The 72,089-nt window shown below is 40.9% G+C and overlaps 1 protein-coding gene across 2 annotated transcripts; it reads right to left on the bottom strand.

The window, feature by feature from the left end:
- Positions 1-28,230: 28,230 nt before the first annotated feature.
- On the bottom strand, positions 28,231-65,272 carry IL20RA (interleukin 20 receptor subunit alpha). Of its 2 annotated transcripts, none has more exons than XM_044247997.1 (7): positions 65,248-65,272; positions 42,586-42,721; positions 36,750-36,928; positions 35,567-35,742; positions 34,723-34,867; positions 31,092-31,231; positions 28,231-29,128 (listed from the first exon to the last, which is right to left on the bottom strand). In XM_044247997.1, the coding sequence occupies exons 2-7, from the start codon at positions 42,660-42,662 to the stop codon at positions 28,337-28,339; spliced, it is 1,509 nt and encodes a 502-aa protein (XP_044103932.1). In that variant the 5' UTR covers positions 42,663-42,721; positions 65,248-65,272; the 3' UTR covers positions 28,231-28,336. The 2 variants fall into 2 exon arrangements, with proteins under 2 accessions (XP_044103932.1, XP_044103923.1); XM_044247988.1 differs by lacking the exon at positions 65,248-65,272 and adding an exon at positions 52,320-52,337.
- Between the last annotated feature and the right edge of the window lie 6,817 nt (positions 65,273-72,089).

Here is a 72,089-nt window from a genome sequence, read left to right as displayed (position 1 = left end):
TGCAATTCATGAGAAGAAAGAATATTATGTAAACTATCTTAACCATATGAGCCTTTCAAGAGCACTGGTTAATTTGTATGTCCCACAGATCAGTTCCAAGGACAGACAAATGGTGGATAGTATTTATCCCCATCAGTATTCATTGTCTCAGTGACCTGAGTATGAAAACATAAACATGAGGCATATGTCCATTTTCTGAGTTTGTGGGAAGCCTCCAACCACTACCTAATCCAGAGAATGAGAGATTGAGAAATCAAAAGAAATCTGTTGAGGGGTATGGGAGAAAATACCTCATTTGCTACCAAAATTTAGCAAAACACCAGAGATAGGTTTTAGGTAAAAACATGGATGGGGAGCCATCCCTGAAGATAGAAGGAACCCCCCTCTATCTACATAACACATATCTATCAACATAACACACTAGTTCTCACTTCTTTCTGAACAGAGCTTGGGTTGTAGCAATAGGAACATTAACCTGGCATCTTCTCTGGCATTCAGAAATGAACACCAACTGGAAAATCTTTTAAAAACTAAAACTAACAAAGTAATAAAGAAATCTTGCAGCTACTGCAGGTAAATGAGTCTGGAGGAATATCAGTGATAAACATGAATGTTTATCCAGGATTTATGGTGTAAGCCAAGGTTGCTTTCAAGCACCTGTCACTGAAGATCCCAAAGACTGCAGGAGGAAAGTAATAGGAACTAAGCACAGGAGGCCAATATCTCCCAGGGAAATAAGTGACCACCTAAAAAAATAACATTTTGGAGAGGTTCAGTTATCCATAAAGGACTGACAGCTCTTTCCTCTTAATAACTCCAATTTTGGTCACTATTCAACAACAAAAAAAATTAAATCATTAAATTTAGAAAAAATAACACATAATCTGCCATTTAAATAGTTCTAGTTTCAATAAAACTGAGGCTTCATAAAGTTAATCTAAGTATAGTTAAAAATAAGAGTTTGTTATGTTTTTTGAGTGAAAAGAGCAAGTTATGAAAGAGTTCAGTGTGATCCCTCTTTTTGTGAAAAATATACACATATACACATTGAAAGTATCTGGAAAATTCTACCAGGTAATCAACCTAGGCACTATTGACATTATGGACAAGAGAACTATTTGTTATGAGGGGCTTCCCTGTGCATATTAGGATGTCTAGCAGTATTCCTGGCCTCTCCCACCAACCCCCACACTAGCAGCACCTTTCCCCTGAGTCACAACAATCAAAATTATCTCCAGCCATTGCCAGATGTCTGCTGGGATGAAAAATCACTCCCAGTTGAGAAGCATTTCTCTCCCTAATATGTTTGCAGTGGTTAAACCTGGGAGGGGGTCCGGCAGGTAATTTTTATCCTCCTCCCTTTCACTTCTAGTTACTCTGCAATGAATATGTGTACATTTATCTCCTATACTGAAAAATAAGAGCAATTAAAATACCTACAACCATAGAAGTCTTGGGTACAAGAACAAGAGGCATGTGCTTTTTTGCATGGTCTTAGAAAACAAAAAACAAAAAACAACAAAACACCAGTAGATAGAAGGTTTATGGAAGATATCATGAAGAGAACCACAAAGAAAACAGGAAAACCCAGTTCTTCCAATATAGGTTAGCAAAGATTCCCATCAAGATGTGAGGGCTGTAATGTGTGGACCAGAAACAATGTGATTTATGATCCAGGTTCACTCATCCATGCTGATGGCGCCCTCTGTTTAATGTTCTCATCAGATTTACCATGCTGGGCATACTTGCACTCTGGGATGTACAAATAGTTTTTCTCTGTATCGATTTCCCAGGAGTTGGCTCAGCCTGGGGGCTTGTAGGCTGGTAGGGGTCAGTGTCCCTCTTCACGTCCCTCCTTCCCATGCACATGATGTGACACTAGGCTTCCCTCGCTTTGTAGTGGGTGTGTTTTCATTCCCCCAATGTAGAATTCGTGGGGTCCGGAAGTAGGGTGACGATTTGATGCTTTCACGAGGAAACCCTACCTAATGTGGAAGAGGTAGAAGCAACACAACTTTTGAAATGCTCAATACTCCTGCCATGCTTAGAATGACAAGAGATGTAAAAGCCACTCAGAATTAGATTCCCTTTTCCAAAACCATTGGCGATTTCAGTTTGAAGGCATCAAGTAAGAAGTAAAGTACGATGGTACTTTTGGGTAAGAAAAACCAGGTGAGGCAACATGGGCTTTGAGTTGAAATAGTCATGTCCAAAAAGCCTGTCTTTCTGGGGTTAAGCACCATGCTCTGGTCATTAATAACAATAAACACATGGCACTCACTATGTGCCGGACACTGTTCTAAGTGCCTTCTGTATTCCAGCAAATAGCTCTGAGGGAGTTCATCCTTATTTCATAGGTGAGGACACTAGGACACAGCAGATGCTCAAGTAAATATTTTATGACTAAAACAAGTAAGCCAAACTATCAGCAATCACTTTGTTTTCTCTCTGCTCTTAATAACGACTCATTCTTTCCCTTTTCTCAACTTCTTTGAAGTTAGTGTTATAAATTTGTTCTTCAAAATGAGCAGAGTCATGTCTACCAAGATTAAGAGGAACAGAACACTCTGGTTAATGTAATTATGATCTAAATTAAGTCTGTAAATCAGAAACGGTTTGGACTTGTGGATACTCTCTAAAGGCCATGACTCCAGAATCCATCTCTCCTACCAGGGGTGTCTGCCTGTGCCAAAATATAAATGAGGTAATACCAATGTTACCTGTTTTCCTGCAAAAGTATCAAAGGATCATGAGTACACGATTAAAACAAGCATATACTAAGGCCAAATAATATGATATTGCTGGTTCAGCAAATATCAATAATTTTATGTGGCTTAACTTAGAGATTTTGTTATATATTAATGCAATCAGTAGAGTTGACCTTTCTAGGTGAATGGTGCAGGAGATGAGACTAGTTGCTGGAAATTACCTAGGATGGTGTTGTTTATGGTACACTTTAGTTCCCACAGTGAATTGTGGCAAATTTTCATACATTCTCCTGTACTTATTTGTTTAACTTCTTTCTTTTTTGTATCCTTGTTTATAGATTTAAAAATTCTGTAGGTGGGACTATTCATTCAGACGTATTCCATGGAGTCTTTCGGCATTGCTCATTCAAATAGAATATTTAGTATTATAATAGTAACATAGTGTTTCAGCGGATAAATGCATTCTAGTCTATTGACTATTCGAATATCTTTCTAAACACACATACCCAGACATAAATGTACTATTCTATCACAAAGGGTGGCATTTTCTTTCAGGTTAGCCCCCTACTAAACGAGCCTACTATGTTATTGAGAGGACATTTTCGGATTACAAAATAGTAATGACAATTTAGGTCAATACTCCAGAAGTTCTCATAAAATATTAATATGACCACTTTATATAGTCATACTGAAATGAATGAGGGCTCATTCAGGTCCCATACATCATTGCTTTTTACCCTTACATTTACATCCTGATGAGAAGTGTTAGAATCCTCCACAATATTGAGGGTGATAAAATTAAGCACAATTTTTTCAGCAGGTACAATGAATCTTTTGTCAAATTCATTTCCATAAATCAAAATCTATAAAGAGAGAAGAGAATGGTTTTCACCTTTTCACTTGAGAGAGACATGAAAAACAGCTGTTAAGTAGAACTTATACTGTCATCACATAGTTCTAAAAGCCTATTCTTACCAACTCATGGAAGTGACAGTTATTCTCAGAATAAACAGAAAGCCTCATTCACATGGAGGCAAGACCCCTGAGACATGCACACACAAAGGCTTATGGAAGTGAACAGTAGTCCCTGGCGGGGCGTGGGGGTATCCCATACAAGGATCAGGGTAGACTGCCCCCTCCCCTAACTGGCCCAGGGAATTCAGGACACTTACTTAATTTCTTGAGCTTCAGTTTTTAATTGTGTAAAATCAGAATTTCTGCCATGTGAGAAGTGGCAAGGGCTGAGGGAGAGATTTCTGAAATCCCTTTGTTAATTACTGTTGACCATGTATTTGTCAACTAGCAGTGGTTTCCTGGACTCCCAGACCTGGTTGGGATACACCCTGGACATGAAATGTGGATGGGCATGCAAACTGGATGCAAAAAGGGAAGGAGGCTCATGAGTAGGGATGGTTTCCCTCACTTCCCCCATAGCTATCTAATCTCACTGTAATGGGGCCAAAAAGGGAAATCCACCTGCCTGTTTATGGCTGATAGAGAGATTCTAAATCATATCAGGTTTGAGATTAAAATGGTGCTGGGGATATGTGGAAGGTGTCTTTTGTGATGCCCAATCATAACTTAAGTTTGAATCCTCATTGTCCACCCCGTGATGTGAGTTCAATTAATATTTACAAAATAGGGTACGTTCTTCAGCCTCATTCTCCCGTAACATTTTGGTTTCAGAAAGTCTCACGTGCTCAATTCTACAGTGAATGTTCCTTCCAGGAATGTCTTCTTGGCTGAAAATCACCTGCACCTATGTGATGCCACAATTTAGCTTAGTCCTCTGAATACAGTCTCTGGTCTCTGGACTGAACTTGCCCTACTTAAAACATGCCATGACAACTGATGGCACTCAGCATACAGCAGGACATGTTTGCATAAACCTAATAAACTGTAATTGTATTTTCATAATGGGGGACTCTGGAGAGAAGGAATATTTCTCGAAGATGTCCCAAAAGAGGTGGCCCAGCTGGGCTATCAAGGAAAAGGTCAGAACCCAAAAAGATATGTTCTTATTTTGTCACCTCTCCTAGACTAGTGAGAAAGTTGGCTGCATCTCTTACCGGGAAGTATTTAATGGAATCCGTATTTGAGTTACTTTCAGTCTGCCAACTGCTTAAATGTTCTCCACTGGAAATTGATTCCTACCACTTGGCCACTGATCAAGCTGTAAACAGAGCACTTTTTCCAAATACAGAAACGATTTCTTCAGTCTGCTTTGTTTTGCAAACTTTTGCTTGCTCTGCATTTCAGTTTTATCTGACATATGGCAGAGAACCTTTCATTTTAGGGAAAGGTATGAAAACAGAGATTCAAAAATATAGCTTTTCACTTATGAAAATCACAAAATCCCCTTTGGACTCCTTAGGGCAGTTTCAACTTGTGCTCTGTGCAGCGTGAGGGAAGAGGAAAGTGGGGCTCCTGTCACCATGGCCATCCTATAGCTGGCAATGGAATCATTGCTGGCTAGGGGAAGAGGGGTTCCATTTGTCTTGGGCCAGCAGGTTTGGAAGAGGGAGATGGAAGAATAATGGATGAGGGGCCAATCGAGGAAGGTCAACTTTAGGGTTAATTTTCCATGTTCAGGTTTTGAGTGGAAAGTCCTCTGACCCTAGGGGAATCACAAATACACAAATGCCAAGCTCCTAACCCTATGTTTCCTAACAGGAATGAGTCTCTTCAGCCAAGCTCAGAAAAAATGAGAAGGCAAAAGGAAGGAGAGAGAAGCAATGTAAATGAGGGAGTAAGTGTGGATTTGCTGATCCCAGATGCTCGTGCAGCCCATGAGTGATAGCTGAAGGCAGCTTGCAAAACTGTAATTTGTACTCCTGAGGGTGACCAAAGCCTGCTACTGCAAGTGTTGTTAGAAAAGTGTTTTGTTTCCAGCACTAACATTTGACGTTCTTGAAGACCACAGAACTTCTCTTGATGAAAGGGACTACAATTAAGAAATAAAAAGATGTGTGCAAAATTCTAATTGCTTTTTTTCCCATGGAAGAAGCTTGTTGGCTGCGGATATCAGGACAGGTGCTGAGAGTTCCTTGAGAAGATGCAAACATGCTCTAATGGTGGCCAAGTTCAACGGCAGAGTCCCAGGCTGCTCAATGCATTTATGGTGATGATTGTTTCTGCCTTTGTCTCAACCTGTTCCTGGTAGGTGTGGATTTACCCAAACCTTGTTTTTAACTGCCACACTTCTCCTAGTTTCCTCAGAGTTCCCACCGCAGACCAGCTGAGACTTTTTCAGCTTACCTTTCAAAGTACGGACACACAGCTTCTCAGAAGGTCGAGCAAGGCGAGGAGGCCCTGGGACGAAGGACTCCACGTGGACGCAGTACAGAGTGTCTGGCTCCAGCCAGCCCAGCACCAGCGTGTGGTTGGTCACATACTGGGATCACTAGAGCAGGGGATGGCAAACAGCAGTTAGAGCCACGGAATTCCAGTACCACCCAGACAGACAGCTCTAGAAGGAGGTAGAACAATGAGATACCACTAAATCCTTCTTTATTGTTGCAAGCTGGGCTTTTTTTTTTTTTAAGTTTTATTTAAATTTAATTTAGTTAACATATACTGTCATGCATTTTTAAAAATTTAAGTAGAATTATGAACATTTTTCCATATTAATAAGTGGATATTTGAGTTAAGATTTTTAATTTTTTTTCCCCTAACAACAGCTTTAAAATAGCCTTTTCCTTTAGCTCAGCAGAGCATGATCAGGAATTGGGACATTCTTGAGATAATTCTAAATAAGAATATGTCATCACATTACCATGTTCAGAACAAGAAGACACTTAGTTTGACAATTGCAGTAATCTTGAACCAATCTTGTGCACCTATATCCATGGTTATAAACCCACATCAATAAAAAAAAAATCTGTCAGTTCTTCATAACATAGTCTCTAGGAAATAATGAAACAAAATTGAATTTTGATACTATTGGCATCTACTGTTAATTTTGGCTCTGGGAGAGATCTTAGTGTTGATCAGAGGAAACTCTCTTTGTAAAGATGAAACTCAGAGATTCAGTGAGGTGGGGCATCGTGGGCTGGTTCACCCAGCGGCTGAGGGACAGAGTGCAGAACAGATTTCTCAGGAGGCCTGTCTGTATGTATTATATTCCTATATGTCTATGGGAATACCGAGGCTATAAGGCCAAGGCAGTCCACTCGACAGTCAGATGAATTTGGTATTTATCTGTGTTTTCAGATAGTCCTGTTACTTTTTAAGAATAGATAGATTTATCTGGTTTCTGCCCATTTGGAATAATTCATTTCCCAGATGGCCTTACCTTTGGCATGATATTGATGCTTGTAATCAGAAGTACCCACAGAGAGATCAGAGCAGGTTCTATTGATATTTCTGCATTCGGATTTATTCAACCACTTTTTTTTTTACCCATATCTGCTGAGAAAGAAACTGAATTAATAATGAGGTGCTCTCTATGCTTTCCAGTAAGAAAAAAAAAACCCGATTATTATACAAACTGAATGTGGGCACTTGAGAGGCTCGGATGATTAAGGGTCTGACTCCTGATTTCTGCTCAGGTCATGATCTTAAGGTCCTGAGATGGAGCCTCTCATAGGGCTTCACACTGGGCATGGAGTGTCCTTAAGATTGTCTTTCTCCCTCTGCCAATCTCTGCCTCCTGTTCTCGGGCTCCCTCCATCAAAACAAACAAATAAAATTAAAAAAAAAAATAAAATACAAACAGTGACAAAAAAGTCAATGGAAGTTCAGACCTTCACTGCAGAGCAACAAAAGTGCTTGTCATTGAGTTAAAAAAGAATCCACGTTTGCTGCTGGCAACTTTTTCTATTACCACTCAGGAGCATGAGTCAGAGTTTCTGCAATCACCTCTGCTTTTTGTGAATTATAATGTGGGTAGTACATTTTGAAAGAGTCTATTGCTTTTATTATTCTTGGTCTACAGTAAAAATTTTACATACCATGTGATTAATACTTCTAGTAATTATTTATGTAAGATTTTAGTACACTATGCCTATGAAGGTCAATTTGATGGGCTATTTTAAGAAATATTAGTCTTTTTTTTTTCCTTGGAAGAAAAAGTACCTTGACATTTTCATAAGATTTGAAAATCTACTTGCTCTGAAGTGTCTAGGGAAAATTCAGTAGTTGGAGGGCATGCCACAGTAATTATAGTGATGGTGATGATAGCGACTAGGTCATTGATATTGATTTCTCCTTTCTTCTATTAAAGATACACACCCCTAGCAGGTAGAGAAGGGAAAATATTTTTAACAATTTTCAGATGGGAAACACTGAGGTATAGAGAGTTGAAGTGCCACTGGCTGAGCCTGTGAGAGAGGGTTGCCTGGGAGGCTAGGAAGACATTAAAGCAGGTGTGCAGGGGTTTTGGAAAGCTAACAGGTGTAGCATGGAGAATGCAGAGAGGTAGGGGTGGCAGTCCTGGAGCACTTGGAGAGATACTATGGTGGTCCAGCTGGGAAGATGTCGGTGGCTTGAACAAGGACGGTGGTAGTAGAACAAATGACAAGTCAAAAGGAAGAACTATTAGGGGAAACAGAACTTGGTGACTGAGTGGAGGTAAGAGATGAAGGAGATGAAGGTGTTCAGGATGGTGTCTCTTTCTGTCTGGGATAGTGGTAATGTTTCCCAAGAGAAGGAATATCGAGGAGTATGTCTGGGAAATGGGGTGAAGAGGGGAGGAAGGAAAGGTAACAAGTTCGGTTTTTTGCACGTTGAGCCTCAGGTATGTGAAAGACATCCAGCTGCATGGATGCCCAGTGGGCCCTGAGGCTCAGGAAAGAGGGCTGAGTGGGAGGCAGTGATTTTGAAATCAAGGGCACAAAACTGTTCATTGAAGGCTTAGGTATGAATGAAATGATCCTGGAGCCAGAGCAAAGCTTAGCATAAAATTCCAGGATCATCAAGATTTAAAGGTTGGTTGCAAAGTACAGTTATAAATAGCAATTAAAGGGGCACCTGGGGTTCTCATTCAGTTGAGCATCTGACTCTTGGTGTCAGCTCAGGTCTTGATCTCAGGGTTCTGAGTTCAAGCCTTGTACTGGCTCCTCACTAGGAATGGAGCCTACCTAAAAAATAAAAAAGAAAAGAAATGGCAGCTAGAGTGGGAGTAGGAGAAGCAAGCATCACGTAAGGCAAGAGCATGTCTTGAGAATGAGAAAATGTGGACTTTATCAAGTATTATTCAAGCTTAAGGGTATCTTCTCCTTTTAGAATATGGCAACAGATTTCTGAAGGCTACTGTCTCCTGCTTCGTAGGTACTATACCTGCCCGAAGACGTTAGAAATTCAGTTAAGATCTTGTCGACCAACTTCTCCAGGAAGCAGTCCCCATTGCCTAAGGGCTTTCAAACATTTTTTGTCTGTGAGCTGAAAGACGTAATCCATTTTACCTTGTGACCCAGCTCACAGAAACATATATATATTTAACATATTAAAGCAAAGGTTTCACAAGATTCTATTTAAACTGTAGTGCATGCCAGTTCAGTTATTTTCCACTCCAGTCCACTTCACACCATTCCAGTCCTTTCCATTGAAAATAATGCTAGCTCTGTCCATCAAAACTGATTTCATGGTCCAACAACAGGTCCTAACTTAGGGTTTGGAAAATACTGCCATCACCCATTGGATCCCCTCTCCTTCACTTTCCTCACTCCTGCCAGGGGCAGGGCAGCTTCCCATGACAGAGGTTGATGGAGGAGAAAATGCACTTTACTGGATTCTGAACTACTTTTCAGAGCTTATGCCAGAGTTTGTGTTTTCAGTGATGCACTATATATTTTCTCCATTAAATTCTCTTGGCAGGTAGAGTTTAAACTGTTGTTAAAATGTCATCTTTTACTTGGAAACAAACTTCACTCCAAAGTGTAAAATCATAATATGTAAGTTTCCCAAGGTTACCTGGCTAGGATGACAGCCTGGCTGCAAACCAAGGACTGTTTGGCCTTGGAGCTGAGCTTGGAGCCCTGTCAGTGACAGATACTGCTCTGTATTTCTGTCCATCTTGGACATGCACGAACATGTCAGACCTCCGACATGGTGAGTTTCTTAATTCATTTGGGATGTTTTACCATATAAATTATTTGTTCTCACAGAGCAATTTTTGTTTTCCTTTTCTTTTTTTTTAATGTAAATTTTAGTTTGTTAACCTACAATGCAATATGGGTTTCTGGCAGAATTCAGCAGTTTATCACTTGCAACGCCCAGAACTCATCACAGCAATTCCCCTGTGGATGTCTTTTTTGGAGATGACATATCTATTCTTCTCTTCTGTCCATTTCTTAACTGGATTATTTGTTTTTGGGTGTTGAGTTTATAAGTTCATTATGCGTATAATATATAATACATATATATTCATTACATATATAATGAATATAAGTATATAAGTTCATTATAGATTTGGCTACTAACCCTTTATCAGATATAATGTTTGCAAATATCATCCCCCATCTAGCCCATCTCCCGCGAACCTCCCTCCCACCCACCTTCAGTTTGTTCTTCTATGGTTAAGAGTATCTCATTGTTTTTTTCTCTTTCTCCTTTTTCCCTTTCCCCCGCTCCTATATGTTCATCTGTTTTCTCTCTTATATTCCACATATGAGTGAGATTGTATGGTATTTCTCTTTCTCTCATTTAACTTAGCATATACATTGTAGCTCCATCTGCATCATTGCAAATGGCAAGATTTCTTTTTTTTGATGACTGAGTAATGTTCCTTTGTATGTATATATGATATCTTCTTTTTCTGTTAATCAGATGATGGACATTTGGGCTCTGTCCACACATTGGTTATTGTTGATAATCCTGTTATAAACATTGGGGTGCATGTACCCTTTCAATACTGTATTTTTGTATCTTTTGTGTAAATACCTAGTAGGCAACTGCTAGATCATAGAGTAGTTCTACTTTTAACTTTTTGGGGAACCTCTATGCTATTTTCTTAACAACAGTGCATCCTTACCAATACCTGTTGTTTCTTGTGTTACTGATTTTAGCCATTCTGACAGGTGTGAAGTGGTAACTTATTGTGGTGTTGATTTGTATTTCCTTGATGATTTTGATGTTGATCATCTTTTCATGTGTCTATTATCCCTCTGTACATCTTCTTTGGAAAAGCCTTCTTTTTGTCTTCTGCCCATTTCTTAACTGGATTATTTGGTTTTAGTGGTTGAGTTTGGTAAGTTCATTATAGATTTTGGATACTAACTTTTTATCAGATATGATGTTGCAAATATCATCTCCCATTCCACAGGATGCCTTTTAGTTTTGTTGATTTCCTTTGATTTGCAGAAGCTTTTTACCTTGATGAAGTCCCAATAGTTCATTTTTGCTTTTGTTTTCTTTGTCTCTGGTGACATGTCTAGTAAGAAGTCACTACAGCAGAGCTTAAACAGCTTGCTGTACATGTTCTCTAGGATTTTGAAGGTTTCCCATCTCACATTCATCTTTCATTCTATTTGAATTGATTTTTGTGTATGGTGTAAGAAAGTGGTCCAGTTTCAGTCTTTTGCATGTGGCTGCTCAGTTTTCCCACCACCATTTGTGGGTGGGAATAGCCTTATTCCCATTGGCTATTCTTTCCCACTTTGTCAAAGATTGGGTGACCAAATAATTATGAGTCCATTTCTGGCTTCTCTATTCCATTCCATTGATCTATGTGTCTGTTTTTGGACCAGTACCATATTGTCTTGATGACTACAGCTTTGTAATATAGCTCTTTATTCAGAATAGTGATGCTTCCAGTTTTGTTTTTCTTTTTCAGGATTGCTTTGGCCATTCAGGGTCTTTTGTGGTTCCAGACACATTTTAGGATTGTTTGTTCTAGCTCTGTGAAAAATGTTGGTGGTATTTTGATAGGGATTGCATTAAATGTGTAGATTGCTTTGGGTAGTATAGAGATTTGGACAAAGTTTTTTCTTCTGATCCATGAGCATAGAATGCTTTTCCATTTCCTTGTGCCCTCTTCCATTTCTTTCGTAAGGGTCCTATAGTTTTCAGAGTACAGATCTTTTACCTCTTTAGTTAGGTCTATTCCCAGGCCTCTTTTATTGTTTTTGATGCAATTGCAAATGGGATTGATTTATTGATTTCTTTTGCTGCTGCTTCATTATTGGTGTAGAGAAATGCAACAGATTTCTGCACATTAATTTTATATCCTGTGACTATTGCTGAGTATTTGTTCTAGCAATAATTTTTGTGGATTCTTTTGTGTTTTCTACATAAAGTATCATGTTGCCTGCAAGTAGTGAAAATTTGACTTCTTCCTTGCTGATTCAAACGCATTTTAGTTCCCTTTGTTGTCTGATTCCTAAGGTTAAGACATCCAGTACTATATTAAATAGTAATTGTGAGAGTAGACATCTTGTCTTGTTCCTAACTATAGGGAAAAGCTCTCAATTTTTCCCTCTTGTGGGTGATACTAGCTGTGGGTCTTTCATATATGGCCTTTATGATTCTGTCAGTTACTACTTTGTTGAGGGTTTTTGTCAAATACTTTTTCTGCATCTGTTGACAAGATCATATGATTCTTATCCTTTCTTTTATTAATGTGGTGAATCACATTGATTTATTTACAGATATCGAACCACCCCCTGTAGCCCAGGAATAAATCTCTCCTGATTGTGGTGAATAATTCTCTTAATGTTCTGTGGTGAATAATTCTCTTAATGTTCTCTTAATGTCCCTTCTCTTAATGTTCTAGTATTTTATTGAGAATTTTTGCATCCATGTTCATCATGAGTATTAAGCCTGCAATTCTCCTTTTTAGTAGCGAGTTTGTCTGGTTTTGCAATCAAGGTAAGGCTGGCTTCCTAGAATGAATTTGGAAATTTTCCTTCCATTTCTATTTTTTTGGAACATTTTGAGAAGAATAGGCATTAACTCTTCTATATTTATTTATTTTTAAAAGATTTTATTTATTTATTTGAGAGAGATTTATTGAGAGAGAACACAAGCAGGCAGAGAGGCAGACAGAGAGAAAGGAGGAAGCAGGCTCCCTGCTGAGCAGAGAGCCCGATGCGGGGCTTGATCCCAGGACTCCAAGTTCATGACCTGAGCCGAAGGCAGCAGCTTAACCTGCTGAGCCACCCAGGCACCCCGGCATTAACTCTCCTTTAAATGGCTGGTAGAGGGACGCCTGGGTGGCGCAGTTGGTTGGACGACTGCCTTCGGCTCAGGGTGTGATCCTGGAGTCCCGGGATCGAGTCCCACATCGGGCTCCCAGCTCCATGGGGAGTCTGCTTCGCTCTCTGACCTTCTCCTCGCTCATGCTCTCTCTCACTGTCTCTCTCTCTCAAATAAATAAATAAAATCTTTAAAAAAAAAAAAATAAATGGCTGGTAGAATTCCCCCTGGGAAATCATTTGGCCCAGAACTTTAGGCTACTGGGAGGTTTTTGATTACTGATTCAATTTCTTTGTTCGTTATGAGCCTCTTCAAATTTTCTATTTCTTCCTATTTCAGTTTGGTAATTTGTACATTTTTAGGAATTCATTTCTTCCAGGTTGCCCAGTTTGTTGGAATATACTTTTTCGTAGTATTCTCTTACAATTGTTTGTATTTCTGGGGTCTTGGTTGTGATCTCTCCTCTTTCATTCATGATTTTATCTATTTGAGTCCTTTCTCTTTTCTTTCTGATAAATCTGGCTCATGTTTTATCAATTTTCTTAATTCTTTCAAAGAACCAGCTCTTAGTTTTGCTAATCCTTTCTACAACCTTTTTTTGATTTGTTTCTATAATGTTCATTTCTCCTCTAATTTTAATTGTTTTCCTTCTTCTGCTGGGCTAGGCTTTATTTGCTGTTCTTTTTCTAGCTTCTTTAGGTATAGGTTAGGTTGTGTAGTAGAGACTTTTCTTGCTTCCTAAGGTAGACCTGTATTGCAATATACTTCCCTCTCAGGATAGCCTTTGTTGCATCCCAAAGGTTTTGGACTATCTTGTTTTCATTTTCATTTGCATCCATGTATTTTTTTTAATGTATTCCTTAATTTCCTAGTTAACCCATTCATTCTTTAGTAGGATGTTCTTTAACCTCCATTTACTTGAGGTCTTTCCAAAATTTTTCTTGTGGTTGACTTAAAGTTTCATAGTGTTGTGGTCTGAACATGTACACAGTATGATCTTGATCTTTTTGTAACTGTTGAGGGCTGATTTGTGGCCCAGTATGTGACTTATGCTGGAGAATGTTCCCTGTGCCCTCAAAAAGAATGTGTATTCTGCTGCTTTAGGATGAAATATTCTGAATATCTTTTAAGTCCATCCAGTCCAATGTGTCATTCAAAGCCATTATTCCCTTGTTGATTTTCTGCTTAGCTGATTTGTCTGTTGTTGTAAGTGGGGTGTTAAAGTCCCCTATTATTATTGTATTATTATCAATGAGTTTCTTTATGTTCATTATTAATTGATTTATGTATTTGGGTACTCCTGAGTTGGGGGCATAAATATTTATGATAATTATGTCTTCTTGATGGATAGATCCCTTAATGATGATATAATGTTCTTCCTCTCTTGTTATACTCTTTTTTTTAAAGATTTTATTTATTTGTCAGAGAGAGATAACAAGTAGGCAGAGAGGCAAGCAGAGAGAGAGAGAGAGAGAGAGAAGAGGAAGCAGGCTCCCTGCTGAGCAGAGAGCCCAAAGTGGGACTCCATCCCAGGACCCTGAGATCACGACCTGAGCTGAACGCAGAGGCTTAACCCACTGAGCCACCCAGGTGCCCCAATATACTCTTTGTTTTAAACTCTAGTTTTTCTGATATGAGTACGGCTTCTCCAGCTTTCTTTCTTGGGAGATTGTTCTCCATTTCCTTACTTTCAGTCTGCAGGTGTTTTTTTTGTAAAATGAATCTCTTATAGGCAGCATATAGATCAATCATGAGTTTCTTTCTGTCTGTCTTTTTTAAAAATCCCTTCTGATACCCTATGTCTTTTGTTTGGAGCATTTTGTCCATTTACATTCAGAATGAGTGTTGAAAGATATGAATTTAGTGCTACTGTGTTACCTGTAGAGTTGGTGTTTCTGGTGATGTTCTCTGGTTCTTTCTAGTCTGCTGCTTTTGGACTTTTTCTCCACTCAAAGAGTCTCCCTTAAAATTTCGTGTAGAGCCAATTTAGTGCTCATGAATTCCCTTAGTTTTTGTTTGCCTGGGAAGCTCTTTATCTTTCTTTCTATTCTGAATGACAGTCTTGCTGGCTAGAGTATTTGTGGCTGCATATTTTCCCCATTCAGCTCATTTACTATTTCCTGCCACTTTTTTCTGGACTGCCGAGTTCTGTGGATAGTTCTTCTGTGAACATGATCTGTCTCTCCTTTAAGTTAAAAAAATCCTGCTTTCAGGATTCTTTCCTTGTCCATGTATTTGTAAATTTGACTATGATATGCCCTGGTGATGGTTGGCTTTTGTTGAGTTTAATGGGAGGTCTCTGTGCTTCCTGGATTTTGATGTCTGTGTCCTTCCCCAGATTAGAGACCTTTTCAGCTATAATTTGTTTGGATCAAACTTCTGCCCCTGTTCTCTCTCTTCATCTTCTGGGACTCCTTTGATACAAATGTTATTATGTTTTAATAAGTTGCTGAGTTCTCTAACTCTACCTTCATAATTCATTACCTTTCTTTCCCTCTTCTTTTCAGTTGTATTCCTTTCCTTAAATTTATCTTTGATGTCACTGAGTCATTCCTCTGTTTCATCCAGTCCATTTGGGTTTACATCCTGGTTATAGGATTAATTTCAGCCTGACTAGACATTAGTTCTTTTATCTCTGCAGTAAAGGATTCTCTAATATCTTCTATGGTTTTTTCAAGCCCAGCTTGTATCTTTATAATAATTGTTTTAAATTCTAATTCGAATATCTTACCTATATCTGTATTGATTCGATCCCTGCCTTGTGAGTTCTACTTCTTATTCTTTCTTTTAGGGTGAATTTCTCTATGTTGCCATTTGTTTTTCTAGAAAAGAAGAAAGAAAATAAAAACAAAACAAAACAAAGCAAAGAAAGAAAAAACTAATAAAAAACCCCAAGAAAGCTAGATTCTGGGTGTGTCTTGGTCTGTTTGTTAAAAGAATCTAGATCCAAAGATCAAAAATAAAATAAAATGAAATGAAAATAAACAAAACAAAACAAAACAAAATATATGCAAAGTGTATATATGTATATATATAAATTTAAAAATAATAAATAAAAAAGGAATTGAAAAATTAAGAAAATATAGAAATAATACTAAGAACATGAAGAATAAAAGTAGAAAGGAAGCCAGATCCTATTTCCTCTAGAGCTAAAACTTTGCAGCACTGTATGCTCAGTAGAATTGGTGCCTGCAAGGAGTTTGTGCTGGTCTTCTGTAGGAGAGGCTGGCTGTGCTGATTCTCAGGTGGCTTTGCCCTAGTGGAAATGTGTCTTCGGTGTACAGGGAGATGGGGCTTGGTTAAGAGGCTCTGGCCTACATGAGATGGCCCAGTTTTTCTCCCTGAAGGTTTTTCAGCATGGATGAGTGGGATGAGTATGAAGGCACTCTTCTCTGTAGTACCAGAGCCGAAAGTTCATGTCCCCACTTCTTCACTGAGTCCTCACAGAAGAGTAATAAATCACCCCTGTTGTGTCCCTGGTTTTGTCTGAACACTCTGCTCTCCCTGCCTGTTTCCATGCTTTTTTTTTTTTTTTTAAATATATCTCGGTCAGGTGACTAAATTTCAAAACTCCAAGTTTTAGGGACTTCCATGGTGAGGACCCACGCTGTTCCTCTGGGGAAGGGTCTTGCTATGCTTTTGCCATTTCCCTGCTGGCTCTGGGAGCACAGTTCCTCGTGACTGCACAGTGGTTTGCAGTTTGTGGCAAAACAGAGCAAAAATCTGGCACCAAGATGCACTGCTCTCAGCTGCCTTCCTCATGCCCATGCCTGGAAATGGGGCATCGTGCTGGCACCCATTCTTCTTGCAACCCAGGGGATCCTCAGACCACATTGTCATTCCTGGCACTCTGTACTCTTTGTCACCTGAGCACCTTTAAGCCAGGCATGTCACCCCCCATAGCAGGCTTTTCAAAGTTCAGATTTTGCCCCCTGCTGCATATACTACTTTGTAGTAGCCTATATAAGCAGGGCTTCCTACCTATGAGGCACCCACAGTTTATCTCCCCCAAGTCAATTCTCCACATCTCCTACCTTCCAAGATGTGGTTGTCTTTCTACTTGTAGACTTGTAGTTTTTGTTCTCTCAGAGCTCTGATTGATTTCTTAGGTGTTCAGAATGATTTGATAAATACCTCCTTGGGTTTGAGGATCAAAACAAGCTTAGAGTCCCTGTATTTTCAGCCATGTTAACTCCTAAGACCCATTAGTTATATTTTTTGAGTGAAAATGACAATCTATAGAAGAGTTCAATATGATTCCTCTTTTTGGAAAAAATATATAGTGAAGCAAGTCAAGCAGAGAAAGTAAATTATCATATGGTTTCACTTACCTGGGGAGCATAAGGAATAATGAGGAGTACATTAGGAGAAGGAATGGTGAATTGTGGGAAATTGGGGGTGGAGAAGAACCATGAAAGACTCTGGACTCTGAGAAACAAACTGAGGGTTTGGGTGGGGGGGCTGTTGGGTGAGCCTGGTGATGGGTATTAAGGAGGGCACATATTGAATGGAGCACTGGGTGTGGTGCATAAACAATGAATCTTAGAACACTGAAAAAAAATAAAATTAAGATGTCTAAAAAAACAAAAAACAAAACAAAATAAAAGTATATATATATATACATATATACATTGATAGTGGATATTTCCACACCAATGTTTGTCAACTGAGACATTATTTTTAAAAAAGTTTTTGTATAGGGGCACCTGGGTGGCTCAGTGGATTAAAGCCTCTGCCTTCAGCTTGAGTCATGATCTCGGGGTCCTGGGATTGAGCCCCGCATCGGACTCTTTGCTCAGCAGGGAGCCTACTTCCTCCCATCTCTCTGCCTGCCTCTCTGCCTACTTGTGGTCTCTGTCTGTCAAATAAATTTTTTAAAAAAGTCTTTATTTATTTAATAGAGAGTGCAAGTGCCAGTGGAGTAGGGGCAGAGGAAGAGAGAGAGAGAGAATCCTAAGCAGAATCCACTCTGGGCCCAGCATGATTTAGGGCTTTATTTCATGACACTAAGACCATGACCTGAGCTGAAATCAGAGTCAGATACTCAAGTATTATGTCACCCAGGTGCCCTCAGTCTAGGCAGTACTGACATTATGAGCAAGAGAACTACTTGTTATGAAGGGCTTCCCTGTGCATGTTAAGATGTCTAGCAGTATTCCTGGCCTCTCCCGCCAGCCCCCACACTAGCAGCACCTTTCCTCTGAGTCACGACAATCAAAAATGTCTCCAGCCATTGCCAGATGTCTGCTGGGGTGAAAAATCACTCCCTGTTGAGAAGCATTTCTCTCCCTAATATGTTTGCAGTGGTTAAACCTGGGAGGGGGTCCGGCAGGTAATTTTTATCCTCCTCCCTTTCACTTCTAGTTACTCTGCAACGAATATGTCTGCATTTATCTCCTATACTGAAAAATAAGAGCAATTAAAATACCTCTGACCATAGAAGTCTTGGGTAAAAAAACAAGAGGCATGTGCTTTTTTGCACAGTCTTGGAAAAAACAGAAACCACCAGTAGATAGAAGGTTTATGGAAGATATCATGAAGAGAACCACAAAGAAAACAGGGAAAACCAGTTCTTCCAATATAGGTTAGCAAAGATTCCCATCAAGATGTGAGGGCTGTAATGTGTGGGCCAGAAACAATGTGATTTATGATCCAGGTTCACTCATCCATGCTGATGGCGCCCTCTGTTTAATGTTCTCATCAGATTTAACGTGCTGGGCATACGTGAACTCCGGGAAGTACAAATAGTTTTTCTCTGTATCGATTTCCTGGGAGTTGGCTGAACCTGGGGGCTTGTAGGCTGGTAGGGGTCAGTGTCCCTCTTCACGTCCCTCCTTCCCATGCACATGATGTGACACTAGGCTTCCCTCGCTTTGTAGTGGGTGTGTTTTCATTCCCCCAATGTAGAATTCGTGGGGTCCGGAAGTAGGGTGACGATTTGATGCTTTCACGAGGAAACCCTACCTAATGTGGAAGAGGTAGAAGCAACACAACTTTTGAAATGCTCAATACTCCTGCCATGCTTAGAATGACAAGAGATGTAAAAGCCACTCAGAATTAGATTCCCTTTTCCAAAACCATTGGCGATTTCAGTTTGAAGGCATCAAGTAAGAAGTAAAGTACGATGGTACTTTTGGGTAAGAAAAACCAGGTGAGGCAACATGGGCTTTGAGTTGAAATAGTCATGTCCAAAAGGCCTGTCTTTCTGGGGTTAAGCACCATGCTCTGGTCATTAATAACAATAAACACATGGCACTCACTATGTGCCGGACACCGTTCTAAGTGCCTTCTGTATTCCAGCAAATAGCTCTGAGGGAGTTCATCCTTATTTCATAGGTGAGGACACTAGGACACAGCAGGTGCTCAAGTAAATATTTTGTGACTAAAACAAGTAAGCCAAACTATCAGCAATCACTTTGTTTTCTCTCTGCTCTTAATAGAGACTCGTTGTTTCCCTCTCCTCACCTTCTTTTAAGTTAGTGTTATAAATTTGTTCTTCAAAACGAGCAGAGTCATGTCTACCAAAATTGAAGGGAACACTCTGGTTAATGCAGTTATGGTCTAAATTAAATCGTTAGCTCAGAAACGGTTTGGACTTGTGGTTACTCTCTCAAGACCACGACTCCAGAATCCATCTCTCTTACCAGGGGTGTCTGCCTGTGCCAAAATATAAATGAGGAAATATGGATGTTACCTCTTTTCTTGCAAGAGCATTAAAGGATCACGAGTTCATGAATAAAACAAGCATATATGAAGACCAAATAATATGATATTGCTGCTTCTGCAAGTCAAAAATTGTCAAATATCAATAATTTAATGTGGTTCAACTTAGAGATTTTGTCATATATTAATGCAGTCACTAGAGTTGAACTTCCTAGGTGAATGGTGAAGGAGATGAGACTAGTTGCTGGAAATTACCTAGGATGGTGTTGTTCATGGTACACTTTAGTTCCCAGAGTGAATTGTGGCAAATTTTCATACATTCTCCCGTACCTATTTGTTTACCTTTTTTCTTTTTTTGTATCCTTGTTTATAGATTTAAAAATTCTGTAGATGGGGCTATTCATTCATACATATCCCAAGGGGTCTTTTGGCATTGCTCATTCAAATAGAATATTTAGTATTATAATGGTAACATAGTGTTTCAGCAGATAAACGCATTCAGTCTATTGATTATTCAAATATCTTTCTAAACACACATACCCAAAAATAAATGTTCTATTCTATCACAAAAGGTGGCATTTTCTTTCAGATTAGCCCCCTACTAAACAAGCCTACTGTGTTGTTGAGAGGACATTTTCTGACTACAAAACAATAATGGCAATTTGGCTCAACACTCCAGAAGTTCTCATAAAGTACCAATATGGTCACTTTAAGTAGCCCAAAGTGTGTAATATCAAGAACTGTTCTTGATTTATTCATTCTGAACTTGGATTATTGTGATTGAATTGTGGGTTGGGTTTAAATATGACCAGATTACCACTAATTCAGTGGTATTTGTATGTTTTAAGTATCTCGTCACTCTGAAAATAAACTAAATCCTAAAAAAAAGGAGTATTTAAAAAATGGTCTCCATAAAACATTTTTTACAGTGCTTACACTTGCTAAGTGCCCCCAAATAAATGTAGAAGTAGGCTTGTTTGAAAATCGTCAACCAAGAGAGATGGCAGGGAAGTAGGAGGAGGCGCCGTTTCAACCCTAAAGTGAGCTGATTACCTACCAAAGAACTCCGATCACACATGAAATCAGCCTGAGATCAGAATTACACACGTCTGGATCTCTACAGGGGCAGAAGACGCCAATGGGCAGGTAAAGCGGAGTGGGAACGTCAGACTGATATTGGAAGATAAGCAAAAGGGGGAAGGAGCCACCAGAGGTGACTGATTGGAAAGTAATACCCCTAATATGAGAGTTCCCTACATCTGGGGACCAGCATTAACTTGGAGACTGGTTGAAAGCACTCAGAAAGAGCAAAGGATTGCAGGGGGGGGGGGTGAGGAATTGTGGGAATCGGGGCGGCTAGGGACTTAAGTCCCCAGACCCAGGACAGCCTCCCCTGGTGCTGAGCCAGAGAGAGTGCAGTGGAGAAACCAGGTCTTGGTCCCTGAGCTGCCAGCGCTCCCGAGAACACGTGGGGTCCGGCTCCTGTGAGGGGCTGGGAGCCTCGCCAGACGCAGAATGCTGAGCCGTGCTACAGAGCCTAAGAGGCACGTGCCACTTACCCTCCCCTGAGAAAGGTGCGGAAGGCCCAGCCTGGTGCTCTTGGACCCCTGCCCTGCTCTCAGAGCCTGAGATGCGCCTGGACCCACAGCCTCCCCTGAGAGAGGTGACACAAGCCCGGCACTCTTAGACCCAGAAAGACCAGGCACTCCCAGCCCGGGCCAGCGGGAAAATCTCAGTGTGCGATCGCTGCTTGGAACCTCTCTGGTGGTCTGGAGCTGCCCAGAAAGCCGCCGCTGCTGTGGTTTTGGGTACAAGCAGATGATCCTGCGTCCCCAGGGACCGAGACTCAGAACCTGCTTTGCCAGAGGCCAAGGGGGAATTTATATGGACTCTGCAACACCCACAGGGGACCAGATTGAGGCTTCTCTCTGAGAGGGGGCCTCAGGGTGCAATTTGCTTTCCTCTAAACCTACAAAAACCATCAAAAGCCCTCAAGGTGAGAGAAAAAAAAAAAAGTGAACAAACATTAAAAACCTCCAGAGAACAAAAGCCTGAAAAAAACCGGTTTCCTCAGAGCCCACCCCCTCGACGGGGGGCGGGAGGACTTAACTCAGGGAACATCAATGACTGAAAACCCACGTGGCAGGCCCTTCCCCCAGAAAACCAACCAGGAAAGGAAAAACAAAACAAAACAAAACAAAACAAAATAAAAAAAAAACCAAAACTACAAGAGAACAACCACCACTACTTCTTAGGACAACTTTTATTTTGAACTCGTTCCCACTATTCTAGTTCATTTTTTTATATAGATAATTTTTTAACCTATTTACCATCACAGTGAGATGTCCAGTACATCAAATTCCATAATATTCTTCTAACCTGAACTTTTGATAGATACACCTGTGTTTTTCTTTTGCATTTCTATTTTTTAATTTTTTTCCTAAATTTTAGTTTAGCTTAGTCTAGTTTATTCCTTTTTTATTTTTATTTTCTAATATTCATATAGAGTTAAACTTCAAGGTAATCCCCTCTCCCCAATCAATGCTACCCCTATAGGTAAACCAATTTTTAATCCCCCTTTATCTTAGGAAAGTTGAGTACTTTATCAAAGATATCAAGATACATCCAGGAAGAATCAAAACAACCTTCCTCGCCCACACTGAGAATTTTTAACCACTCTCCCCTCATTTTCTTCCGCCAGTGTTTCTGTGTTTTTGTGTTTGTCCTGATAGTATGTAAATCTTATACTTGGGTTCTTTTTGACGAGGTTCTTCCTTTATTTGCTTCTATATATATATATTTTTTTCTCTTGTCATATACTTTTATCAGTCTTTTTGTTTGTCTGTTTTTGTTTGTATACTTCATCAATCTTACCTTGGGGCCCATTTGGGTTGAACCTTCTCTTTTATCCCCCCCCACCTTTTTTTTTCCTGTTTCTCTCTCTCTCTCTCTTTTTTATTTCTTTCTTTTTCTTTTCTTTTTTCTCTTGTTTGGGTGGGGAACACTGATTGCTCAGAAGTGTTCCAGGGTGCACCTTGACTGCACCACGGCTGATACATCCAGTTACATCCATTCAGTCATCTCTCACCCAAATGACTAGGAGGAGGAATGCTCAACAGAAGAAAAATACAGAAGATGGGCCTTCTGCAACAGAGCTAACGACTATCAACATAGACAATATGTCGGAAAGAGAATTCAGGCTAACTATTATCCAGGCAATAGCAAGGTTGGAGAAAGCCATGGATGACCAAGTGGAATTGATTAGGGCAGAACTGAAAGCGACCAGGGATGAAGTTCACAATGTTAGGGCAGAGCTGAAAGGTACCAGGGATGAGGTTCACAGTGCTCTCAATGAGTTCCAATCTAATATAAATTCTCTAAAAGCTAGGGTAACTGAGAGAGAAGATAGAATTAGTGATCTGGAGGACAAACAGATAGAGAGAAAGGATTAGGAGGAAGCCTGGAACAAACAGCTTAGAAGCCACAAAAACAGAATCAGGGAAATAAATGATGCCATGAAATGTTTCAATGTCAGAATTATTGGAATCCCTGAAGGGGAGGAGAAAGAAAGAAGTCTAGAAGATATAGTGGAACAAGTTCTTCATGAAAATTTTCCCAATCTTGCGATTGGAACCAGCATTCATGTACTAGAGGCCAAACGATCTCCACCCAAGATGATAGATTCCAAAAAAACATTAAGGCACCTCGTAGTCAAATTGAGGAATCATAATTGTAGATACAATCTCCTGAAAACTGCTAGGGCAAAGAGGCTCCTTACTTACAGAGGAAAGCCCATCAGAATAACGTCAGACCTGTCCACAGAGATCGGGCAAGCCAGAAAGGGCTGGCAAGATATATTCAGGGCACTAAATGAGAAGAACATGCAGCCAAGAATACTTTATCCAGCAAGACTGACATTCAAAATGGATGGAGAGATAAAGAGTTTCCAAGGCCACCAAGGCTTAAAAGACTATGCAACCACTAAGCTGACACTGCAGGAAATATTAAGGGGGGTTCTATAAAAGAGGAAAAATCTTAAGAAAAGCATTGAACAGAAATATAGAGATATCTACAGAAAGAAAGACTTCAAAGGTAACACGATGTCAATAAAAACGTATCTATCAATAACACTCTCAATGTGAATGGCTTAAATGCACCCATAAAATAACACAGGGTTCCAGATTGGATAAAATGACAGGACCCATCCATATGTTGTCTATATAAGTCCCATTTTGAACCTAAAGATACACTGAGACTGAAAGTGAAGGGATGGAGAAGCATCTTTCATGCCAATGGGCCTCAAAAGAAGGCTGGGGTAGTGATTCTCATATCAGATAAATTAGATTTTAAACTAAAGACTGTAGTCAGAGATACAGAAGGACACTACATAATTCTTTTTTTTTTTAAAAGATTTTATTTATTTTATTTGACAGATAGAGATCACAAGTAGGCAGAGAGGCAGGCAGAGAGAGAGGGAGGAGGAAGCAGGCTCCCTGCTGAGCAGAGAACCCGACGTGGGGCTCGATCCCAAAACCCTGGGATCATGACCTGAGCCGAAGGCAGCGGCTTAACCCACTGAGCCACCCAGGCACCCCAATTCTTAAAAGAACTATCCACCAAGATGATCTAACAATTGTAAATATCTATGCCCCCAATATGGGAGCAGCCAATTACATAAGAAAACTATTAATCAAGATGAAGAGTCATATTGATATGAATACATTAATAGTAGGAGATCTTAACATGCCTCTCTCAGAAATAGACAGATCATCGAAGCAGGAAATCAATAAAGAAACAAAAGCATTGAATGACACATTGGACCAGATGGATCTCATAGATACATACAGAACATTCCACCCTAAAACAACAGAATATTCATTCTTCTCAAGTGCACATGGAACCTTCTCAAGAATAGACCACATACTGGGTCACAAATCAGGACTCAATGTATACCAAAAGACTGAGATTATTCCCTGCATATTCTCAGATCACAATGCTTTGAAACTGGAGCTCATTCACAAGGAAAAGTTTGGAAGGAACTAAGCACCTGGAAGCTAAAGACCACCTTGCTTAAGAATGCTTGGATCAACCAGGAGATCAAAGAGGAACTGAAACAATTCATGGAAACCAATGAGAATGAAGACACTTTGGCCCAAATCCTATGGGATACAGCAAAGGCCGTCCTAAGGGGGAAATACATAGCCATCCAAGCCTCCCTCAAAAAAAAAAAAATTGAAAAATCCAGAATACACCAGCTGTCTCTACATGTTAAAGAATTGGAGAATCAACAACAAATCAAACCAACTCCACACATAAGAAGGGAAATAATCAAGATTAGAGCAGAGATCAATGAGGTAGAAACCAGAGATACAATAGAATGTATCAATGAAACCAGAAGTTGGTTTTTTGAAAGAATCAATAAGATTGATAAACCATTGGCCACACTAATCCAAAAGAAAAGAGAGCCCAAATTAATAAAATTATGAATGAAAAGGGAGAGATCACAACTAACACCAAGGATGTAGAAACAATCATCAGAAGTTATTATCAACAGTTATATGCCAATAAGCTAAGCAACCTAGATGAAATGGATGCATTCCTGGAAAACTATAAACTCCCAAAATTGAACCAGGAAGAAATTGACAACCTGAATAGACCGATATCTAGTAACGAGATTGAAGCAGTGACCAAAAACCTCCCCCCAAAACAGGAGCCCAGGACCTGATGGATTCCCTGGGGGAATTCTACCAAACTTTCAAAGAAGAAATAACACCTATTCTCCTGAAGCTGTTTCAAAAAATTGAAGCAGAAGGAAAACTTCCAGACTCTTTCTATGAAGCCAGCATTACCCTGATCCCCAAACCAGGCAAAGACCCTACCAAAAAGGAGAATTTCAGACCAATATCACTGATGAATATGGATGCTAAGATTCTCAACAAGATCCTAGCAAACAGGATCCAAAAGCACATTAAAAATATTATCCACCATGAGCAAGTAGGATTCATCCCTGGGCTACAAGGACGGTTCAACATTCGCAAATCAATCAATGTGATAGAACAAATTAATAAGAGAAGAGAGAAGAACCACATGGTCCTCTCAATTGATGCAGAAAAAGCATTTGACAAAATCCAGCATCCGTTTCTGATTAAAATGCTTCCAAGTATAGGGATAGAGGGAACATTCCTGAACTTCATAAAATCTATCTATGAAAGACCCACAGCAAATATTATCCTCAATGGGAAAAAACTTGCAGCCTTCCTGTTGAGATCAGGAACACGACAAGGATGCCCACTTTCACCACTCTTGTTCAACATATTATTAGAAGTCCTAGCAACAGCAATCAGACAACAAAGAGAAATAAAAGGTATCCAAGTTAGCAAGGAAGAAGTCAAACTCTCTCTATTCGCAGATGACATGATTCTTTATATTGAAGACTCAAAAGACTCCACCCCCAAGCTACTAGAACTCATACAACAATTCAGAAATGTGGCAGGATACAAAGTCAATGTACAGAAATCAGTGGCTTTCTTATACACTAACAATGAAAATACAGAAAGGGAAATTAGAGAATTGATTCCATTTACTATAGCATCAAGAATCATAAGATACCTGGGAATAAGCCTAACCAAAGAGGTAAAGGAACTGTACTCGAGGAACTACAGAACACTCATGAAAGAAATTGAAGAAGACACAAAAAGATGGAAGACCATTCCATGCTCTTGGATTGGAAGAATAAACATTGTTAAAATGTCTATACTGCCTAGAGCAATCTATACTTTTAATGCTATTCTGATCAAAATTCCACCAGTATTTTTCAAAGAGCTTGAGCAAATAATCCAAAGATTTTTATGGAATCAGAAGAGACCCTGAATTGCTAAGAAAATGTTGAAAAACAAAAATAAATCGGGAGGCATCACGTTACCTGATTTCAAGCTTTACTACAAAGCTGTGATCACCAAGTCAGCATGGTACTGGCATGAAAACAGACACATAGACCAGTGGAACAGAGTAGAGAGCCCAGATATGGACCCTCAACTCTATGGTCAATTAATCTTCGACAAAACAGGAAAAAATATACGGTCAAAAAAAGACAGCTTCTTCAATAAATGGTGCTAGGAAAACTGGACAGCTATATGTAGAAGAATGAAACTCAACTATTCTCTTACACCGTACACAAAGATAAACTCAAAATGGATAAAAGACCTCAATGTGAGACCGGAATCCATCAGAATCCTGGAGGAGAACATAGGCAGTAACCTCTTCGATATCAGCCACAGTAACTTCTTTCAAGATATGTCTCCAAAGGCAAAGGAAACAAAAGTGAAGATGAACTTTTGGGACTTCATCAAGATCAAAAGCTTCTGTACAGCAAAGTAAACAGTCAACAAAACAAAGAGGCAACCCACAGAATGGGAGAAGATATTTGCAAATGACAGTACAGACAAAAGGTTGATATCCAGGATAGATAAAGAACTCCTCAAACTCAACACACACAAAAGAGACAATCATATAAAAAAATGGGCAGAAGATATGAACAGACACTTCTCCAATGAAGACATACAAATGGCTATCAGACACATGAAAAAATGTTCATCATCACTAGCCCTCAGGGAGATTCAAATCAAAACCACATTGAGATACCACCTTACACCAGTTAGAATGGCCAAAATTAGCAAGACAGGAAACAATATGTGTTGGAGAGGATGTGAAGAAAGGGGAACTCTCTTACACTGTTGTTGGGAATGCAAGTTGGTGCAGCCACTTTGGAAAACAGTGTGGCGATTCCTCAAGAAATTAAAAATAGAGCTTCCCTATGACCCTGCAATTGCACTACTGGGTATTTACCCCAAAGATACAGATGTAGTGAAAAGAAGGACCATCTGTACCCCAATGTTTATAGCAGCAATGGCCACGGTTGCCAAACTGTGGAAAGAACCAAGATGCCCTTCAGCAGACGAATGGATAAGGAAGATGTGGTCCATATACACTATGGAGTATTATGCCTCCATCAGAAAGGATGAATACCCAACTTTTGTAGCAACATGGACTGGACTGGAAGAGATTATGCTGAGTGAAATCAGTCAAGCAGAGAGAGTCAATTATCATATGGTTTCACTTATTTGTGGAGCATAACAAATAGCATGGAGGACATGGGGAGATGGAGAGGAGAAGGGAGTTGAGGGAAATTGGAAGGGGAGGTGAACCATGAGAGATTATGGACTCTGAAAAACAATCCGAGGGTTTTGAAGGAGCGGAGGGTGGGAGGTTGGGGGAACCAGGTGGTGGGTATTATAGAGGGCACGGTTTGCATGGAGCACTGGGTGTGGTACAAAAATAATGAATACTGTTACGCTGAAAAGAAATTAAAAAAAAAAAAAAAGAAGAAGAAAAAGAAAATAGTCAACCAAGAAGCCAAACACGATCACCTGAGTAAATTCTTCATCCAATGTGTCAAAACTTTTTTTAAATTTATTTTTATTTTTTCAGTGTTCCAAAATTCATTGTTCATCACCACACTGGGTAGGGACATACCCAGTGCTCCATGCTATATGTGCCCTCCAAAGCTTTTTGAATGCATACCACATAGTGGATCAGCCCCTATATTCCAGAGGCCCACCATCATCACGAGAGACCCACATGCATGAACCAACCCCCATTTGAGGCAGAATGAAACAAGTGCTTTGAGAATATAGAAGAGATAAGTAATTCTCACAGACACAGAAAATCAGAGTCAACTTCTTTCATCCCATATCCTTTATTGTTTGGTCACTCTTATGTTTGTACTCATGTGCCTCATAACAGCAGGGGTGTGGCAAAGGGAAGTTCAGGTGTTAGTCCTCCATTTGCACATGTAATCCCCAGTCCTCCATAAATTTCAGGAGATAGGCTTTGTTTTCTTCTGATGACTCTTCTGGAGCCTGATCCTCATAGAGTCTACACAAGAGGCTTTCTTCTGTGAGCTCCTTATACTCAGGCTGCTCACATCCCTCAGAGTCATGTTCAGAGCCAGAGAAGGACGGTATGCACAGCCTGCCAGTCTGAGGGTCCCAGTCCACCAGTGTGGTGGATGCCTCTTCACCTGGCTCCTCTTCCGCATCCACGTGCTTCGGCAACAGCTGGCCCAAGTCTCGCAGCTGAGGGGCATAGGAATACAGTGGTGTTGGGGAGCCCAGGTCTGCCAAAGCTGCCTGTTGCTCCAAGAACTGTCCTTGAAGGGATGCCTCTTCCTGCAGTCTAAGCTCTTGATCTCCAGTCCCCACACAGATGTCAACAGTTCTTACAGCCTCTTCACATCCAACGGCAGCTTTATCTGTGGCCATTGTTTCACCCAGGGACCCTTGCTGGGTTAGGGACATACCCTTGGAGCTTTCCTCAGAGTCACAGAAAATGTCCATCCAATGTAAAGCATACCCTGAGTTCTTCACCTCCATTTCCTCCTGATGTGGCTCCTGGTCCTCGAGGGGCTCATTCAGGTCCCATACATCGTTGCTTTTCCCCCTTACACTTACATCCTGATGAGAAGTGTTAGAATCCTCCACAATATTGAGGGTGATAAAATTAAGCACAATTTTTTCAGCAGGTACAAAGAATCTTTTGTCAAATTCATTTCCATAAATCAAAATCTATAAAGAGAGAAGAGAATGGTTTTCACCTTTTCACTTGAGAGAGACATGAAAAACAGCTGTTAAGTAGAACTTATACTGTCATCACATAGTTTTAAAAACCTATTCTTACCAACTCATGGAAGTGACAGTTATTCTTGGAATAAACAGAAAGCCTCATTCACATGGAGGCAAGAGACCTGAGACACGTACACACAAAGGCTTATGGAAGTGAACAGTAGTCCCTGGCGGGGCGTGGGGTATCCCGTCCAAGGATCAGGGTAGACTGCCCCCTCCCCTAACTGGCCCAGGGAATTCAGGGCACTTATTCAATTTCTTGAGCCTCAGTTTTTAATTGTGTAAAATCAGAATTTCTGCCACATGAGAAGTGGCAAGGGCTGAGGGCAAGAGTTTGGAAATTGCTTTGTTAATTACTGTTGACCATGTATTTGTCAACTAGCAGTGGTTTCCCGGACTCCCAGGCCTTGCTGGGATACACCCTACCCTGGACATGAAATGTGGATGGGCATGCAAACTGGATGCAAAGAGGGAAGGAGGCTCATGAGTAGGGATGGTTTCCCTTACTTCCCCCATAGCTATCTAATCTCACTGTAATGAGGCCAAAAAGGGAAATCCATCTGCCTGTTTATGGCTGATAGAGAAACTCTAAATCATGTCAGGTTTGAGATTAACATGGTGCTGGGTATATGTGGAAGGTGTCTTTTGCGATGTCCAGTCATGACTTAAGTGTGAATCCTCATTGTGCACCCCGTGAAGTGAGTTCATTTAACATTAACATTCCTCAGCCTCATTCTTTTATAACATTTCAGTTTCAGAAAGTCACATATGCTTAATTCTCCTGTGAATGTTTCTCCCAGGAATGTCTCCCTGTGCCATTAGGAACCTACCTCTAATGTCTAAAAGCAGGCAAAATGAGAGAAACATTTAAAACTGAACTAACAGGAATACCTTACGCATCATCATATATATGTGAATATATATTTTAATACTTTGCAAATAAATCACTCTTATTGTTAAAATATGCCCAGCCCTTCTAAACCCTCCAGACGCATATTTTTTCCTTCTTAATATTTTCTTGCTGTCCTTGCTCTGAATGCTTGTCCTGGCCATTTCCCTCCTAAATGTACTCCGCATTCCATGCCAGTCTCAAGCTCTACATCCCATTCTCCTCTTTCAGACGCTTCCTTTCTTGCCCTGGACAACTGGCACAGTCTTCTAGCTCCTTTTATTGCTTCTAGTCTTACTCCCTCCAGCAGTGTACTAGACCCACTATCTAACTGGATTTAAACACGATATTGACCTCAACACTGCCTATTCAAAACCCCATAGAGGTTTCTCCTAGCCAAGACAATATAAAGCCCAAACTGCTTGAATAACACCCGATTCTTCTGTTACCTGGCCCTCACACCCACTCTCTGATCTTACTTCAGTAACTCCTCTTCAGCAACCTGTGGTCCAGCAATATCACGTGGTTTTCCAAACATCTACGCACCTTGGCCCTTCTGGGTTTTCTGCCAGAAGTATGTGCTCTAACTCCTTCTCCCCTTTCCTAATCATGGCCAGATGTAAAACATCTACTGGTCCCCTACTCAGGGTTTCCATGCTCTCCCTGTAACTCTCTGTACATCTATTATCCTAACTGTCTGCTTTCATCGTAACCTTTAAGTATTGTTTTGAAATTCCCATTCCCAACTTAACTTGAACCTCCGGAAGGGCATGGATCTGACTTAAATTTATTTGTGTACCTCACGACCTAGTCTAATCTGCTCATGACATGTGAAATCTTTGTCAAAGCTGAGGAATCCCTTTGCTACTAGAGACTAGTAGCAAAAGTGTTTTCTTATTCATCCACTCTTTAAACCCGCGCTGCCTGTAAAAGGGAGCTGTGTCTGCTCTAGAGCTTCCTTTTGTACTAGCCTGGAAGGGAGGGTTTATGATCATTCCTGCCACACTGAGCACTCACCAAATTTGCTGGGTGTTTCTCTTCGCCAACATGGATATATCTGTACATGGAGTAGCCCATCACAGAAAAAAGAAACACTGTGACAGATATGGGCAAAACATACCAGAAGATGATTTTAACCTTCACTGCTGATGTTTGGTCTGTTAAAAAGAGAGAGAGAGAGAGAGAGAGAGAGAGAGAGGGGGAGAGAAATAGAGCGTTGTGATTCAGTGTGGTGGTAGGAAAACATTGGTAATGTCAGGAGACTTTGGGTTGATTACTTACAATTAGGAGCTCAGTTTTTCATTTATAATTTGAGAAGCTTGAAGGAAAAGTGATAAGGGGTCTCAGAATTCTTACTCTCTGACAAGAGCTCTTCTTCAGGACTTATCTGGACTTGTCGCAAACCTTACAGTGTGGATGCATCACCAACCCAATCAGCAGATATTCCAAAATTTTTGTCTCACCGTGAGATTCATGCAGGTTCTTATATTTGAAGCTAAGTGTGTCTATTATTCCAGCAACTTACACACTTTAAACCAAGCAACAGAACCCTCTTGATAAGATCCTATTAAGCTTCCCTCACTTTTCCATACTGTCATTTAACTCAACCATTTCCAAATATTCAGTAGAAATCAGGAATGTGCGGCGTCACCTTCTGTGTGGCTAACAGAACCATCTCTGAGTGCGTTGGCTAGACTTTCTGGGTAGGTCTGGAGCTTGGGATGTGTGTAGGAAATGGCTGAGCTGGTGTTGCTGAGAATGGCAGTGACTCCCCTCCAGGTCCTGTTGTACTGTGGGTTCATGACAAGTAAAAGTCCATAGAAGAATGAAAAGACTTGGTGAACAGCTTTTAAGAAAGCAGTGCTGGCCCTCCATTCATGAGACTATACAGTTGTGAATAGGACTCATGTGACTGATTTATATTTGTTGGGCTCCTCTAGGATACTGGAAGTTGTAATGGTTAATTATCTGTGCCGATTGGCTAGGCCATGGTACTCAGATATTCGGCAAAACATGATTCTAGATGTTCCTGAAAGGCATTTTTCGATGAGATTATCATTTAAATGAATGGACTTGAGTAATGCACATTACTCTTTATAATATGGGTGGCCTTGTCTAATCAGTTGATAGCTTTAGTAGAAAAAATGGTGACCACCTTGAGAAAGAGATTTCTGCCAGCAGATAACCTTCAGAAAAGAAGTGTAGCATCAACTCTTCCTTGGAACCCAGCCTGCTGGGCTGCCCAACAGATTTTGAGCTCACCAGCCTCCACAGTCATGTGAGGCATCTGCTTAAAATAAATCTTTCTGTCTTTCTACATATGTAATATGTTGGTTCTGTTCTCTGGAGAACCCTGACTAATACAGCAGTAGAAAAAGAGGTTTAGTGCACATAGCAAAAATTCTAGTATATTCCCTACATACTGATGAATTCAGTGAGTGTCATGGGAGCTCTTTCATCTGTACAGTTGTTTGGATACTCTTGATGCCTAGGCCTGAGACAGAGCAATGTCACTCTCCAAATAGCTATCTAGTGAAAGAGGGGAAACAGAAGTGTCATGGACAATGAGGGAGGTCAACAAGAGCCAGTGAGAGAAGTATAGGTACAGGGCTCCAAGAGCAGCCTCTTCCACCCCAAACCACTCCCAAGAACCTGTCATCAGGTTCTACAGGGAAAGGTGGCAAAGCACAATGCAGGTGGTACAGGTGGCCAACATCACTGACTGCACATGAGGCCACGATGCAGCCTAGTCCTCTGAATGCAAACTCCGGTCTCTGGGATGAACTTGCCCTACTTAAAACATGCCATGACAACAATGACCAATGACACTCAGTATATAGCAGAACATGTTTGCACAATAAACCTAATGAACTGTAATTGTATTTTAGTACCAGGGGATTATGGAGAGCAGAAGTATTTCTCGAAGATGGTCCCAAAAGAGGTGGTCCAGCTGGGCTATCAAGGAAAAGGTCAGAACCCAAAAAGATATGTCCTTATTTTGTCACCTCTCCTAGACTAGTGAGAAAGTTGGCTGCATCTCTTACCGGGAAGTATTTAATGGAATCCGTATTTGAGTTGCTTTCAGTCTGCCAACTGCTTAAATGTTCTCCACTGGAAATTCATTCCTACCACTTGACCACTGATCAAGCTGTAAACAGAGCACTTTTTCCAAATACAGAAACGATTTCTTCAGTCTGCTTTGTTTTGCCTTTTGCTTGCTCTGCATTTCAGTTTTATTTGACATGTGGCAGAGAACCCTTCATTTTAGAGGAAGGTATGAAAGGACAGAGATTCAAAAATATAGCTTTTCATGTTTGAAAATCACAAAATCCCCTTTGGATTCCTTAGGACAGTTTCAACTTGTGTTCTGTGCTCTGTGCTCTGTGCAGCGTGAGGAAAGCAGGGCTCCTGTCACCATGGCCATCCTATAGCTGGTGATGGAACCAGGCTTGGGGATGCGGGGTGGCATTTGTCCTGGGCCAGAGGGTTTGGAAGAGGGAGATGGAAGAATAATGGATGAGGGGCCATTCGAGGAAGGTCAACTTTAGGGTTAATTTTCAATATTCAGGTTTTGAGTGGAAAGTCCTCTGACCCTTGGGGAAGCACAAATACACAAATGCCAAGCTCCTAACCCTATGTCTCCTAACAGGAATGAGTCTCTTCAGCCAAACTCAGAAAACATGAGAAGAAGGCAAAAGGAAGGAGAGAGAAGCAATGTAAGTGGGGAAGTAAGTGTGGATTTGCTGATCCCAGATGCTCGTGCAGCCCGTGAGTGATAGCTGAAGGCAGCTTGCAGAGCTGTAATTTGTACTCCCGAGGGTGAGCAAAGCCTGCTGTCTGCAAGTGTTGTTAGAAAAGTGTTTTGTTTCTAGCACTAACATTTGACGTTCTTGAAGACCATAGAACTTCTCTTGACGAAAGGGACTATAATTAAGAAATAAAAAGATGTGTGCAAAATTCTAATTGCATGGAAGATGCTTGTTGGCTGCAGATATCAGAACAGGTGCTGAGAGGTCCTTGAGAAGATGCAAACATGTTCTAATGGTGGCCAAGTTCAACGGCAGAGTCCCAGGCTGCTCAATGCATTTATGGTGATGATTGTTTCTGCCTTTGTCTCAAACTGTTCCTGGTAGGCGTGGATTAACCCAAACCTTGTTTTTTTGTTTTTTTAAAGATTTTATTTATTTATTTGCCAGAGAGAGAGCACAAGCAGGCAGAGTGGCAGCAGAGGCAGAGGGAGAAGCAGGCTCCCCGCCGAGCAAGGAGCCAGATGTGGGACTCTATCCCAGGACGCTGGGATCATGACCTGAGCCAAAGGCAGCCGCTTAACCAATGGAGCCACCCAGGTGTCCCCCAAACCTTGTTTTTTTTTTTTTAAAGACTTTTATTTATTTATTTGATAGACCAAGAGAGATCACAAGTAGGCAGAGAGGCAGGCAGAGAGAGAGGGGGAAGCAGGCTCCTCGCTGAGCAGAGAGCCCGATGTGGGGCTCGATCCCAGGACCCTGAGATCATGACCTGAGCTGAAGGCAGAGGCCTAAACCACTGAGCCACCCAGGCGTCCCCCAAACCTTGCTTTTAACTGCCACACTTCTCCTAGCTTCCTTAGAGTTTCCTCCGCAGACCAGCTGAGACTTTTTCAGCTTACCTTTCAAAGTATGGACACACAGCTTCTCAGAAGGCCGAGCGAGGCGAGGAGGCCCTGGGACGAAGGACTCCACGTGGACGCAGTACAGAGTGTCTGGCTCCAGCCAGCTCAGCACCAGCGTGTGGTTGGTCACATACTGGGACCACTAGGGCATGGGATAGCAAACAGCAGTTAGAGCCACGGAATTCCAGTACCACCCAGACAGACAGCTCTAGAAGGAGGTAGAACAATGAGATACCACTAAATCCTTCTTTATTGTTGCAAGCTGGGCTTTTTTTTTTTATTAAGTTTTATTTAAATTTAATTTAGTTAACATATACTGTCATGCATTTTTAAAAATTTAAGTAGAATTATGAACATCTTTCCATATTAATAAGTGGATATTTGAGTTAAGATTTTTAATTTTTTTTCCCCTAACAACAGCTTTAAAATAGCCTTTTCCTTTAGCTCAGCAGAGCATGATCAGGAATTGGGACATTCTTGAGACAATTCTAAATAAGAACATAAGGACGGATTTCTTGCTCATCTTGCCCTGTGTCCTTGCTGACATATTTTCTCTCTTGGAGAGTGATTGACAGATGTCATGCAAGTCGAAGCTTTCCATCAGAGTGAGGTGGACAATCGTTCCACACCCAACAGCAACACCAGACCCCACTGATGGAGAGGGTCTGTAAGGGAAATCTGAAGGACATTGTTGAGATGTCTATGTATCAGCTTCCACTATACCTTGCCCAGCATGTCTTTGAATATCACACCTTCCCAGATGCCCTGCCCCTGGGCTGCTCGTTCCAGCACTAGCTGGAGGAAGTGCAGATTCAAGGCCCCTCTTCCATTCCAGGCTCACCGTTCTATTAGATTGAGTATTATATACGGACACATTATACTTCAGATTAGAGTATATCTGTTGCATGGAAAGAGAACTGTCTTCTGGATTTCTCTTCCACTTCTCTGGAGCCGTCAGAACAATGGAAATGGATCTCTCATCTGTCGTCAAAGCGATCCCCGGTGGGCCAATTTGTGCTTAAAGGGGAGGGGAGAGGGAGTTATCATACTCAGATGTAGAAATCACCATGGATAAAACTACAATATAACCCTACTGGAATCAAAGTCTAAAGCCCCCCTCTTAGTTGAGATGACTCAGATTGTTCTCAGGTGAGTCTGAGTTATGCCACATCTTGAAACAAACATTTCATACTCCCTGATACAATAAGAAAACAGAAAATTCAAGTCTTGTATTTACTTGGTGCCTAATCTTATGGGTAAACAGGTGGTAAGTACAACCAAAAGTGTTTACAACACTCCTGTGACTTGAAAAGTTGGTGATAAATAACATTAACATGATTTGATGTGTGGCGGAAATCAGCCATGGAGGAATGAAACAGTGTTAAATAACTTAGAATGGTCTAGAACAGAGGTTTGCAGACTTTTGCTATAAGGTTCAGACAAGAAGTACTTTAGGCTTTACAGGCCATATGATCTCTGCTGTAGCTCTTATTTATGTAAATGTAAAAAGCATTCTTAGCTCTCAGTCTGTAGACAAATGGAAAGGGGGCCACGGTGTATTTGATCTGAAGACATAGTTTGCTGAAGTCTGATCTAGAAGGGCACCACTGGAGAGATTCTGGCTCCAGTGAGAAGCTCTTGTAAAGTTCATTATGGCAGCTCTGAGTGGGTGCTCTAGGGCTGAATCAGCCACAGAACAAGGGATGCAAATATGAAAGAAGCAAACATCAGAAAGATGTTGCCTGAATTCTGAGTTACACCTAGAAATACGTCATCACATTACCATGTTCAGAACAAGAAGACACTTAATTTGACAATGAGCAAAACCAGTCATTTTCATGATGAAACTCTGAGATGCAGAGAGGTGGGGCACCATGGGCTGATCACCCAGCAGCTGAGGGACGGAGCACAGAACAGAGTGCCCAGAGCCCTGGCCTCCTAGGAAGGCTGTCTGTGAGGCTGATACTGTACACTCAATGGACAGAAGAACTGGTTATTATTGGAGTTTACAGTGTGTTACTTACTTTCTAAGAATGGATAGAATCGTCCAGTTTCTGCCCATTTGGAACAATTCGTTTCCCAAATGGCCTTAACTTTGGCATAATATTGGTGTTCGTAATCAGAAGTTTCCACAGAGAGATCACAGCAGGTCCTACTGATATTTCTGCATTCGGATTTATTCAGCCACTTCTTTTGCCCATATCTGCTGAGAAAGAAACTGAATTAATAACAAGGTGCCCTCTGTGCTTTCCAATAGGAAAAAAAAAACAGTTATTACACAAAACTCAGTGGAAGTTCAGACCTTCACTGCGGAACAACAAAAGTACCTGTCACTGAGATAAAAAAGAATCCACATTTGCTGCTGGCAATTTTTTTCATTACCGCTCAGGAGCATGAGTCAGAGTTTCTGCAATCACCTCTCTTTTCTGTGAATTATAAGGTGGATAGTACATTTTGAAAGCCTGTATTTTTTTTATTCTTGGTCTACAGTAAAATTTTTACATATCATATGATCAATTCTTCTAGTAATTATCTATGTATGATTTTAGTGCACTATGCCTATGATGGTCAATTTGATGGGCTATTTTTTTTTAAAGATTTTTATTTATTTATTTGACAGACAGATCACAAGTAGACAGAGAGGCATGCAGAGAGAGACAGAGAGAGAGAGGAGGAAGCAGGCTCCCCACCCCCACCCCCCAAGCAGAGAGCCCCATGCGGAGCCTGATCCCAGGAACCTGATCCCAGGACCCTGAGATCATGACCCGAGCAGAAGGCAGAGGCTTTAACCCACTGAGCCACCCAGGTGCCCCTGACGGGCTATTTTTAAGAAATACTAGCCATTTTTTTCTTGGAAGAAAAAATACCTTGACATTCTCATAAATTTAATATCTATTTTCCATGAAGAGTCTAGAGAAAATTGGTTAGGGTAGAATGCATGCCAACTGTAGCATGTAGTGATAGTGATGATATTGACTCCGTTGTTGATACTGATTTCTTCTTTCCTTTATTAAAGACACACACCCCTAGCAGGTAGAGAAGGGAAAATATTTTTAACAATTTTCAGATGGGAAACACTGAGGTATAGAGAGTTGAAGTGCCACCGGCTGAGCCTGTGAGAGAGGGTTGCGTGGGAGGCTAGGAAGACATTAAAGCAGGTGTGCAGGGGTTTTGGAAAGCTAACAGGTGTAGCATGGAGAATGCAGAGAGGTAGGGGTGGCAGTCCTGGAGCACTTGGAGAGATACTATGGTGGTCCAGCTGGGAAGATGTCGGTGGCTTGAACAAGGACGGTGGTAGTAGAACAAATGACAAGTCAAAAGGAAGAACTATTAGGGGAAACAGAACTTGGTGACTGAGTGGAGGTAAGAGATGAAGGAGATGAAGGTGTTCAGGATGGTGTCTCTTTCTGTCTGGGATAGTGGTAATGTTTCCCAAGAGAAGGAATATCGAGGAGTATGTCTGGGAAATGGGGTGAAGAGGGGAGGAAGGAAAGGTAACAAGTTCAGTTTTTTGCACGTTGAGCCTCAGGTATGTGAAAGACATCCAGCTGCATGGATGCCCAGTGGGCCCTGAGGCTCAGGAAAGAGGGCTGAGTGGGAGGCAGTGATTTTGAAATCAAGGGCACAAAACTGTTCATTGAAGGCTTAGGTATGAATGAAATGATCCTGGAGCCAGAGCAAAGCTTAGCATAAAATTCCAGGATCATCAAGATTTAAAGGTTGGTTGCAAAGTACAGTTATAAATAGCAATTAAAGGGGCACCTGGGGTTCTCATTCAGTTGAGCATCTGACTCTTGGTGTCAGCTCAGGTCTTGATCTCAGGGTTCTGAGTTCAAGCCTTGTACTGGCTCCTCACTAGGAATGGAGCCTACCTAGAAAATAAAAAAGAAAAGAAATGGCAGCTAGAGTGGGAGTAGGAGAAGCAAGCATCACGTAAGGCAAGAGCATGTCTTGAGAATGAGAAAATGTGGACTTTATCAAGTATTATTCAAGCTTAAGGGTATCTTCTCCTTTCAGAATATTCTGAAGGCTACTGTCTCCTGCTTCGTAGGTACTATACCTGCCCGAAGACGTTAGAAATTCAGTTAAGACCTTGTCGACCAACTTCTCCAGGAAGCAGTCCCCATTGCCTAAGGGCTTTCAAACATTTTTTGTCTGTGAGCTGAAAGACGTAATCCATTTTACCTTGTGACCCAGCTCACAGAAACATATATATATATATATATATATATATATATATATTTCATATTAAAACAAAGGTTTCACAAGATTCTATTTAAACTGTAGTGCATGCCAATTCAGTTATTTTCCACTCCAGTCTACTTCACACCATTCCAGTCCTTTCCATTGAAAATAATGCTAGCTATGTCCATCAAAACTGATTTCATGGTCCAACAACAGGTCCTGACTTAGGGTTTGGAAAATACTACCATCACCCATTGGATCCTCTCTTCTTCACTTTCCTCACTCCTGCCAGGGGCAGGGCAGCTTCCCATGACAGAGGTTGATGGAGGAGAAAATACACTTTACTGGATTCTGAGCCACTTTCCATAGCTTGTGCCAAAGCTTGTGTTTTCCATAGTGCACTATATATTCTCTGCACTAAATTCTCTTGGCAGGTTGAATTTAAACTATTGTTAAAATGTCATCTTTTACTTGGAAACAAACTTCACTCCAAAGTGTAAAATCATAATATGTAAGTTGCCCAAGGTTACCTGGCTAGGATGACAGCCTGGCCGCAAACCAAGGACTGTTTGGCCTTGGAGCTGAGCTTGGAGCCCTGTCAGTGAGAGACACTGCTCTGTATTTCTGTCCATCTTGGACGTGCACAAGCATGTCAGACCTCTGACATGGAGAGTTTCTTTATTTATTTTGGAAATTTGTACCGTCTAAGTTATTTGCTCTCACAGAGCAGGGATCACTCTATTTTTTTGTTTTCCTTTTCAGAATCAAATACAAAAAGGACATTGCAGACTCTTTGCTTCACTTAATGGAAAAAGAGGCCAGGGCACACTCAACAACCGCTTCCTCTTTGTAGAGTGATGTCTCCTTTCCTAAAACACCAGCTTCCAGAGAAACTCTTCAAAAACAAAAATGAGGCTCTAGATAAGTGAGTTCATTGTGAATAGCTGTTGAAGTATTTCCCTGCCTTAGAGGTCAGAATATCTTCTTCATAGAGAAAAATGACTTTGTTCTTTTTGTTGTGGCTAATAGGGTACTTTTTTTTTTTTTCTTTAACTCAGAAAATCAGAGATGTGTAATCAACAGAGAAGGAAGTCACTCTAAAACCCATTTGCCTAAAACATTTGGCATACATGATTCTGGACATCTCATTATGCTTCTCTATTCACCCAGGGATGACTAGTTGGCTGCATATACAGACAGTAACTAGATTATACCATACATATGGTTTTAATCAAGGTTGCAAATTTAGCCTGATTTGAAGTTTATTTAAGATTTATTTATTTATTTATTGAGTGCAAGTTGGGAGAGAGAAAATCCCAAGCAGACTCCACGCTGAGCTCAGAACCCACCCCCAGGCTCAATCCCAGGACCCTGAGATCATGACTGAGGCCAAAATCAAGAGTAGGATGCTAACCAACTCAGTCACCTAGATGCCCTCTGATTTGAACTTCAACAGAAAAAGAAATTGAAGTGAGATTAAAGGAATTGTTGTAGTTTAAGTGTTTCATCATCACGAGATAGTTGTTTCTAAAAGATCTTTTCAAGTAAGAAAACGATTCATGAAAAATATTGAAAGTTTTGTTATCAAGGTGATGAAATATTTTCATTTTAGATCACATTTAATGGCTTCTTGCTATGAAACTCAGTACACTTATAGATATTCCCCACCTTCTAATTTGTTATATCATTGTTTAGCTTTCAAACATTTATAAGAAATTCCGATAACCCCATTCCTCATCAATACTTAGTCTCAGTTCTTCACTTAGATAGTCTCAGTGCATGTACCAGTCTTTTCACAATGACAATTAATCTTGTCAGTACTAAGTTCTTCCTTCATCTTTACCTCTGTCAGCTGGATATCATCTTAGTTAGTGGTTTTCTCCCCCTCAAGTAGATCTCACGGGAGTGCTCTCCTGACATCTCACTTGCTTGAAAATATGTCTATTGAAATTTGGTAAGCATTTAGATCACACCTATTTTTTCCCTCAGAGAATGTGTCACTTTTTTCTGTTGAGTGTCGGCAGACAGAAATCATCCCCCTACCCCTGCGTCCCTTGAGCACCCTGCTCTTGCTATGACAGTCATAAAGTACTTCCTCTTCCTAAAGTTCAATAACCTCACCAGGATAGGTTTTCCTATTGTTTTTATTACATTTTCCTAGATTGAGCATGTACTCATTATGCACAACTCCAGACATTCTCACTTGTTCAATTACTATCAGTTAGCCATAGAGTTTTCATCTCTATATAGCATTTTTATTTTCCAACTCTTCCCTAAGCTCTGCCGCCTGCTTAAAAATTCTTCCCCTTGTCTTAGAATCTTTTCTTTAACTTCTTGCTTGCTTTCTTTTTCTCTCCCCTCCCTCCCTTCTTTCCTTCTTCCTTTCTTCCTTTTTTCCTTCCTTCCTCCCTCCCTCTCTCTCTTTGGATTTACCATTAGAGATCATGTTGTATACAAACTCAAACTACGAATAGTTATTTGTCTGAATTTTTTTCCTGGTTCCATGAGAAAGCTTTTAAGGAACTTTTCACTTGTGTATGTGTGTATGTTTGTCTTTCTTCCTTCTGGTAATAATGGAGAGGGGCTATGCCAGATTCTTTGGGCAAATGGGTATAGGACAGAGGGTATGTCACACACTTGCTCTCCAAATCATATTATTCCTTTTTCTGGAAGGCCTGCCCACCCTCACAATTGGCAACTGCTGGAGGCTGATGTGCTATAAGACACATTAGTAAAGTCGTAGTCCCCCTTGGGTGCCTCCCAGCCATCATCATCTTCCCTCCCTCCTGCACCCACCTCACCGGGGCTACTGGGCCTTTACAGTGAAAGTGTCACTTGAACATGACTTCTCTTTCAGCTCCTCCTTCTCTGACATTCCGTGGCTCCAAACTGGGGCTCATGGGGACATTTCCTCAATTTCTAGTGGCAGAAGACCTTAGGTTGTTAGGTATACCTTTTAATACTATGACATTTATTCTTGTAGAATTATTTTCTACTGTTGGAGTTTAAGAAAGTATAGATTCATTTTCAGTTTTGGTAGTTGTTTCCCTTCAGACTTCACAGTATTTCATTTGTACACTCCATGGCTTGTGGCTTGAGGTTTGGCCATTTCCTTGGTTTCCTTGAACATGGGCCTCATCTATACGTTTTGCATTCTTTCTTGCTTGCAATGAATTTTTAAAATTTGTGTTATTTTAGTCACCATAAAAATAGATAATTAGTTATTGATGCAGTGTTCCAAGATTCATTATTGATGTATAATGAGTTTTGGGGGACAGGTGAAATGTGGAAATGTCCATTCACTATCTTCAATAGGAAGAGCTAATGGCACAGTAACCTGCACTCAGTTTCACTTAAAAATGTCTGTAATTCCAATTAAGTTTAGACATTTCAGAGACAATGGATTTCCTTGTCTTCTCAGCCACAGAATAACATTTTGACCAACTTCTCCCCACTTAACATACCTTTCCCTCACCTAAGCCCCCAATGCTTCTGTCTTCACCAAGAAATGGTTTTCTAATTTAATCTCACAGAACAGTCCAAGAAAACTTAGCAGGGAATACTGAAAAATTTTCTTTTTTCCATTTAGTACAGTAGATGGTTTATCTTTGCACAGTTACTGGGTGTCTGAATTTTGGGTTTATAAACCAGCCCGAAGCAAAAGAACCAACTTACATGAAATACTGCACAGTGTAAGTAACTTCAGTTCCTTGTAGGCCCTCTGGTGGGCTCCACTGTAGGATATTCCTCATATTTATGGATAAGAAGGTGATATTTGTAGGCTTGGGTAAACCACCAGAGATGCAGAGAACTGAAAAAGGAGTAGAGAAGAAATAAGGTCTTAATGGAGAAAAAGGAAAACAAAACCCCTGTGGTAGTTGGTCTTCAGACACGGCCTTAATTAGCCGCACCTTCCAGTACTTATGTCCTATTTCCTCCTAAACCAGAGCTGACTCGATGACTTAACCAATGGAATGTGGCAGAACTAACTGTAGGACTAAGTCTTTAGAAGGTCTAGCATTTTCTACTTTTGCCCTTTTGGAAGTCCTCAGCTGCCATGTAAAAAGCTGGGCCACTCTACTGGAGGCCACGCAGAAAGGGAAATGTTCAGCTGTCCTAGCGGAGCCAAGCTTTCCAACCAGGAGGCCAGAAAGAAGGCACCCTGGACCCTCCAGCCCCATCTGCCGTAGACTGAAACTGCATGAGAGACTCCAGATGAGACCAGAGGAAGAACCATACAGTGGAGCCCCCATTAACCCTCAGATTTGTAACAGATAATAAAGTGATTGTTTTAAACCATTTGTGGGTAGTTGGTTAATGCACCAGCTATTAGCAGAAACAATTCCCTTACCAGATACAGAAATAAAATTTAGGATAAATGGCCCCGAAATGCTCAAGTTTTAGAGATTGGCAATAGGTTAGCTTTGCTAAAGCATATAATAAAGCAATAATTAGAAAAGAAACCACTGAAAGATGACAACATATTTAATTAAATGCTGATATGGTCATATAATTGTGCTCTAAGAAAACTGTATCCTAGAGGTTTAATTTGTAGAAATCTTCTGTTGAGAAATGCTAAAGAATTGAGACACTACCAACAAATGAGAAAAAGACAAAAGGAAAGTGGAGGACAGTTTCTTATAAAAGAAAACAAAGATGATCCTTGAATTAAAATAAATTTTAAAAATCACTGGTAACATGTAAGAACCAAAGTGTTAACTTAAAATATTGGAGAGACCACAAAGCCCTGGGTTATAAACAATCAGATTTTACGAAGGACACATCTCATCCTAAATACACATATTTTAGTCAATGAACTTGGAAAATAACAAATTTTGATACTGCAAACCAAACTTAGGAAATGAAATTTAGCTAAGTCACTGAAGACTGGTCTAATTTGAGCTACAGTCCCATAATTCTTGTGTAAATTGGCTGGGGCTAATGTCGGAGAAAGAAGTTAGTTTTATCCTTGGGGTAATCCCTGGCTAAGATTAGCTCTATATGATCTATTGTAATTCCACAAACCAAATGAAAAGAGAGAAAAAAGTTCTTTGCTTTAGAATTAAACTTTGTAACTGCAACCCTAAAATTCTAAGCCAAAAGATCTTTCACATGCAGCAGAGTAACCAAAATATAGGTGGCTGAGTGTGTTTTTAAGTGTGTGTGCATACGCTATATTTGTAATGGCTCCTACTTTCAACTTGATCATCTTTTTAAAATATCTCAGTTTCATTTTTAAGAAGAAAGTTAAATAAGGAGAAGCACTATCAGCTGATCACTGTATGGGTATATGTCTAGTAGGGGCAGAGAGATCTCAAAAGGATACAACTTGCCCAATGTCTGTCTCGATTTTTATCCCTCTAACTCTTTGGAACCATTGTATATCAAGGGTATTAGTCTTTTTTTCTGGAGATCATATGCCATGAATAATTATCAGTGATTTAATACTGCTCTGTGCTATCAATAAGTTCTGATTTTTTTTTTAAATTTATTTGACAGACAGAAATCACAAGTAAGCAGAGAGGCAGGTAGAGAGAGAGGGGGAGGCAGGCTCCCTGCTGAGCAGAGACACACACCCCCTCCCCCGATGTGGGGCTCCATCCCAGGACCCTGGGGTCATGACTTGAGCAAGGCGGAGGCTTTAACCCACTGAGCTACCCAGGTACCCCAAGTTCTGATTTTTAATAAGAGCTTTGAGGATGAAACTGAGAACATGGGGCAGAGTCAGTCCCATGAATCATCTTGTTTTCCAACTCTTCAAAAGTAAGCAACACTTTTAACATAACAAGTTCCAAGGGTCTTTCAGATCTAAAATGTGTGGTCTCCATGTTCTTATGACATGTGCATGTGAAGAATGGTTAGCATCTTGTAAGAATGAAAATTAAAATAGACTGTGTATTATAATATCACAGATGGAAGATATTACCAAAATTTATTAGCTCCATAGAACTAACTGATCAGAAACTGGAACATTCCAACGTATGGCAACTTAAGTTTGGAGATCTAAAACACAAGTTATGTTAGATATTAGAGTCCAGACATAGGTTCCAATGTTTAATCTATATAAATCTTTATCTTCAACAACTCTGATTTCTGCTCCTTTTTAAAGAAGATTTTATTTATTTATTTATTTGAGAGACAGAAAGAGAGCACGAGAGTGCGCTCAGTGAGGAGGAAGAGAGGGGAGAGAGAGGGAGGAGGGGAAAGAATTTCAAGCTGACTCTGCACTGAGGGTAGAACCTGATGGGGGTGGGGGATCTGTCTCTAGAGGCTGAGACCATGACCTGGGCTGAAACCAAGAGTAGGTTGCTTAACCACCTGAGCCACCCAGGTTCCCCTTCTGCTTATCTTTTAATGTAAGTAAACTGACAGAATTTTCAAGATGCCTAAAACATACCCAAAACAGTTTTAATAAATAACCTGGAATTAAAAAAAAAAAAGTGTTGCTCATGTTAATGTAATTTAATTTTCTTGGTCATTGTTAAGAGGAAATAAAGCAGTTTTGCTATTCTGAAATGAACCATTCTCTGGAATGTGCTGTCAATCATTAATCTTCATTGGTTCAACCAACATCTTGATTGATGTTTTATAATTGTTTAAATGATCCTCTAGAATTTCTATGTCACAGTAGTGAATGCACTGAATGCCACTGAATTGTTCACTTTAAAGTGGTCAGTTTTGCCTCATTAAATTATTATTATTTAAAAAAATAAAGTCTATTTTGTCTGATTAAAAAATGCTATTTCAATTATCAAAATAGGTTAAAGAAAATTAATAGTGTGACAATAAACTAAAACATTAAACAGTTTTTTTCTCGTGTCATTCTACTTTCTAAAAAGAAGATATATTTAATTAGAAATGTTGTGAAATGCATATGTACCTCCTCCAAAAGTCTATGTTATGGATAAATCCTATGTATCACCACAGTTTTGGTAGCCAGCCTCCAAGGTGGCCCTCAATAATCTCTTCCTCCTGGCCTTCACAGCCTGTATATCCCCTCACACATTGTGTCTGGATTGCTCTCTATGTTTTAATAGTTTGATTTTACCTTTATAAAAAATGAAAAACCCAGTGAGAAGACTGGGAACTTATTTTCCTTTTAATAGCAAGTGAGGATTGCAGTGACAACTTTTTGGATACAATATTTTAAAAAGATAAATTCTTAGTTAAGCTCGTTGTAAATCCACTGACAAGGACTCAGAGTAGTAAAACCTTTAATAGAATTCCATTAAAAAATGGATATTAGGGTTTGGTACACTATTTCTTTTTCTTTCTTTCTTTTTTTTTAAATATTTTATTTTTATTTATTTGACAGATCACAAGTAGGCAGAGAGGCAGGCAGAGAGAGAGAGAGTGGGGGAAACAGTCTCCCCGCTGAGAGAGAGTAGCAGAGAGCCCGACATGGGGCTCAATCCCAGGGCCCTGGGATCATGACCTGAGCCGAGGCAGAGGCTTTAACCCACTGAGCCACCCAGGCGCCCCTGGTACACTATTTCTGAGGAAAGAATATTCCAGCTTTTAGCCTACAGAGCCTTCATTTCGATTGACATTGTTTATTTGAATACATAGGCAGAAAAGATATCAATTTGGAGTCATTCCCTTGTATCATATTCCTTGTCAAAGTATTATCAAGGAACTGCCCTACCATGAAAAAGGAGGTCACGTTCTGATATCAGCCCATCACTGTCACCCCAGCACACAAAACAGAGCTTATAATGACATGGTCTGCTAGTTTCTGAACCATTTCTTATCAGAGCAAAATTAAGCTACGTAATTACCTTTCTTCCCATCTTGTCTCTATGCATGTATTTCCAGAAATGTATATTCATCATTTTGGGGGGTTCATAGTAGTTTATTTACTTGTATCATTTATAACATTTGTTAATTATGGAATTTTAATAATTTATCTTTGATCAATGGAAAAAGAGGTCCCTTGGCACAGTGAGGTTTGACCTTTCTGCAAAGAAAGTTATATGGACTGTCTGCTAGCTTCAGTTAGTTTTGGTTTCAGTAGGATATCTTTTGGCAATATTAAAAATTATGTTGATTAATCTGAGGGGTTTGAAGTGGCGGGGGGGTGGGAGGCTGGGGTACCAGGTGGTGGGTATTATAGAGGGCACGGCTTGCATGGAGCACTGGGTGTGGTGAAAAAATAATGAATAATGTTTTTCTGAAAATAAATAAATTGGAAAAAAGAAAAAAAAAGAAATATTCAGACAAAACTAAAAAACAAAAACAAAAACAAACTCAAAAAAAATTATGTTGATTATGAGATCCATTCATGACAGGCTAAGAGATTTTGTTTTAATAGTAGATACAGTATGTGAATAAAGTTAATTTGCGGGGCGCCTGGGTGGCTCATTGAGTTAAAACCTCTGCCTTCGGCTCAGGTCCTGGGATCAAGCCCGGTATTGGGTTCTCTGCTCAGCAGGGAGCCTGCTTCCTTCCCTTCTTTCTGCCTCTCTGCCCACTTGTGATCTCTGCCTGTCAAATAAATAAATAAAATCTTTTAAAAAAGTTAATTTGCATAAGAATTTAAACATTGTGAAAACCTTTACATGTTATATTTAGTTGAAGTGAGGCAAATGGCTAGCATATATTGAAATCTGTAGCTAACATTTATTGAATCCTTACCATGTAGCTGACATGATTCTATGCACTTTATACAACTAAATCCTACAATTCCCATAACAGTCCTATGGACGGTATCCCCATTATCATCTCCATTATGCAGATGAGGAAACTGAAGCATGGAGAAGGTGTACAAGTTCACACACCTGTTAAGTGGAGGAGCCGGGTTCAGAACCCGCACTCTTAACCTCCTCACTCACTGGTTACTCTTGCAAACTAATCCGTATCAGAATTTAAACAAAGACAAGACTGATGTAAAAACACCTATTATCCTAGCTATTCATATATAAAACCATTTAAGTACTAATAAATATTAGATATAGATGCCATTGATTTATTTCTTTAGATCCCACCACACCCTGTAGTAGGAGACCATTTTCCTTTCCCTGTCAGAGTTTTGTTTTGTTTTGTTTTTCGGTCCATATCTGATCCTGAAGAATGCAAGTAGGAATTCTATTTTTGCTATGACACAATCTTCAGACAATGTATGGTGACTAGAAAATCAGGGGTTCTTAGAAGGGTGTGTTTGAGTCTATTCTGGTGTCTTTTTCGTTGCTGAGTACAGGTCTTCTGTCAGTCTCGAGCCATAGCAAAACGTAAAGTTGTAGAAATAACATATTTTGCCTTGGCCTTGGGCTTTAGCTCTTTGTCTCCTATACAGAATACACTACAGTCAATTCCATTCATATTGATGAGAAACATCAACTAATATTTGTTAGGTGCTATTATGAGTTGAACTGTGCCCTCCCCAAAAAGATATACTGAAGTTCTAATCCCTAATCTCCAAAATGTTTCCTTATTTAGAAAAAGGGTTGTTGCAAGCATAAGTAGTTAAGATGAACTCAAACTGGACTAAAGAGGACTTCTTGACCCAATATGACTGGTCTCCTTTTAAGATGGCCAGATGGAGACACAGTGACACAGGCAAAATGCTATTTGAAAATGGGGGACTGGATTCCCTACAAGCCAAGGAATGCCTGGGACTCCCAGAAGCTGGAAGAAGCAAGGAAGGAATGCCTGGGACTCCCAGAAGCTGGAAGAAGCAAGGAAGGAGCCATCTCTAGAGCCTTCAGAGGGAGCACAGTCCTGCCAACACCTTGATTTTGTACTTCTAACCTCCAGAACCAAAGAAAATAAATTTCTGTTGTTTTAAGCCACTTATCCTGTGGTACATGGTGAAGGCAGCCACAGGAAGTGAATGTAGGTGCTACTATGTTGCTATCTAGTGGGGAATACAGCTGGGTTCCTGCCCTTCTGTAGTTCCCACACTAGCAGGAAGAGGGACACAGTTAACAAGTAAAATAAACAAACAAACAAACAAACAAACAGGGACTTAGAAATTTGGTGATTAGGCTATGAACAGGAATAAGGTTGGAGGACTGGGTCACAGAACTTACTCAGATAGGGTCTTGGGAGTCAGCTTGGGGTGGGAGGCAGGGTTCCAGGCAAAGACCCCTGAGACAGGGGAAAAAAAATCTCATCCAAAAATACAGTTCCTTGGAACTGTCAAAAGCCCAGTGTATTTGGGGGGGGTGGGGAGTAAGGAAGAGGAGAGTGGCCAAGAAGAATTTGAAGAACCATATAGAACTGGAGTTCCCATCGCTATAAGCCCTGGGAAGGAATTTGGATTCCATCTGAAATTCAGTGGGAAAGTATTGAAGTCCTTTATACAGGGGACACCACAAACCTATCTGTATTTCAAATAGATTGATTCATTACTGAAGGGAGAAAGATTGGGTGCGGGCAGGAATAGAACCGGAGAGACCAGCAAGACCGTAATTACAGCAGTCCTGGTGAGGAAGGCTGGGCTTGGGCCCCGATGCTGGCTGTGGATGTGAAGATGGCTGGGCAGCTCACAGCTCTGTTTTCAAAGGAGAAGCAACAGGCAGACCTCCAAGAGTCTCAGCAACAGAATTCCTACATTAGGAAAGCTAACAGACGAGGATTTATCAAGAAATACTTGTCCTTTTACCTGTTTTGATAATGCAAAGGAGCAATAAAAAAATAGAATTAGCAATTTTTTTAAGGAAAAGAAATAGCACACTTAAACAAAGATAGTTGTTGATAACTAGGATTTTCTTGTGGTTTTTAAATGTTTGTAAAGTTTTTAGGCACTATGTTTCAAATTTGGGAAAACATAATGGAAGACATTCCTGCGTAAACATTTAAATTGAGATAAGTCATTTTTCTAACCTGTCAGTACTGATAAGATAATTTATTCAGCACTGAAGTGAAAATATGTCACACCCACATCGATGTCAGGAGTCATGTGCCAACTTATGAGTAACAAAAGCATTTTTGTTCCCATAGATTTATGGCCTGTAAGTACAGCTCTGATTCTCTGATAGTCCGTCCATTTCATGTCCTAAATCCTAGAGCTGTTGGATTGGCACACAGAGTTTTGTTTCTGGGAGTGCTGTAGGATTACAATTTTAGTTTGGAGCATGAGATTCTTCATGATCTGTTCTGAACTTTCCTTTTGCATTTCTGCCAATTCCACCAGTTCACCAGCCACACCAAATTACCTGTGGTACCCTAACCTGTTCCACTGTTCTGTGCTTTTATGATTTTGGTGCCCTCCTCCTATGGCACCTTTTGGAACTGAAAGAACCCTCATTCCTCCATGTGTGTATCCATTTAATGAATATTGGCTTGGACTATTTTAATGATGTGATGTTGCTATGATGGTATATAAGCTATGCTTGGTCGCCGGTAAAGGATGCGGGGGAGCATTCTTGATGACAGTCATCTGGGTAAGAGCTGGTCTTTGGAGAAAAAATGGAACTCAACAGACCTCAAAAAGGAGTGGGACCTCTGGGCTCATTTTGAGCTTCCCTGACCAGGTATGGGCTTTGAGCAATGGAGGGCTACTTAATGGTACCCCTTGAGTTATGATTATTTAAGATGGCCTCTGGCTTATCAAAGCCGTGAAACATCAGCAAGGAGGTGTCTACTTAATGAACTTCCAAGTAATGATTGGTTAGCTCTATCTGTAAGCCACATCATCCAGATTTGTGCCCACTCTCTGTGTTTATTTTCCTTTTGTAATATCTTGGCCTTTGGGAAAGATTTTCTAGTCCAGCCTCATTTATTATACACCATAAGGAGAAAGTCTTGTCTCCGCACCTGGGTCCTTCTGTTAGGAAAAAAATAGATAAATGACATGGGTAAATTCAAATGGGTAAATCTATGACAACCTCATTGGTGAAATATTATAAAATGTGGCTACTACATTTGTTCCAAGAGTTATGTTGTATAAATACAGATCTCTAGGTGTAGCAAAATGGTAGGGAGCATTTTCCTAGTGGCCTCAAAGCTAATACTACCTCCTCCAAGAATGTTGCAGTTTTAATTATATGCCTGACCCTCAGAGATATTTCCATTTCATTATACTGTGGGGAAAGCTCATGTATAAATTAGTACTTAATATACACCTATAAAAAGTGGTGAGGTTTTCAGAGCGAACTCATGAAAGGTCAGGGTAATCAGTCTTGTGGTTTCGCAAACCTCTGTCTTTGGGGCTGAGGCAATTTGATTTTCCTATTACGGACTGTATGTTCAACCACCAGTGAGGAGAACAACCAGGCTCTAAGAGGCTCAACAGTCAAATGTGTCCACCTCTGGTGACTTCCCCTTTGGGGCCATTCAACTTTCTCAAGCTCAAGACCAACTAGGGAAACTGGGCATAGAGGAAACCCTGCCCAGCTTTACCCAGAGAAGGTCTCTAGCTCCCAGCCCCTTCTGTCCTTCTGAAGCTAGAGCAGAGTTAAGGAATCATGAGGTTCTGAGCCATTTGAGATTGGGCTTCACGTCTTACAGTCTTTGTATCCCCAGCACCCGACAAATACATGCTTTTGAACTGAACTAACGAGGGGCTGATGGGCCTCACGTAAATCTTGGAGGCAGGGAAGGACCCAGATTCACTTGAGGATTGAATGGGGGTGTGAACCGCCTGAACTGCCAAGTCTTGGTAACTTGAAACTGCCTTGGTCAATTTACATTGTACACAGGGGATTGACACAGTCAAAAGACACTCAACAGATGCTTTTTAATGAAGGAACAGTAGCCCACACACGGCAAGTGGCTCCTACATATTGCAAGTGTCTTTTGAAATAGGGAAAATATCTTTATATGCTTGTATCGGTTCTTTATTGTGGGGAATGAGGTTAAAACAGTTAACAAAAAGCACCAGAGTGCAATGAACCCATTCCAGAAAGCAGGAGCTGTGCAGGACTCCTCCTAACCACCGAATGAGAGCCCAACTGTATTGCTACCTTCAGATGGATTGTCTTTCGTCTTGTTCTAACTTCCTCACGCTGAAAGAAAAAGCAGATTTTCTTTTGTTTCAAGTTGTAAACCAGTTCTCTTGAAAAATATTAACTCCTCTTTCTCCACTTCTCTCTAATTATATATCAAGGGCCCTTAAAAAACAAGCATCTAAAAACAGCCCCGAAAATGTGATGTATCTAAGAAAAGATAACAGCTGTGTTCTCTAAAGGAGAGAGCATGGGTTGACGTTAACATTAGTTCCTGTAAACTCGATGGTCTTCCCTGAACCGCCATCTCCACAGTTATTTCTCTAATCTCTCTTGGCCCACTCACTGCTGTAGGTGTGTGCTGCCTCCATGTTCTCTCTAATAATACTGGACCTCACACAGGCCTGCCCCCTGCCCTTTCTCACTGGCTTTTGTCATTGTTTATGTGAGTGGGTCAGAAGAAGCTCTAAGAACTAGAGTTCCAAAGCCACCCTGGAGCCCACTCCCTGCTTTACCACTTACCAGCCATGTGTCCTCGAGTCAGTCACGTAACCTCTGCACCTCAATTTCCTTTTTGTAAAATAAAACAATACTATGTGCTTCATAGAATTGATGGGATGATTAAATAAGGTTCTTTACATAGACCTCCTGGAACAGTGCCCGGGACAAAGAAGAGCTCAGTCAGTATTTGTGAAGTGTCGTCCTCCCTAGTTACTATTCTTACTTTACAGCTGAACTGACAGAGCCCCAGAGAAGCTGTATGACTTGACCATGGTTGGACTCAGCCATTTGGAGGATACTTGACTGAGACCAAGTGTTCTGACTATGACAGGCTTCCTATAGTAGGATGCTCACCTACCACCTTTAGGAAATGCCCCTAAGAACACTGACGTGGGAAGAAGTGATGATTTTATGATCATTATAAATTTCGTGTGTGATAAATGACTGCTTCTAAGGAGAGATAGAAGAAACTCAATGAGGAAATCCCAAGTATTTCTTCTTCATTGAAGCTTTTCCTGGTGGAATTGTATACAATCTCGTTATTCATACATAGTCACTGAATGCCTACTATGTGTTAGAAATAGAAGCTGATAGGCACTAGGGGAGCCCAGAAACACACAGAAGGCCCTGCTGTCATGGAGCCAGCAGGCATTGTCTGAATCTGGGACACAATCCATCAGTATATGCTTTCCCTGCCAGGAATATGAGCATTTATGTGGATAAGTGATGCATGAGTCATATAGAAAAAGCAGTGCTATTTCTTTAGAGTCACACCTCAATAAATAAATTTATGTGCTTAAACATGTTTTTGACTGTTGCTGTTGGTACCTAGTAGCAAGCAAGAACTTAAAGTCGAGACTACTTCTTAAAAGAAATATATTAGGGGAGGTGAACCATGAGAGACTATGGTCTCTGAAAAACAATCTGAGGGTTTTGAAGGGGTGGGAGGTGGGAGGTCGGGGTACCAGGTGGTGGTATTATAGAGGGCACGGATTGCATGGAGCACTGGGTGTGGTACAAAAATAATGAATACTGTTATGCTGAAAATAAAAAAATAAATTTAAAAAAAGGAAATATATTGGAGTTTATGCATCAAAGAGAGAGTGCATCTTCCATTTAGTTCCCAGAGAAGGGTTTATAACTCTTCCTATGGTGCTGCTCAGCTCATGGCATTTGGGGCATGCTTCCTTTCAGCTATAATCATTTTCAGAGGTAGCTTCTAAACATGAAAGACATTCCATCTCATTTTTTTTTTAATCATCACACCTTGTTTTTGCCCAATTATAGCCTGATTTCCCAGCTTGATTACCCAAGTTTGTTGGAAATGGCTTGGAATGCTTGTGAAAATTAAGTCATATCTCCAAGATGAAGGTTTGGCATTTAAAGGGCTATTCTGACCCACATGTGTGGTTTCTACTTGGAACTCTGAAAAAAAGGAGTTTAAGAAATACATTGTGGTGAGATTTCTGTGCATCTCCTTCCAGAAGGCCTATTTTGAAGATGCCATTATTAACTTGTGTATGTCAGCCCCACTATTAGAAAACCAGTTGTACTATCTTATGTCATCTCTTATATCAATGTCTTCCTTTCCCTTTTAGAAATTAGCCCTTTGAGGACAAGAACTTGACATTCTCTATATTTTGTGATCTCTAAATTATCTGGATTTATAATAATGAACATCATAGTAACTGTGAAGAAGTAGATTTGATTGTGGGTTGGAGCCTCTACTATTTGATAACTTGTCTTAGAAAAGAAAAGATGAAAGTAAGAAGAAAGTTAAGGGCAGCCCATTTGGGACCACTCAGGTCTTGAAAAGAATAGCTGTTGGGAATTCCAACTTCAATCAACAGGTATTAATTAAATATCATCTATTTTTCAAATCATTTTCACAACTAGTACTTCTTTTTATCCTTACAGAAGCAAAGCCATTCTTTTATTCATAACTCTATCACTTAAAATTTTCAGAGGGAATGTCAACAACACCAAAATGTGAGAAAATAATTAATTGAAAAAGTAAGAGTTTTAAAAATAATTATGTAGTGGAAAGTAGCTTGGAAGTAATAATTTAGTGGTGATTTTGATGTAATTAATATTACACTTCTTTAATATTTGCTTCTTGTTCATTTTTGACTGGGATTTTGAGGTAAATGAGGTTGTTGGTGTGATCACCGTTGTAATCTGAGACTTTCCAATTGAACAAGACCAAGATGGAATTGTATACTGTCAGAAAGGTAAAATTTTTTCAATAGGCTAACTCTCCTCTGTAGTGACAAGTAATTGCTTTGATGTTTTTGAGGGTGACCAGGACTACGATGAGACCTCTTTGGGGTTGAACTGTGGCTTGATGGAATTATGTAACTAAATCCAATAAAATGAACAGAAGTCCCACATGCTGCCTGGGCCACACTGAAGATCAGCTATTTAAGTTTCTTAACTGCCACCAAGATGTAGAAAAGCCCAGGTCATGAGAAAAGCACAGCAACAATGAAGAAGCCTCCCACGTAGAGAAGTCAAGAGCACTGCTGCACTGACAGCTTTGGAACTTCTCCAGGGACAACTGAGAGAATGGGCCCATTAAGACAGTCCCTTCGCTGGTACTCACTAACACCAACAGAACCTCCAAAGGGCTGTGTAGATTAAGGAAGTGGGAAATAGCACCTAGGACACCAGCCTTATCTTGCAAAACCACAGCTATAACAATTGTGCCTTTTGATAACCGTGTGTGGTTTGCTTCGGTAGAGCAAAGAGCCACGGACCGCCGTGACTCGAGGCTGCCAATGACCATGAAGTCAGGCTGTCCTAGAGCTACTAAGCTCCATACTCCTGCCCCCATTTTGTTTGGTGACTTGTAGTTTTATAAGAAAGAACCGTAGGTGTGAAAAGGAATATTAACTACCTGGTAATTTATAGAGAGAATGCCCTCAGAGCGGGACTTGGCTTCACAGCTATACCTTGAAGACTGCAGTTTCATTTTAGCCCACTGTACCACGGTGAGTATCACAATAAGTGAGTACGATGAATTTTTTGGTTTCCCAGTGAGTACACAAGTTACGTTTACACTCTACTGTTGTCCCCTAAATGCGCAGTAGCGTTATGGCTAAGAAAGCTATGTACATAACTTTATTGAAAGACACTTTATTGCTAAAACTATTAACCATCCTCTGAACAGTCATCAAATTCACAATCACTGATCACAGATCACTGATCACCGTAACAAATATAATACTGATGAAAAGGTTTGAAATAGTATCAGAATTACCCAAATGTGATGCAGAGACACAAAGTGAACAAATGCTGTTGAGGACAGTGCGCCCACAGACCCACCTGTTTGATGCAGGCTCGCCACGAATCTTCAGTTTGTGAAAAATGCCCTACAGACAAAGTGCAACAAAATGAAGTACGCCTGTATTTTCCTGCTAATATTTTAAATGAACAGGAGCTGAATTTATATTGTTATCATTGTTTTATGAAATATGGATAACAGCCCACCTGTAACTATTTATTAAATTTATGTTTTTTTCCTAAAAGCATTGCAAATATTTATTCATAGCAAGACATTTACTTCCATACCTCATTGCTTATATAATGCATCTTTCCTCTTCAAATAGGAAGAATGTGATATATGTAACATTTTTATGTATCTAATATACATATATATGTATATACATATACAAAGGGTTCTTTAAACTGAGATTCATAAGAGCTACTAGTATGTGTGTATATACATATATATGTGTGTGTGTATATGTATGTGTGTGTGTCTATGTATGTGTGTATATATATGTATATACACACATACCAGTAACTCTTATGAATCTCAGTTTAAAGGACCCTTTGTACAGGAAGCCCTGCCTGCCTTCTAGATTCGATTGGTTACCTTTTCCTGTGCTTTCTAACGAAGCGTGGTTTTCTCAATTCTGGCATGTATACGTTAACGTAATTACCTGCCTGCGACTAAAACTCCATGAAGAGAAACACCTTGTTTTCTTGTTCCCCTCAGTGCCTACAACTCTTCTTGATAGATATGAATGAATGACACTGAATGAATGAGAAGTGCTCAAATCACACTGTGTCAAGGTGTATGTTAACTTCTGAAAACTCAAAATGGATGCCTGGCATGTTAAGGTAATTCTTCCTTAAATCTGATCACCTCCAATACCTTATTCCCCAAAGTTATTTGCTCTGGAGCTGCATGTGATATTCTATTTTACAATTAGAAATTACAAGCTGGGGCGCCTGGGTGGCTCAGTGGGTTGAGCCGCTGCCTTCGGCTCAGGTCATGATCTCAGGGTCCTGGGATCGAGTCCCGCATCGGGCTCTCTGCTCAGCAGGGAGCCTGCTTCCTCCTCTCTCTCTCTGCCTGCCTCTCTGCCTACTTGTGATTTCTCTCTGTCAAATAAATAAATAAAATCTTTAAAAAAAAAAGAAATTACGAGCTAACTTTTAAAATAACAAAGTAGAGCATTCAGTAGATAATTTAGTGGACTTTTTGCAATACCTCTATTTTAATCTAAAGTGGAGGAGGAGGGCTGGCTTGGAATTAGATAGGTAGTTAGCCTCCAGTGTGAAAATGGTCCTGTTGGAGCAAGAGCGAGGATTTTGCACTGGAAGCGCCCCTGAGAGAAGCTGAGGCAGGCAGGGGAGGTCTGAGGAGAGTGAGCCCCTCTGCTGAAGAAATTTAAACTGTGCTGTCTTTATTATACAATACTGATGGCTCTCCACCCCCTTGTTTTTAAATGAGGTAGAATTGACCTAGAGCATTGCATTAGTTTCAGGTTTACAAAATAGTAATTCCATATTTGAATACATTACCAAATGGTGGCTCTCTCATGTTCATGTTACGGAAAGTACAAGTATCTCTGCCCTCAATTTCTCAAGGAGAGACTTTCAGCCATGACACTTCTATGTCCTTTGGCAGTGGAATTGACTATAAACATGCTGAGCCACCCCATGAGGCTGAGAAGGTAACTTTTCTGCACTTCAGAAGCCAGGCTCATGGATCTTGCCCTATGAGCCTGTGAGGTGTTATGAATTCAACTGTGCCTCCCGAAAGAAGTATGTTGAAATCCTAACCCTGAGTACCTCATAAAGTAGCCTTTACTGGGTATAGGTTCTTGAAGAGGTAATCCATTAAAAAGAGGTCATTAGGGTGGACCCTAACCCAATATGACTGGTACCTTTATAAAAGGATGAAATTTGGACACAGAGAGGGGCACAGAGGGAAGATTATGTGAAGTGACGGGGAGAGCACCATGTAAAAGCACAGAATTAGAATGATGATCAACAAGCCAAGGGAGGCCAAAGATTGCCAGCAACCACCAGAAGCTAGGAGAGAGGCATGGCACAGATGCCCCCTCACAGCCCTTAGAAGGATTCAACCCCACCAATATCTGAATTTCAGGCTTTGAGCTTCCGGAGCCTTGAGATAATAAATTTACGTTATTTTAAGCTACCCAGTTTGTGGTACTTTGTTATGGTGGCCTCAGAAAACTAATACAGGAGGTGTCTTTGCTCGCTTGTACCTTTCCTCAAAAATGAACACAGTCTTCACTGAGGAGAACAATGAATGCTTTAAGGGCTGCTGAATCTCCAGAAAGTAAAGATGAGGGGATTGACGCAAGAGGCAAAATATCTGTGAAGTTGAGGAGAAAATTTAAACAGTGGAAATAATGTAAACAAATGCTTGAGCTAGGACAAGGCAATTGCCAAAACAAAACAAAACAAAACAAAACAAAACTCCTATTACCAAAATACAAATGCAACTTTATAGGATGGAACTTTGAGGATGTTGGATGAAAAGCATATATGTTGAGAATCAAGAAGTATGAGGACAAATGGGATGCCTGGGTGGCTCAGTGGGTTAAGCCTCTGCCTTTGGCTCAGGTCATGGTCTCCGGGTCCTGGGATCGAGCCCAGCATTGGGCTCTCTGCTCAGCAGGGATCCTGCTTTCCCCCCTCTCTCTGCCTGCCTCTCTGCCTACTTGTGATCTCTGTCTGTCAAATAAATAAATAAAATCTTAAAAAAAAAAAGAAGTGTGAGGATAACTTACTGACAAGTCTGTATAGGAAAAAGTATGCCAATTTTCTGGGACTGGAGGCAGAGTGGGCATCTGAGAAAGCAGCACGTAGAGGGATTGAGGCAGCTGTGTGGGAGCCATTTTGTGGCCCAATGTGCAACACAGTCATCACCACAGTCAAAAAACAGAACTAGAGTTGTATAGATAATCAGTAAAAAAAATTTTTCCAGGGTGCCTGGGTGGCTCGGTCAGTTAAACGTCTGCCTTTGGCTTAGGTCATGATCCCAGGGTCCTGGGATCGAGTCCTGCATTGGGCTCCTTGCTTGGGGGGAAGCCTGCTTCCCCCTCTCCCTCTGCTGCTGCTCCTTCTGCTTGTGTGCTCTCTCGCTCTCTCTCTCTTTCTCACTGTTAATAAAAAAAACAAACAAATAAATAAATAAATACATAAATACATAAAATATTTATTTTTTTTTCCTAGGGAAGATTATCCTTAATTGCATCTAGACCCAAGCTCAAGATAAAACATTGTGCCCTACGTCCATCCTCTATCCTTCGAGAAGCAAACAGAAAGAAAACTACCTCCACCAAGTGAAATTGTCTTATTATGAAAGCCTGAGTTGAAATGAGCGTCCCAAGTCTGTGTCTCTGAGGAGAGGACAACAAAGAAAAGGAGGGCAGCTTTCAGGCATCAGGAACCCTATGTTCACTAGGAAACTGATGCTGAATCATTTAAGGATAAACACGCCAGGCGTAGTGCTTGAAATGTTAGTAGACTGGCCGTCTCATTAGAATCTCCAGGGAGGCAGCTTGGGAGCTTGCAGAGAACACACACATGCTAGAAGGACGAGGAGAGAGAGGCTGGCATGACGTAACTGGGAAGGTGGTTGGCTGAGAGGGGGGAAGACATAGATGGGGCGTTCAATTATCTGCATATCCTGTTCTGCATGGCTTCCACAGCAGAGACTGAGGACCAACTATGGAAGAAGATGCAAGAGAGTAAGCTCTTAGCGCATTACATGGAAAGACATTGTAATAATTGGAAGTCTGCAGTGACAGGACATCCTGCCTTGGTAGGCAGTGAGTGTCCTGTGATGACAGGTGCTTAAACAGCAAACAGGTAATGATCTGGAAGTATTGTTTTAGAGTTGATTCATACAAGAAACACTTGGATGGGACTTTAATAACGTCCTGTCTACCCCAGGTTCTTATAGCCAAAGGAATTCTGAAAACTGGAGGATGTATTTAATTTCTCCAGCTGGCAATTTTTTCCCTAAAGTTTTCTTGTTCTCCAATTTTATAAGCAATTTACATTCCTTGGAATTGATTATAATGATTTAATTCATTTTTCTGATATCAGCTTTTGTGTCAAATAATCATAAATAGGGACCAAGAAAAATCAGAATGCTTTCAGAGCATTTGCTTTTCATAGCAAAAGTGTAATGTTAATAAGATGGATAAAATGATTTTACTTATTAAATATATATGCTACATTAAACTGCAGTGGATTCTAAGATGTCTTTTTTTTTCCTTGATCATTATGGAGATAAGTGTCAATGATACTGGTAAAGCTGTACAAAGAAGAAAAAGATGCAAATAGAAAATCATTTTAAAAAACATCATGTGTGTAATGAAATGTGCTTTTAAGCAAAACTCTGCAAATTTACTGAGTAGTATTTCGTGAAAAGCACTAACAAAGGCAACACACAGATATCCAGTTTTATTTATTTAAAATATTAGAGGGGCACCTGGGTGGCTGAGTCGGCTTGGTGGCTGACTCTTGATTTTGGCTCAGGTCATGTTCTCAGGGTCATGGAATCAGGTGCCATGTTTAAGCACCGGGTTCAGCACAGAGTCAGCTTGTCCCTCTCTCTCTTCTCCTCCTCTCCTGCCCCCTGCTCCCATGCTCTCTCTCTAAAATGAATTTAAAAATCTTAAATAAAATACTATAAAAATAGTTAACCTTTTTATATTGACATGCTTATCCTAACATATTCATTTTATAACACGAATAATTCCATCTGCCTATTCCTTTGTCCAAAGTTTTTGCTTAAATGGGAAATAAGTGTCCCACCCATGGCTCTAATAGTCAGAGCTGTAGCAAAAGGTACACTCAGAGAACTGTCGGTCCCTCCTCAACCCTACCACGTTGTTCATATACCACGCTACCTCCCAGAGGTAATGAATATCCTCAGTTGTTCTGCCTTTCCTGGACTCATTCTGCAGGAAGCTCAACACATAGTTACAGGCAGTAGGTACATTCTGAAGAGAGAGGCTGGTGATCTTATACAACACGCTTGGATCTGGGATACTCAATGACTTCTAGACAGGCTGGGGAAGTGCCTCTAGCTGAGAGATGTGGAAGCCATGCAAATGTACAAGGAATGACCTTATGTCTGCTCCAAATAATAGTAACTACACAATGAAAATCCCTGCAGACACCACCTTAACCAAGCGATCAAGGTTAACATCACCACAAACAAGACATATGGATATCATAAATCCTTTGTTATGATACACTGAGAAAGACAATATTGTAAGGGCCTATTTAGCCAGAGCGACTCCACTGTGGTTAAAAGACATTCTGTTGTTTGTGCAGTAAAACTTACACTGACCCTGCCCCCCTGTCCCCCTCCCCCCGAGAAACTTACTTAGAAGCAAGTCTGGGAAACCAGTAAAATATGGTTGGCTAGTTCCTAATAATAGAGCCCAGAATACAAGGCCAGTTCATCCAGTTCCTGATAACAGAGCCCAGAATACAAGAACGAGTCAGGCCAGGTGGAGACAATCAATCAGTAAAAAGCACACATATTGTCTCCCTAACCACCAAAGAATGTAAACCCCGCCTTTGGGCGCCAAACTTGAGCGCCAGTTCTGACCAGAGTAATAGGTTAGTTCAAACAGCTACGAAAGGGTAAATTGTAATTCAATTGGCCACCTGCGTGTGGCCTAACATGACTATGCAATGTTAACAATCTCGTTGGCCACCTATGTGTGGCCAGACTTTTGCTCTATAAAAGTTAGTCTTTGAAGATGGAGAGGGGTTGCTGTCTTTGGAGGCGGCCCTGACCAGTCAGTCAGTCAATTCTTGAGCCTATAAGCTGGGGGTGGTCACTCTCTTCAGAGACGGCCCTGGCCAGTCATTCTGACTTCTAATACTTACCATAAAATAAAGCTTTGAATAACTTTCACTTTGTCTCAGTCTCCTTTCATTTAATAACGGACCTAACAAATAGTATTTGCTCAAAAAGAATAACCTCACTCTCATCGTGAAGAAACACCAAATGAACCCAAATTGAGGGATATTCTAAGAAGAGATGACACCCCAAAGTGTCAAAGACATGAAAGCAAAAACGGGCTGAAGAACTGTCATAGATTGGAGGAGATGAAGGAGGCATCAGAATTGACTGTAAAGCGGGCTCCTGGAAGAGAATAAGAGCCTTAGTGGAAAAATGGCTGAAATCTGGCAATGTCTAGAGTTTGGTGAGTATATTATACCAGTGTTAATGGACTGGTTCTGAATATCGTACAGTGGTTAGGTAAGATGTTGAACTTGGGAGAAACCAGCTAAGGGATTTACGGAAAGTCTACTGTTCCTGAAACTTTTCTGTAAGTTTCAAATTATTTCAAAATTAAAAGTGAAAAAATAATGAGGGGAGCTTAATTAGCTCATTGAAACAATCTGTGTGTGTACAAGTAACTACTCAGTGAAATAGAATATCCAAACGCTACTATGCTGATATCAGAGACGTTTGAACAAATGCCTTCACTGTGTCAGTTACAGTAAATTAGTTCTAATAAGCATACATATAGTAGGAATATTTAGACTGTGTTCTGAAACCTCCAAAAACTAAAGAAAGGCTCATTTGTTCCTAGACGTAATAAACACGATATTCTTTTTTTTTTCTTTGGGGATTTTGGGCAGATCTCCTTGAGGGAGGCATAGGGGAGGTGAGATGCCACGTCTGAGCAGGAGTCACAGTTAGCTGGGGGTAGAGCGGGTAGGAACACTTCAGTGGTGGGAACACCAAGTATGAAGTCTCGGAGATAGAAAGTGGTTTGGTTTGCTCTCCAAACTGGAAAAAGGACCGTGCCAGAAGTAAGTGGTGTGACGTAAGCCTGCACAACAGGGAGGAGTGGTCCCCAAGAAACCTTGCAGGTGAGTACAGAATTATTCTACAGCAATGGATACCTCTGAAAGGCTTGAGGAGGAGATATATGACTTTAGGAAGTCATCTTCTCCCACTTTCTCTAATTGGCTTCAGATGCTTGCTTATATCATGCTGACCACATCTCCTTATCTTCACTGAAGAATATACATGGGAATGGGCCAAAAAGGCAGAGTTTGATATGCAACAGGGATAAAATCGCTGGAGAAACTTCTGTCCCTGAAGAATGTAGAGAATGACAGTGAATGTGGGTGTCATACCCATCTTGAGGGAACATCACAGATGTACTGAATTCCATTAAAAGCTTACCTGAAATTAAATATCAGTATTTTCCTAGAATGTTGATGCTACATTGAATTTTTTTCTTTCTCTTTGAATGTTCGGTTTATATTACCTGATGCAAATGCTGAGTTGGGTGACTGAATATTTGTGTGAAAACATTCAAAGAATTAAAGTATTCTTCCTGCCCAAGAGTGGTAATATCGTTTAACCCTTAGAAAGCCCGCATTGTTTAGCAGATATTGTAGCTGACCTATGAGGATAGAAATCACTCTCTATTAAGAGGTAAGTATGGTATTCCAGGTAGCTTCTAACCTGGTTTTTCCAGCAGTGCTTAGGTTGCCTGAAGACCCAGAAGAAAACAGCAATGCTTAAAGAAGAGCTAAGAAAGTACCTAGATCTTGTGGATCAGGAAAGAGTTTCTTCTGTTTTTCTTCCCCCCAATTTTGCTCTGATGCTAAGAATATTACTACTTTCTAATGTCAGCCCCTAACCCAATTATGGAGCAAGCTTATTATTTCTCTCTCTGATTAAATATAGAAACAAGCAAATTCATATGTTAGTTGAAGACTCAATATCTGCATAAGTCAGGAGTAGTCTCTTCCCACTCAGCATATGTCGGAAAGAACTAAAAAATCATAATATATTGTGAATATATTTATAAATACAAAATTAAAAACTATAATTTTTAATAAATGTAGAATTTAGAAGAGAAACATTTTTGGGAGTATAATATCTATGGTTCAACGATCTTTCCGACATCTATATGCACACTTCATAACGTTTGGGACAGTATTGAACTTATTATTACTGTGTTTTTATTTTTTATTTAAAAGATTTTTTTATTATGTTCAATTAGCCAGCATATGGTACCACATTAGTTTTTGATGTAGTGTGCAACGATTCATTAGTTGCGTAGAACACCCAGTGCTCATCACCATACGTGCCCTCCTTAATAACCATCACTCTGTTACCCCATCCCCACGCCCCTCTCTTCTGTAACCTTCAGTTTGGTTCCTGGAGTCCATAGTCTCTGTCTCCTTCCCTGATTCCTTCCTATTGAAGCATAGTTGACACACGATGTTACATTACTTTCAGGTGGACGACATAGGGATTCACAAGTATAGTTATGTTCTGCTTACATGTATACCTACTACCACCATACAACACTATTCTAAAGCCGCTGACTATAGTCGCTGTGCTGTACCTTTTATCCCTAGGACTCACACATTCTGTATCTGGAGGCTGCCTCTCTCACTCCCCTTTACACATTTTGCCCATTTCCTAACCCCCACCCCATTCACTCCGGGAATCATCAGGTTGGTCTCACTATTTATGGGCCTGTTTCTGCTTTTTGTTTGTTTATTCATTTGTTTTGTTTTTTAAACTCCACGCAAAAGTGAAACCATATGGTATTTGTCTTTTTCTGCCTGACTTATTTCACTTAGTGTAATTCCCATGTTGTTGCAAATGGCAAGGCCGCATTCTTTGCTATGAGTGAGTAATATTCCCATACGTGGTATGTGTGTGTATCACATCTTCTTCATCCATTCATCTTCAGACACCGGGGTTACTTCCAAAATAACTGCATCAAATTTAAAACCGTTTTCTTTGACTACTAAGAACACTGCACTTTCGAGGGCAACTTTCCTTCTGCATTCACTGTGGTTCAGCTCTGGGTGAAAAGTCATCAGACATTAAAGCCCGAACCGCGTTCCTACAAAGTACAGTATTCTGGGAAGCTCTGCTGGTTTTAATTAAAAAAAAAAAAGAATCCCCGATTTCTTGCTTTAAAAGAAACCTTCTTCTTACATACCAGAAGAAAAAAAGAAATCAGGTTAATGAATCATCCTGGCTTACTGGATTCCAGTTGGTAGAATTTAAACTGAACAACACAGCAAAGTAAATTTCAGTTACCTGATGTCATAAATCAGTTAAAAATTTACTTTTAATATAAGAGTTAAAAGTAAAAATCAAAGAGCACGTATCTATCTGTACAGGGTCCTAACTGCAAAGGAAAAACAATGCCGTGCTCAAGAGAGGCGCTCTTACACGAGAAACGCCGCCCCTTTCTAGACCCTGTTCTTTCGGAGCAGGACGTTCCCGGGACTCGGTATTTTCATGCTAGCAGAACCGTCACCGCCAGCCGCGGGGTTGGTCCCGGTTCAAGGGCGGCGGGTCGGTGCGGCCGAGGGCGCTGCGCACGGTCACCGTCGCCAACCGCGAGTTCCGAGCTGCGGGTTCCCTTTAGGGCGACCGCGGTCACACTCCCTCCGCCTCCCTGAAGCCCCGCGACGGGCAGAATGAATCTCTCAGTCCCGCAGCCTTGACGCCGCAGCAGGTGCGCGCCGACCCCCGCACCTCCCGCTCCGCGCGCGCGAACGCGAAACCCCCGAGCGGACGGACCACGCGGTGCTGGGCAGGCGGCGGGCCGGGCCCGCTCGCGTCCGCGTCCCTCACCAGGCGGCCCGGCCGCCATCCACTTACCTGCGCGGCCCGAAGGCGCGGCCGCAAGCAGCAGCAGTAGCGGCGGCAGCAGCAGGCGCAGGGCCTGGCGGCGGGGCTCCTGGACCCCTCCGGCCGCCGCTCCCGCCGGGGGTCGGCAGGCCCACATGGGCGGCGGAGCCGGGTCACATCTCGGCGGGCGACCCGCAGCGCCCACCCACCCCCTCTCGAGCCCCTTCCTCGGCGCGCCCGGCCCTCGGCTGGGACGGCGCGCGACTCTCTCTCCGCGGCCCGGAGCCAGGGAGGCGGTACCCCGGCTGCGCCCCACCCGCGTCCCGCGGCCGCCCAGCTGGATGCCAGCGCGAGGGGAGGGACCCCACGATGTCTGCTCCCCAGCCGCGTAGTTCCGAGAGTCTGAGCGAGTGTCCACGTCCCCACCTGCGAGGTCACGGGTGCAGGTAAAAGCCCCTCTCCCGGGGAAGAGAGAGTGAGGTGAGCACGCAGGCACGTGAGTCTGGTATTCAGGCCCGAGAGTCGCTCCTCCGCACTTCTGAATGTCAGAGTTCGGTGCGGGAAGAAGGAGATGGCTCTTTCTTCCTCAACAGAGCGGCAGGCACTCTGCCACGCGTTGTTTGATTTCACGCAGTCTTCTCCACCTGCAACAGGTACTGTTCCACTGCACAGAAGAGAGAGGGAAACGCACAAAGGCGAGGCGTCTGCTTGAATGAAGTCCCCCGAGCTTGTGAGCAGAGGCCTGCGGACTTCCACACGGGCCCGCTTCTAGGTCCCAGGCTCTTCAAAACGGGACGGCGGGGCTGCAAGGGAAATAATGTGTTGAAATCATTAAAACGGAATAAAGAAAACCCGAGAGCCAGTCTCAGCCCTGGTCCCTTGAGAGGGAGTTCTAAAGGCTGGGCACCGCCTTAAAATAGACCCCTGGTGTGTTCCCTCTTTTCCTCACAGATAACCCAAGGGTACAAAATTAAACCCCTGAATTTAGCTCAACTACCTTCATCTTACAAAAAAAAAAAAAAAAAAAAAAAAAGAAAGAAAGAAAAGAATCTAAAGGAATTGAAAAAAGAAAGAAGTCTTTTTGCTGGGAGGGAGTGAGAGGACGGGCAGGATTTTCAAGAGTGCCCTAAGTATGCTACTTCCTTCTCCGCAGAAAGACTTGGAAACAGAGAGGAAGTCCCGCTGGGTTGTGCTTTTGGCTGGGCTCCGTGTTGGGACGCCACAGTAGGAGTCCACAAACATCTGTCAGCCGGCTCCTCTAGGTTCCATCCATAGGGGGCGCTGGATGAACGCTGACAGCTGGAGGAGAAGCCAGGCGACTGGGCTTCCTCTTTGCTGTTTTCCTTAGCCATGTCCCACAGTGTCCCCTCACCTTGGCAGGTGTAGCTCGTTCCATAGTCCCAGAATCAGCTTCCCTGTGCCCCCCTCAGAGACACCAGCAACGGGCTAGCCGGGTCCATTCGCAGAGGCCAGAGTTCCAGCTTCCTGGGTTCCTCTGCCAGGATAGAACCCCCACATCTTCCCTTCGTTCCTTCAGCCCTGGGGGAGGAGGGTTTGCTTCTGGTAGTTACTTCCCCTGTTTTCTGGCTGGGGTCTTACTGGTTCAGTAAGCGGTAGGAAGGACTGAACACTTTAGGAAGGACGCTATCGTAGATCATCAGCTTTGTGGTGAATTACTGTTGTTTTTACTGACTGCCAATTTTATTAGTAAGGTTTTATCCTTATCATTTTAAATCTAGTAGGTTAAATGTGACATATATTTGCCACAAAAGTATTTGGGGCCAATTATTTTTGGTATCTAAACTTTAGGACTTATTTGCGTTTCTATTCAAATAGGAATCATTCCTGGCCCCAAAGGAACTAAAGCAGACATGTCCATAGCCCTCCTCCCTCCCTTATCCCTTACCCTTCTTAACTTGGGGAGTAACAGTTCTGTTCCTTCTGTACACACATCTTCCCTCTGTCCTCCTCAACTTCCCCTTTGCACTTGTCAGACAGCATGTCAGAATTTGGCCATCTCCTACCTGTAACAAATTCACCTCTCTGTCCTCCCCAGATGCCTGTGGTTCTTGTAGGATGAGTGGGACCTGAAACATTGCTAAGTATTCAGTTGATGTTTTCCATGCATTAAATTCAAGAGTGTATTCATGACTTCTTTTGTTTTTACCTATGACCTGGAACTCACCTTAGGGAGTTTCCTTTGTACCTTTAAATTCTGCCTCCTTCCCCACCCTGTGAACTGCAGGGAGAGGTAGTCCTGTTCTCTCCCAGCCTAAACTTTCCCAGTCAAAATAAATCCTAGTATATCCTTCAGAAGATTTTTGAAATGACTCAGCACATTCAAACTGATGTTTTCTTCTGTCATAAATATTACAACCATTCTTTCGTTTCCTTTTTTCCTGATGGGTGCCTTGTTTATAATTTTGGAGTGCCTGGGTGGCTCCGTGGCTTAGGCATCTGCTTTCTGTTCATGATCCCGGGGTCCTGGGATTGACCTGGGGTTGGGTGCTTTGCTCAGTGAGGAGTCTGCTTCTCCCTCTCCCTCTGCCGCTCCCCCTGCTTGTGCTCTCTGTGTCAAATAAATAAGTAAAATCTTTTTAAAAAGTTTTTAATTTTAATTCCAGTATAGGAAATATACAGTGTTATATTAGTTTCAGGTGTACAATACAGTGAGTCAACAATTGGCATTGTTCAGTGCTCCTCGGGATAAGTGCACTCTTAATCTGCCTAACCTCATTCACCCATCCCCACCCACCTCCTCTCTGGTAACCACCAGTTTGTTCTCCATGTTAAGAGTCTCTTTCTTGGTTTGTCTCTCTTCTTCCTTTGCTCATTTGTTTTATTTCTTAAGTTCCACATATGAGTGAAATCATGTGGTACTTGTCTTTGGCTGACTTATTTCGCTTAGCCTTATACCTCTGGATCCGTCCATGTTGTTGCAAATCGCAAGATTCATTCTTTTTATGGCTGAGTAATATTCCACTGTGTGTATATACCCCATCTTCTTTACCTATTCATCTATCTGTGGACACTTGGGCTACTTCTATAATTTGGTTATTGTAAATAATGCTGCTGCAAACACAGGGGTGCATGGATCCCTGTTAATTACAGTTTTTGTATTATTTGGCAAATACTGGAAGTAACTACCAGTTACTACCAGCATGATTATGCAATGTTAGGGTAGTTCTATTTTTATCCTTTTAAGGAACCTCCATACTGTTTTCCACAGTGGCTGCCCCAGTTTGCTTTCCCACTGACAGTGCACAAGGGTTCCTTTTTCTCTACCTCCTCCTCAACACTTGTTGTTTCTTGTGTTTTTAGTCTTAGCCATTCCGATAGCTGCAGGTGATATCTCGTTGTAGTTCTGATAGGCACTTCCCTGATGACAGATCATGTGTCTGTTGGCCATCTGTATGTCTTCTTTGGAGAAATGTCTAGACGACAATCTTTCTTGCCTTGATTTACCACCTGCTGAGATGTTAATTTTGTGGGATCTGATGTATGGATTTTTGAGCTTTTTGATCAGCAAGGCTGTAAACCCAATACATTCCACCCTCAACTCCAGCGCTAATACTACTAACAAAAAATACAAAGCTTTTCCCATTCCAGTTGAACTCCTAACAGTTTCCAGGAATGTTACATCTTGATGATCATCACCAGCATCCCATCACGTGAGGTTACTGAATTCTTACTTGGAGCTAGGTATCATGCTAAGAATTTTACATTTACCACCTTCTCAGGCCCTTACAACAGTTCTGTGAGTTAGTCACATTCTCCCGAATGACAAAATGAGGAAACATGCCAGGTCATGTTGTCCACTTAATAAACGACAGAACTGGGATCTGAAGCCCGGTTAATCTAATTCCAAAGTCTGTGTTCCTAATGACTTCCTTATAGGACTCTGCACTTAAGAAAAAATAAAGGAAATACATTAATGGGGTGAACTGCAAAATAACACACATATGAAGATTATGCTTATTATTTTACCAAAAAATGCAACATTGGTGTGATTTCCATATTTTAAACTACATTGTGACTAGGAACTGATGCTCATTCCTGGACACACAGGAATAGTCAGGGGGAGGTTCAGAATATACTAAGCTTCCAAAAGTAAACCTGAAGATTAGAGGACAGATGAGGTCTGGGGAAAAAGGGGAGAAAGAAAGAGTCTTGGAGGTAATAAGCATCCAGTTTTAGGAGATTTCTGAAATCCTTTTAGTCTACCCTGCCACTCGTTGTGGATATTTGGGACTCCTAACAGTGTTTACATTATGCTGTCTGCTCAAATCTAAATAACATCAAAATAGTTAAAACCTGGGGCGCCTGGGTGGCTCAGTGGGTTAAGGCCTCTGCCTTCAGCTCAGGTCGTGATCTCGGGGTCCTGGGATCGAGCCCCGCATCCGGCTCTCTGCTCAGCGGGGAGCCTGCTTCCTCCTCTCTCTCTGCCTGCTTGTGATCTCTGTCTGTCAAATAAATAAATCTTTAAAAAAAAATAGTTAAAACCTTATGGAATCCTATCTCATCAGACCTTCTTCCAATTCTTCCAGAAATGTTTTGGAGAAGTGGTCCCTGCATTTAAACTTTTTAAAAATTGTTAAGTATAATATACATACAGAAAAAATGCACCAAGACAGATGTTACAGCTCAGGGAGTTATCACTAGGGGGAATGCATTGACAGGCATCACCCAGTCCAGAAACAACAGAACAATGTTAACCCTACAGAGACTGTCCTCTTTCCCCTTCCCTCCTCCCCAGAATTAGTCATTCAGTGTGTATTCCATTGTATCTGGCTTCTCTTACTCAACATTAAGCTAAGAATCATCTGTGTAACTGCCTAAAGATTTAGTGCAACTCTGTAAAGTTATCAATTACGCTATAATTTCTTTATACATTTTATTTTGATGACATTTAGATTATTTCCAGTTTACCGCTATGAGCAATGGTGCTTCTTGGAACATTCTAGTTCATATCTCTTGCCTAGATGCACATATTTCTGCCAGGTACATACCCAGATGTGTAATTACTGGGTCATAGGACAGACATATTTATGCTTAAGTAAATAATGCCAAACCTGTTTTCCAAAGTGGTTATAACAATTTACATTTCCATCAGCTGCAATGACACTGAGAACTTTTTCATAAGTTTATTAGCCATTTGGATATATCCTTGTGTCAAGGATCTGTTCCCATTTCTTGCCTATTTTTTCTATTAGGTCATCTTTTTATTTTATTTTTGCTTGAAGAAATTTGTTACATATGCTGAATATGAAACCTTTGGTAGTTGTATATGTTGCCAACATTTCTCCCTTTATTGTGGCTTGCCTTTCTGCTCTCTCAATAGAGTAAGGAGTTTCTAAGTATAATATAGTATAACTTACCAATTATATCTCTTATGGTCATTTTTGTGTGTGTGCTCTGTTTAAAAAATGTTATCCTACCCGGATGATAAGGTATTTTTCTAAAGGCTCTTCTGAAAACTTTACTGCTTTATTTTTCACATGTAAAATTATGATCTGCCTTGAACTGATTTTTATGTGATTTAAATTTGGAGTTCAAATGTTATTTTTTATGTAAGTCTGGCAGACTCAGCATTAAAAAATCATCTTTTTCACTAAAACTCTGTCTTCATAAACTAAATGCCATTCATTAATGGGTCTGTGTATAGACTATGCTGTGTTCTGTTGGTCTCTTTGTCTATTATTTTGCCAGATCTCACACTATTTTAAGTCCTTTCTTTTTGCTGGTAGACCAAGTTCCAAGTTCCTCAACTTTGTTTCTATTTGAGTAAATAATTTTGCCCTTTGTATTTTCATATGAATTTTAGAATCACTTGTGAGTTCCCACAAAACAACTGGCTGAATTTTTTTTTTAAGCTTTTCTTTTATTAAGTCATAGCATACACAAAACAAGGTACCTAAAGCACACTAGTCTTAACCTTTTTCATATACACACAACCATGTTACCAACCTAAGATCAAAATATAGGGTATTTCCAGCACTCCAGAAGATTCCCTCATGCTTCTTCTCATATACCTTGAACACAGGAACTCACTGTTTTGACTTTTTTAAAGAAAAGATTTTATTCATTTATTTGACAGAGAGATAGTGAGTGAGCACAAGTAGGCAGAGCTGCAGGCAGAGGGAGAGAGAGAAGCAGGATCTCCGCTGAGCAGGGAGCCTGATGCAGAGCTCTATCCCCCCTGGGATCATGACCTGAGCTGAAGGCAGCTGCTTAACTAGCTGAGCCCCCCCGGGGCTCCTGTTTTTACTTGCATTACCATCAGATTAGTTCTGACCCTTCTCAAGCTTCCCACTGGTGGAACTATCCAGTAGGTATTCTTCTGTGCCTAGCTTCTTCTATTCAACATAATAATCTCTTTGAGGTTCATTCATGTTGTTCCATGGATGAGTAGGTTTTGCCCCCCTCCCCTTTTAAAAAATAATTGTTAAGAGTGTTCCATGATAAGTTTTTGGTAACTGTTCATTTTTATGTCAAAAGCAAATATGAGGTTTCCAGGGCAGAGATCAGATTCTTAGGATTACCCATAGCAATAACTGGATCTGGTCCCTGGATTCCATTCCCCTTGGGGGTGATGTGATGAGAGCCAGGTGAATCCTGTTTATGCACTACAGGAGAGGAAACCCAGAATTATGAATCTAAGAACTTTAGATAGGCTACACACTGCTTAGCTGCTCCTCTGTCTTTCTGAGAGAGGGACAGAAGCTCTATCTCTCTAATGCAAACTAATACTTTGGAAAGTAAATGAATGCTCTCAGGAAGGCAAAGGGGAAAGTCCCTACCCTGGACTGCAAACACTTGGCTCTGGGGGAGATAAGTTTTCTTGTTTTTTGAACGACAACATAGGGCTCCAG

Source organism: Neovison vison, chromosome 1 (genome assembly GCF_020171115.1).
Source record: "Neovison vison isolate M4711 chromosome 1, ASM_NN_V1, whole genome shotgun sequence".
Taxonomy (NCBI): Eukaryota; Metazoa; Chordata; class Mammalia; order Carnivora; family Mustelidae; genus Neogale; species Neogale vison.
Note: the sequence above shows the minus strand (reverse complement) of the source record. Positions and strands in the feature narration are given on the sequence as shown.

What these genes read in the sequence shown, in the direction of transcription:
- IL20RA (XM_044247988.1), bottom strand. An exon ending in ATTCTATCCATTCTTAGAAA is followed by an intron (nt 35,743 to 36,749) that starts GTAAGTAACACA and finishes CTCCCCTTTAAG; the next exon opens with CACAAATTGGCCCACCGGGG. An exon ending in ATACTCAATCTAATAGAACG is followed by an intron (nt 34,868 to 35,566) that starts GTGAGCCTGGAA and finishes CCCATGCCCTAG; the next exon opens with TGGTCCCAGTATGTGACCAA.